The 72,089-nt window shown below is 36.0% G+C and overlaps 1 protein-coding gene across 1 annotated transcript; it reads right to left on the bottom strand.

Annotated features, from left to right (window-relative positions):
* Positions 1-11,539: 11,539 nt before the first annotated feature.
* On the bottom strand, positions 11,540-53,810 carry LOC145983650 (kinesin-like protein KIF3B). Its single transcript, XM_083116711.1, has 10 exons — positions 53,712-53,810; positions 51,506-51,603; positions 45,720-45,844; positions 41,240-41,378; positions 39,150-39,302; positions 31,195-31,339; positions 29,945-30,077; positions 27,791-27,966; positions 15,365-15,576; positions 11,540-12,710 (listed from the first exon to the last, which is right to left on the bottom strand). Exons 1-10 carry the CDS (start codon positions 53,736-53,738, stop codon positions 12,617-12,619), a joined length of 1,302 nt encoding a protein of 433 aa, XP_082972837.1. The 5' UTR covers positions 53,739-53,810; the 3' UTR covers positions 11,540-12,616.
* Between the last annotated feature and the right edge of the window lie 18,279 nt (positions 53,811-72,089).

Raw genomic sequence — 72,089 nt, 5'->3', positions numbered from 1 at the left:
ATTCATCTTGCCTCTTGCTTGATTCTCCTACATGCACTGATGTATTTTTAGATTTTCCATTTATTATTTTGTATAGTGTATGTCAAATGAAAATTTATTTTATTTATATAGTTTATTTATTTAATTTTTACAGATGATGCAGAACCAACCGATACATCGTCTGGTCCTGTCCTGCAGCCACTTTTTCATACAAAAGCTAATTTGTAATATTTTTTTTATGTGCACATAAGAAGTATTCTTATGCAAGATTCAAAAGATGTATTGATAATTTATGTAGTTAATTATTGAAATTTCCAGATTACGAACTCAAAATATCTCTATATTAACATATGTTACAATGTTGTACTTTTTTTTTTCACAAAACATTTTGAAAAAATATTCAAAAATGTCTGAAAATGAAAAGAAAATTTAACAAATTTTTGTTCGTTGAGAAGAGGAAGTTTTGTAGATTTAAGAAATATGTGGTAAATAAAAACAAATTAAAAATATTTTTTCTATGATTTTTTGAAAAATAACCAAAAACCGCAGTCCAGAGGTAAAAATGCTGTATTATGAGGCCAGACCCCAATGTGTTAACCACCCCTGTCCCTTCAAACACATACCATCGCTTGTCTTATCCACATGTGAGTGAGAGATTTTGCTGGCTACCTCTGCAATTCTAATTATCCAATTGGATATTTATTGTGAAAAACAACACAACAATCTGATGGCACATCAACAACTCTTCTCTCTCTTAAAAATTAATGAAATTAGTAATCCATCACAGAATGTGCAGAAAATACCAAAAAGCTAAGTGCATGCACATTATAATTACAATTTAAAATATTTATCAGAAAAAAATATAATATAATTGTATCACTGAGTGCAAAATTATTTCCAATACAATACATTACATTCTGTGTATCAAGGATGGATGATTTATTTCTAGAATGTATTAATCAATGTTTAAGTTTTTCAAACGCAGTAAATGTCTTTCTAAAAAGTTATTAACACAATCACATCTCCCTCTAGATGAAGATTTTAGTGTGAAAGACTGAAATATCAAGTACAAACAACAGCAAAGGTAATAGTAGACCTCACGGTGAAGTGGGTTAAAAACCCTGCGTGCCTCAGGGCAGCTTTGATAAGGCACCTGAATTGTCGAGCTGAACCAGGAAATGGAGGATCTTTAATCCCAAGGCCATTAAGCACAACGAATGCCAGAAGAGGTTTGTGTGTGGATTTGCTGGGTGATGATAAGTGTATATGTTCTTCTTTTCTGTTTTCATTATTTTACGTTGCTTTGCTACCTCTGGAATTTGAATGACAAATAGAGTAATTTGATGAACTGAGAAGCCAAACCGTGGCAAATTGGTTAGCGTAACGTGCTTCAAAGTCTAATAGCTGGGTTTAGAACTTGGTCTTCATCCCATCTCCACCTATTACATCTTTAATCTTTATTAAGATTGGTAGAACAATGGCGTGAAATAACAAAAATCTAACCTTCGGTGTCGACTTCTGAGCTTGAAGCATTGTTGTTTTGTCAATCAATAGCAACGATAGACCGTGAGAGTGAAATGTAATAATTCTTATTTTCTAATGAATAGTAACAAGAGAAGAGCAATAGGTATTCCTTGTATTTTTGCAAAAAAATAATTTCCAGTCTATGGTGATAATGAACTCTATTTGGTGTCCGAAATATGTTTAAAATGAATTTATGTTAATCGATACAGATGTAACCCATTACGGAGGGCCTTCATGGTGACGTAGTGATAATGCCAAGCCTTGCAATCAAGGGGCCCTGGGTTCCATACCCAGTGGAGATATATGAAGGCTTGGATCCCACTTTATACAGGGTGATTCTTTATGTAGTTTACAACTTCAATAAATTATAATTATTTATTGGAACCTCATACAGACTTGGTTTATATGCCACCATGCAGCAAAATACTTCAAGTTTTGACTCACGTAGTGTGTAGTTGCGGAGTTGATCATATGCGGCGCCACCGGTCTATCGTTGAAAATGGCGACTTTCACTGGTTTTGGTTTGGTTTGAGTTGCTGTTCTAAGTCCACTTTATGCACAGTAAGGCTAATCGGGACTGGACCTACAGTTTAAAGTGGGATCCGAACCACTTGTGCCTCCACCGGGTATCGAACCCGGGACCCCTCGATTACAAGGCAATGAAGCTACCACTGCGCCATGGGGGAGGCCCTGACTTTCACTGGTGCGGAAAGAGCTAAGTGCGTGTTCAGGTTCGAAGAAACCAAGTCAGGAACGAGTGTACAAAGTTTCGCACAGAATACGGCAAGGACCCGCCCAGCACACCAACAGTGTACAAATGGCACCAGACATTTATCGAAACAGGTTGTTCTGTGCGACACACAAAGGCTCCAGGGCGGTTCACCCGTGACTGACGATGTGGTGGAAGCTGTTAGGGAGAGTTTTGTCTGCAGTCTCCAGATTACACTCCACTCGACTTTTTTGTGGGGGTTTGTGAAAGATAGGGTGTACACCCCTCCCCTACCTCATAATTTTCATGAACTTCAAGATCGCATCACAACAGCCATCGCTAATGTTACCCCTGAAATGCTGGTTAATGTTTGACAGGGAATTGACTTTCGTTGGGATGTGTCCAGGATGACCAACAGTGTACACATTGAACCATAACAGATTTCTAATAAAAAAACTTGAAGTGTTTTGCTGCATGATGACATATAAACCAAGTCTGTATGTGGTTCCAATAAATAATTATAAATTATTGAAGTTGTAAACTACATAAAGAATCACCCTGTACTGTAGGTCCAGTTCCGATTAGCCTATCTGTGCATAAAATGGACTTGAAACAAAAACCCAAACTAATTAAGAACTTATTGTAAAATGCTGCCTATATCAAGAATGGTAACAACGAAAATGATTCCGAAAAGTAACAATATGCAAAGCACCTCAAATCCCCACTGGCTTACAACATGATACTATTCCTCACAAGAATTATTATTTTAGAGTTCAAACTTGACATTTTCAGAAATCTGCAGCCTTCAAATTCATTGTTTCTCTCAGTGATGAAGTGCTTTCTGTGCTTTGTACTGCTCTGGCTCACTCAGTCGCTATCTTTGTTTGAGCTTAGATTAAATGTGACAGAAGCTTACCTTCAATCCTTCACACAACTTTGCTATATGCTTGCTACAGGTTTGACATCTTAACAGAACTTCTATGGAACTTCGCTCATGAAATATATCTTACTATCAGCTCTTATTTCACCTTTTAATTTTCACATATATTTTTATTTTTGTTATTTAGCGTCGCTTTTCTGCCAGTTTTTGGCAATCGCGAGGATGAAGATGAGTGAACGTATGATAAATAACACATTCAAAAATAACACCAATGACCAGGCAGGTATTCGAACCTGGGACCCCTGACGTAAAAGCGTCTAGTGCTACCACTCAGTCAATTTTCACATAGAAACTTACACTTACGCACCTCTTCCTTATATATGCATTTCGTTTTACCTGCTGCACTTCTCTTATGCTGAATACTAACCCCTCATTTCAGGTTTATCTCATGTTTATAGCTATTGCTTTGTAATATGCTTGCTACAGGTTTGACATGTATTATGTATACATAATCCTATTGAGCCCTCGTGAATCTTATTCCGAAGAAAACCCTGTTAGAGAATTACGTGTGTAGTTTTATTCACAACATATAATAAAGTCTGCTTTGGTCAGCATTTTTAGTGTATTTAATGAAAATTGCATTTTCATTTCGTGTTGAGGCACATTTTCGTCACCCAGATTTTGCATTTAAAAAATGTAGGTCAAGTATATATTAGTCATTGTGAATTCGAGTCAATTCAAACATTTTGCGTTGTTGCAAGATTATCTATTACAATAAAATTTGGACATAATGAATGTAAGTAGAGAAAATGCAACTTGTATATCAAAATTGGATGTCCAAATGATCTCCGAAAGTAGTGTTTAGCACGTGCCGGCCGATTGGTTAGCACATCGTACTACGATGCCCGGGGTCCCAGGTTCGAATCCTGGCCTGGGCATGAATGTTTGCACGTGTTCATTCATCAATTTCATCATATCATCCCGCACCTTAGCAAATTAGCCAAAAGTGGCACAAGAAGCGAAGTAAAATAAAGCAATTCAATCAATCAATTCAAGTATAGTCCATGATTGTATCTGGTATATGAACGAGATGTGTCCCTCCTCTCAAACAATACGTGGCTTGTCCCCACTGAACGAAGTGTGGATTAATGTCTTATAAATTAATTGTCCAAAAACAGGTATTAGGCATGGACAGAACAAAAAATACTCCTGAGGAATAACAAATGTTATAAGCCAGTTCATGGCCGGGAGTTATTGACAGTCTTCCCCAACCTATCCACTCTAGATTCCAGGTTCAAGTCCTGGTCTGGCAATTTCTTTTTTAAGTGTCCCTTCATCAATTTAATCTGATCATCATCAATCTTCATAGTTGCGATTGATTACACTGATAAACAATGAAATACTCCTTTAAATAAAACTAAGTGATCTTTATGTATTCAGATGTGCTGATAACGAATATCACATCCGTTTTCCTGTATCACCTAAATTTTTTGCAGAACACCCACATTTTATAGTTTTATGGTTTCAGGTCTCCGCACCCTGCTCCCCATCCGGCTTAACGTTTGGTTCCTAGCAAATGGATAAGAACCTTTCAGCGACCTTGTATGTTTATGACTGGCACTTAATATTTCATGGAGGAAACATCTGGCAGTAGAGTAATTTCCTGTTTCTCTGTTAAAATTTGTTCTTTTGTGGGTTAGTCGAGTCTTAACTTCCTTTCCGATAACTTCGCGAGTAGCCGTATTTTATGTTTGTGTATGTTCATGAAATTGTGAATGTAATATTATGTATAGTGAAGTGAAGTGTAAGTTGTATTTTAACAAAATGATAAGAGCATTCATAATTGTTTTTTTAAAGAAATATATTATAACTCAATTAATGAGTTCACCATGTCACGCAAATGTGTGAATAACCCGAACTTGTTTTGTGGGGAATTTACTCCAAAGTCACAGAGAAATACTATCACCTTATAGTGAAAAAGCATATAAGTTGTATTTTGGAAGTAATGTAGACGAGGGAAAAAGCTGGGCACCAGGTAAAATTTGTTGTAATTGTTCGCAAACTTTACGTGGTTGGCTTAATGGCACTCACTAATCAATGTCCTTCGGAAACCCTGTAATATGGACAGAACAGAAAGATCATACTACGGATTGTTACTTCTGTTTAACAAAGATAGTGGGATATAGTTCTAAATCAAAACATTCTATATTTTATCCTGATGTTCCTTCAGCCAAGAAACCTATGAGTCATGATTTTATACCAATTCTTAAGCCTCCTAAAGAATGGACAGTGAATGAAACAGAACCAAGCAGTGCTTCTCCAGATGACGAACCTGGACCCTCATATTCAAACACCGATCCAAATTGCCTGATCCAAATATACCTCACTTTATTTCCCAATCTGAACTAAATGATCTAGTCAGAGACCTCAACCTTTCTAAAGTTCAAGCGGAATTATTAGGTTCTCGTCTCCGAGGGTGGAATTTATTACAAGATGGTGTTCAGGTGTCATATCGGAAACGTCAACAATCACTGACACTTTTTTTTCTGTTAGTAATGAGTTAACTTACTGCAATGATGTAGAAGGCCTTTTGCAAGAACTTGGAAGGAGTCACAACCCAAATGAGTGCAGACTATTTTTAGATTCATCTAAGAATAGTTTGAAAGTAGTATTGTTGCATAATGGGAATATATACACATCAGTACCCTTTGCCTATTCTTCCACCATGAAGGAAACATATGAAAATATGGATACAATATTAAAAGTGATAAATTATGAAAAATATGGTTGGCATATATGCGGAGACCTCAAAATGATTGGTATACTGTTAGGCATGAAGTCTGGGTTAACAAAATTTTGTTGCTTTCTTTGCGAATGGGACAGCCGGGTAAAAGATAAACATTACAACACTGTGGATTGGCCCATACAAAAAAACGTAATTCCTAGAGAGAAGAGTGTTAGGAATCACGCTCTACTTGAGAAAGACAAGATTTTGTTACCACCATATAATAAAAAAGGAAAGTTAAAAATTTGTACTTACGTATGTGAGTATAGTGCTCTTATTGTAGAACGACGTTTCAGAGATTGACTATCTCTTTCCTCAGGTTCGTATAAAAACTAAGTACTTGGCATAGTACTGCGTCAAAAATGTAATATGAGGATTGTGGTTAAGGGTTGGTTAGGGTACATTTAAAATATTAAGTTTTTGCTATTAGAAGTACGTAAAAAACAAGCCGTTCCCTAATAAAACTTGTACAGTAGACCTATTCACAGGTAAAAAAGTTAAAAAAGTTAAAAATCTAAAAAACCTGCATAAATCACAATGCAACCTGCAGGTTTGGCCTATCCTACCCAACTGTGCTTATCCATCCACATGAAGGTCAATTCACAACGAATATTTCCCCTCCCCTTAATTTTCTCGTTTCCCCTTATTACATCACAAATCCAACGTGAATTCACGTTCCTCTCTTGCAGCTTGCATAACTTCCGGAGTGACGTGGAAACCGATATTGGGTTCAATCTTCCAGGCTTTATCCCATTTTTTGAGGAAATTGATCCACCCTTCTTCCAAATTTCCTTCGTCCCTATTAAGATTATTCTTCCCCCCCTACAAATACTCGCTGTTTCATACACGTTTCTTCCTAATTTCCTCCCCTCTTTTCTGATTATCTCTTTTTTTGCAATTCTATGCCCACTTTCCAAACTGTGTTCTGAGAGACCCGTTTTGGGAACTTTTTCCCTTATGTCCTTTTCATGCTCGCTCCATCTTTTACCCATATTTCGGCCCGTCTGTCCTATGTACTCCTTCCCGCATTGGCATTCTATTCGATAAACCCCCTTCTGTTTTTCCGGTATTTCCCTAGTTGTCTTTCCTTTCTTATAATCGGTGAAGTATTTTTCTACATTCTTTGGTGCTTTCATCCCGCAAACGATTCCAAAATCTCTCGTTATTTTTCCGATTTTTTCCGATACGGATTGATGGTAAGGGATGCCAACGTACTTTACCCTCCTATTTTCGATTTTTTCCCCTTCTTTTTGATCCCCTTCTTTCCTAATAATTTTCCGTGCTCTCTCCGCTATCTTATCCATTTCTCTATTTGTGTATCCGTTTTTTAATCCTGTTTTTCTTATCCACCGAATTTCGTTGTCTTTTTCTTTTTCATTATTGCATAGTCTACCGGCCCTAATAAAAAAGTTAAGGAATACGTTTTTCTTTGTTATTTCGGGGTGCGCCGATTCCTTGTTAATATATAAGTTCCCCGATCGGGGTTTATGATGTACTCCTGTTCTAATACTATTCCCTTCTTTCAAGATACTAAGATCCAGGAAATTGATTTTTCCATCGCTTAAGTTTTCCCTAGTGAAGATTATTCTTTCATCTTGTTTTTCTAATTCTTCAAAAACCTTGTTCAGTGCTACCCCCTTTCCTATAATCAAGATATCATCAACGTATCTCCCATAATATTTAATACCCATTCCTGTTTTTTCCAAAGCTGCCTTCTCAATGAAGTGCATAAAAATGCTCGCTACTATACCCGAAATGGGGTTTCCCATCGCCAAAAAGAGATAATCAGAAAAGAGGGGAGGAAATTAGGAAACATAGAATTGCAAAAAAAGAGATAATCAGAAAAGAGGGGAGGAAATTAGGAAGAAACGAGTATGAAACAGCGAGTATTTGTAAGGGGGGGGGGAAGAATAATCTTAATAGGGACGAAGGAAATTTGGAAGAAGGGTGGATCAATTTCCTCAAAAAATGGGATAAAGCCTGGAAGATTGAACCCAATATCGGTTTCCACGTCACTCCGGAAGTTATGCAAGCTGCAAGAGAGGAACGTGAATTCACGTTGGATTTGTGATGTAATAAGGGGAAACGAGAAAATTAAGGGGAGGGGAAATATTCGTTGTGAATTGACCTTCATGTGGATGGATAAGCACAGTTGGGTAGGATAGGCCAAACCTGCAGGTTGCATTGTGATTTATGCAGGTTTTTTAGATTTTTAACTTTTTTAACTTTTTTACCTGTGAATAGGTCTACTGTACAAGTTTTATTAGGGAACGGCTTGTTTTTTACGTACTTCTAATAGCAAAAACTTAATATTTTAAATGTACCCTAACCAACCCTTAACCACAATCCTCATATTACATTTTTGACGCAGTACTATGCCAAGTACTTAGTTTTTATACGAACCTGAGGAAAGAGATAGTCAATCTCTGAAACGTCGTTCTACAATAAGAGCACTATACTCACATACGTAAGTACAAATTTTTAACTTTCCTTTTTTATATTCTGGATTTGTGAGTAACACGCGACAAACCTATAAAAAGCCTTTGTTACCACCGTTGCATACAAAGTTAGGGCTGATGAAAAAATTTGTTAAGGCTTTGGATAAACACGGTGAGGGTTTTGGGTACTTGAGAAAAACATTTCCTAAACTCAGTGATAGTAAGTTAAAAGAAGGCATATTTATTGGGCCGAAAATCCGTGAGATAATTCATGATGACAACATTGTGGAATTGCTAACAGAAAAAGAGAAATGCGCATGGTTAGCTTTCAGACAAGTATGCTGTAATTTTCTTGGAAATGTGAAAGCTGACAACTACATGGAACTTGTTAAGAACTTGTTGAAGTGTTATCAGTTCATGGGATGCAATATGTCCTTGAAAATTCACTTTTTACATTCGCATTTGGACTCTTTCCCTCTTAACTTGGGCGCGGTTAGTGATGAATGCGGCGAGAGATTTAACCAGGATATTTCTGTCATGGAGAAACGATATGCAGGAAAATCGGTACAGAACATGTTAGCAGACTACTGTTGGAACCTCAAGGAATAGGTTTCTGGTGGCAGTTACAAACGGCAGAGTTCAAGAAAGAAATTTTGAAAATGTGAGTAAAAATGTGTTTTTTTCCCTTTTTTTTGCATGAAATTTCTTCATTGAACAGTCAAAATCGGTCCTATTTATATTTCTTAATTTTTTTATATTTCATAGTTATTCACTTCAATATTTAAATCTTATTTCATGAGAAAAGAAACAAAAATAATTTCAAATTTCGATGTATTATTACAAAGGGAATTAAATTTTTATTAAAAACAAAAAATGAAAATCCAGGGAAAACGATAGGTGATACAGCATTTCAATTTTCAGATTTGGATTCAGCGGGGTCGAATTATAAACAATCACCTATTTTCGTTCAAAGGAGCAAAAAAAAGTTTGAATTTGTTTATCAGTGTTATAAGAGTAACATAAAAGCAAAGCAAAATAAGATCAAATCAAAATAATTGTAAAATGACTACAATATCAGAACTAAATTTGAAAAATAAAATGCTAGCAGAAGATTCATCTTCAAACAGGCATTTGGGGAGAACTGTGGAGACAGACAGCACACTCCCGAAAGTTGCCAATCCACATGTAGCATGACCTTCAATACTGGAGTTTTGCTTTTAAGGAAAGTTTGCTCGATGCTCCTCAAGCACCTTATCAAGAATGCCTCTGTGTTCACAGCATTGCCAAATTATTTTCCGTCATGAAAAGCTTTTGTCTCCTATTTAATTTGCCGTTGGCTGTACTATATTCACATACATATGAGAATGAAATATCTAGTTAACACTGCACAATAAATACATCAATTAACATTTACTCTGCTCTCCTGTGCTTTTCACCATGCTGTGAAGACGTACAGGGGGTGTGGAGTTGGGGCCCCACACTTTTTTGATCATGGCCAAAGGTGGGGGTGATGTGATCAGCACCACACCACTGGTTGCATCGGGTCCTTGAAACTAGGCTTACAACAAGTATATTTGTCATGTGTTGTGGCGGATACTTTTATAAAATAAATGGACAACAATGTTGACATGACACAATGAGCCAGAAATGTTCATACCAAACCTGGACCAACAAAGTAGTGTTTGCCAATGTTAACATTTGCAGTTTTGAACATTGTAGCTGCAAATAAGCGTTTGCCACTTTCAAACTAAATGTATAACAGCAATAAACAGTATTATATTTATAATAGCCGACCGTCGTGGCTGATTGAGTTGGTTTTAAGTCCATTTCATGCACAGTAAGGCTAATCGGGACTGGACCTACAATTTAAAGTGGAATCCAAACCACTATATGCCTCCACTGAGTATCAAACCCAGAACCTATTGATTACAAGGTGCCAGCGGGCAGGCATGTGGCCGAGAGGTATTACAGCATGCTATGGCATCAGTTGTCCCAGGTTCAAATCCCAGCCTGGACATGGATGTTCTTTCTGATGTCCCTTCATCAATTTCATTGTATCAACACTGATTTTCATCATAGAGATTAGCTAAACTGGCAGAAAAGCGAATTAAAATCAACCACATCAATCATTAACTACTATCGAAATTCTTTGTCATTTTCTTTGAACGCCAGTGCTGTAAAAGCTAAGTTGAACGTTGAAAATATATTATGCATCAATTAGCAGGCTCTTTATACTGAAAAATTGGTGTATACTCTGTCAAGAAACCAAACACCAGACTGACAATGATCGTACCTTGACTGGAGTGAAGCTTGACCGCTAGTGTGGATAGCCCCCTGACTTGAGAGCAGAGCGTGAGTGTACTGTGACCTCAGCATTGCATGAGCGTAGATGTGTATAAACCTTGTATTTACACTTCTGTTGGTAATGGATTGAGGTAAACTGGTAAAAAAAAAAAAACCTAGAAAACTTAAGTTATTAACTAGATTGCATGAAACACTTTTATTGTGCTGTGGATTGAAACCAACCCCAATGCATAAAATAGGGTACAAATGAAAAAAAAAAGCAATGCATTACACATGTTTGGATTACTTTATTCTGGAAATGATAACTGAATGTTTTCTATCACAACATTCACATTCACAGTTTTGTGCAAAGTATCTTACTTTATCTAAATTTGACCTGCGAAAGGAATTGAAATGAAAAAAAATGTTTCAATGCAGAGTGACACTATAAATAACTAGCTATAATTTGCACTGTTAAGGTGGTCCATAACATGGTAAACATTCATTGCTAAGAAAGTAATGAGGCATGTTGGTAATTTAGTTAATTTTAATCTAAAAAGCATTTGTGTAAAATTTTAGGGGTCACTCAAGGATATCAAAAAGTAATGACTTAAAATTTTTGTCCAAACTGAAACAAGGAGAAAAAAATAGGGACTTTTCTGCACCTAAAATAAAATTTTGGGTTCAAAAAACTGAGTTGTATTTTAATTTTCTTAATGAACTTACAAAAAAACAATAAACTCATGTTTATAAACTGGTAGATTTAGTGTGGGACACGTGTGTTGATTATGTATTATGAAAAGTAATAATGAAGGAAATGAAGTTAAGTGTGTTTGCATGTGTGTTGTCTATATTAAGCATGGGACTTATATTAAAACTTTGATAAGCATTTACCAATGTAAATTTTTGGGTGCAAAGTTCTTTGAAGGAGGAAAAAAATAAATAACAGGCATATGAAAGGTTTTCTTTTTTTGGACCACCCTACTGCACTGTAAAATCTAATTTGCTTGTGCATTTGAACTTATGCTATAAAAGTTGTGAAGATTGTGGAATACACACATGTGAAACTTTTGTTTGCAAAAATACTCAAAAGCACACACATACACAAATTTTCTGTTGATCCCTAAAATTTTAATGAATGGAATAATAGGAAATTATTTTACTTGACACATTTTATTTTACCATCACTGTTACACTTCAAAATTTTTATGCTAATAGTACCTTTACTTATAATAGTCAAGTGCAACATAAAAATGAAATGGTGAAAAAACAAAAACTTTACATCTGAATTAACTGATGACAAAATTGAAAATAAATGAATAACAACAAACTTCATACTCTCACAAATTTACTCTCAGATTGAACACAACTAAAAGGAAATTAATTATAAACACAGCCAAAACTTGTGACAGTTAGCATGGTCACAATGGGGGCCAATACATGTGTGGCATCAAACGTACATTCATGCTAGCGCAAATGTTCCATTACAACATGAGTTTGTTCCCATCAAGGCCTACACATGCAAAATAAATACAACGAACTCAATGCTACTACAAATTCACTCTCACGAGAGATCCAACACAACTAAAAATAAATTATTAACACAGCCAAAATTCTATCAGTCTTACAATAGTTTCAAATTTCTGAGAGTGCTCTAAAATGACTTGCGAGAACATAAAAAATTTACCCAAATACAGCATCCCATAAATACTTCAACACAAACACCCAAAACAGAAGATGAGGAAGCCAAGAAAGTGGCAAGTCTGAAAATTCAACAGCCATAGCACAATGAAGTAACAACTGAACAAGGAATTTGAACATCTCTTCATCATCCAGAACAAAAAAACCATCTAAAGGTACTCTATTGTTGTTATTTTCATCTGGAGGAGGTTCTTCTCCCCCATTATTACCATCAACAATTTGTCTTCCATGACCGTCATTAGTCTCTACAAGTGGATTTAAATTTGCAGGTTGCTGTTGTGCTTCATCATCATCTACAATAGATTTCTGGTTTGAGGCTACTTCGGAACCAGGCCTCTTGCCTGGGGATAAACGATTGATGCAGCGCTGTCTGGCTTTGCTCTTTGGGACAAATCTTTTGCCATCTTTGGTCTGAAACAACAAAAAAACATATTACAACAAGAACACTGCACACAGAACTGTGTGGTTTCTCACAACCACTGTTCATAATATTCAAGGCAATGTCCAACACCATGCATTGGCATCATTGTACTTTTGCCTTGTGAGAACTATTCCTACATTGTTTAGTTGCCTGCATGCATGAATGAAAAGAAAAAAAATGCTTTGGAATGTACCCATATTACAAGCAGTATGTTTCTACATATTAAAACAATATATTGTCAAGTCTTTATAACACAGAATGCTGATAAAACAAAAATTCCTCTTCAAATCAATAACTAGAATTTAATTTCAATGCTGATGTGCACGAGATAAACCTTCCATAAAATTTCACATCAGCCTATCCCATATAAATAAATAAATAATTTTGTGCATGATCTTACGTATGTGCAAAATTCACTACATGCCATGATGGAAACATGGCAACCATTTCTATACCCAATGTGCTAAAATTTTAATGTCATCAGTTTTTAACCACAGAAGAAATCATACCAAAAAAAAAAAAACATTAAAAATTTCCAAAATGGTTTATGGATTGACCATATTTTGTTTGCATAACACAGACATTGTGAAGTATACAACAGAGGAAAAAGGAAGAAGACAAGGTGATAACACAAAAATATGAAAAATATGTAATACAGGTTAACATTTTGCTCCCTAAAATGGACATTATCAATGCTAAAACAGGGGTGAAACAGAAGGGGTGACTGCAGATATCAATCAGCCAGCTTGACCACCCATTCTGCTCTCACTAAAGGATTAAAAAGAAAACAAAAAACATGCAAAACAAACATCTCCCATGAAGAATGCAATAAGGATTTCGCTACCTGTAGATAAGAATCAATTAAGCTTGCAATTACAACCATAACCAAGACATGCAACTTATATATACTTTTTTGCAACTAAATTTCTTACATCAGTGCAACATATCTGCCTCCAATATTGTGCAAGTTGATCAGGAAAAACACTTACCTGGGAACAAATTATGAACAAAAAGATACCATGTTAGCACAGGCAGCTGTCCCCCTTCTCTTCCATAATTTCAAGCATAAAGAATAAGCTTATTTCACAAGTGTCAACTTGGGTTTATGAAACTCAATGTAACATTAATTTTTAAAAAATATGAACACACAAAGCTCTCTATGGACTCTCCTGTTTGGATATAAAGAGCTAACTAATTATTTAACCATATCAATATTTCCCAGGTTCATGTAATTTAATTGTGAAACTGAATATGATATTATGTAAAATATGTAAAACAATGAATGACAGAAGAACAGTCATCTTACAGATGAAGAAAAATATCTGCTGCTATCTTGCAAGTTCATTTATATAAACACACACCACTGAATAACTATGAATTCTATATCCAATCTTAAGGTTTGTTATAAGTCCTGACCTTTGCATGGGTTTGCTGTGCATCCATGAGTTGCATCTAATCATCATTGTCGTGATTCAAAAATAGTGACAAAAGTGATGCAACAGTACTTAAAATTCAAAGCACACCAGCACACATGAGAAACACTTGACTATTTCCATGATTATAATGGTTGCTGAAGAAAGACAAAATTTAAATATATTTTCAGCTTTTGAAAGAGAACTTTTCCCAAAATTTGATGAAGAAACTTTTTAGTATTTGGTAGCAGCAAAAACACTACTCCAAAAATATGTAAAGGTAGTCTCTGGTTTTCATTACTTTGACAAAGGAGAAAATTTTGTATAATTCATATTTAATTTCCACTCAGTAGATAATCTGATAACCTACTTTGCATTACTTGCACTTATTTACAGATTAAATAAAAGCCTTTTTTACAAGTTTCATTTTCAATTACGATACAGTTGAATCCTGATTTTATATTTCTGTATTTTAAATTTTTCCCCTCTACACAATCCAAACAGTAAAATATTACACAATTAATCTCATTTTAAATTTTGAGATTTCCACCTTTGTTGCCAGATAAACCTAAACTAGAGGTTCCACTGTTAATTATACTAATAATAATGCATTGAATTTCTCCTATTATTCAACTTCACCAGCCAATGATTTAAAAAAAAAAGCAAAAGCACAAATTTAGTGTTTAGTAAATCCAGAGTGTCTGTGACGAAGTGTGTTGGTGGATATGATGAAATTGATGACGACATGCTCACAAAGAACACCCATACCCAGGCTGCAATTTGAACCTGGGACCCCTTGTGTTGGAGCACACTGTGATCACCACTCCACCACGGAGGTCGCCAATTCATTACAACCTGAGTACAGCCATTTATTCATCAAATCATATGTTCTTGCCGTGGTTCCTGGGCAATATTTTACAGAAGTAACAAGCAAGGGTAGAAAACTAGTACTTGACATTATATGGGAATTAGCCAACTAAGGGGGAGCACCTTGATCTTCCAGGATTGTTAATTATGTGTATTATAATTAATTGTATTAAATAGGTAATGGTTAACAAGAAGAGGTGCAAGAGCATGCATGGTGCAAGAGCATGCAAGGCAAAAGCCACCACCACAAATGCTTGGGAATAAAGAAAACGATCACCAACACAGAAGCTAGGTGTAATGCGATAAAGACTTCGAAAATGAACAGCCAGCAATGAATACAAGCTGGTGTTCTATTCTATACGCACCTATTTTTCACTTTGCATTTTTCACGTCGACTAGATTTTAATTTTCCACCTGAGTTTAACACTGCAGAACTTGCATCAATGTCAACATCTCGTTCAACAGTACATAGTGCAGCATCTAAAGCTGCTTGAACTTTTGGTGCAACCTTTGGTGTATCATACACAAGTGTTGTCTGAATAGGCATATCCAACTCCAGTGTCATTAAATTTTCAGCCTGTAAAAAGATTGAACTACAACATATAGCATATGGTAATATCAGAAATTTGGAAAATGCAACCTAATCCATAAAAGGGGTAAAATGTCACTATTAAATATGATAGAAAATACCATGTCACATATGATGTCATCAATTTCCTTGAAACACTCTTGAGCAGGGTTGGACACTCTATACATATTTTACATAAATTACCTGAATACCTACATTAAAAAAAAAAAAAAAAAACATTTTACTCAAAAAATTTGGATGAATCCAAATACATAATTCAATGACATTCTGATACTGTATAAACATACATTCTGTTGAACACAGTCTTTCATTTGGTTATTGTGCCTGCCACAAGCTTGCAGCTTGGATATACATATCGCCTCAAGAGATTTACTTTGATTGAAATATTTCATGATTACAAGAAGAGTCATGGAGAAGAGTGCCCTCTTTAAAAAAAAAAGTGAAAGTTAACACTCACGCTAGACTTCTATGTGCATATGTCATACCAGAAACTCACAAACAGGAACACCTGTAAGAATCAAAGTGGATGGTTTCAATCAGTCCAGTGTACACCTGACAGAAAATAGCCCCTCTTGAAACTCACTGCCCACAATGACAAGCTACGTATATATATATTACTGCCTAAACAACAGCCTTAAAGCCAAGGAATTCATAACTTTCTTTGCCAAAGCCGACAACTCAAGTTAGTCAACACGTACAGATCAGTACCAATCAACTTCGCATTTGACTATACTAGAACATAGTTCAACAGCAACAGGACACAACTGCAAGAAATCCAATAAATTTGTACTCTTCTACATGCCTGCCTCATCCACAACTATTTCCAATTTGAGAACAATTTCTTCCACCAAACAGAGGGTCTAGCGATGGGCAACCCACTATCAGCACCCCCTTCAAGCATCATGTCTCACACAGCAGAAAAATCCATACTCACCCAACCAAGTTCATCACTTCTATGTACAGGAAACCATACTCAGGCACCAAATACATCCATTCTAAATTCAAACACCCACCCAAAATAGAATACTGGGAGTGAGGATTAATTCCTATAGAAGAGTATTCACACATTTCCATGGTAGATGCCCTTCAAGACGAAAGAGCACATCAAAGAGATAGGATTGAACAATAGATACACTGAACACCAGCTATCAATGTGTTGTGCAAAAACTGAAGCCCAGTTCCAACACTCACAATGAAGAGATGACCCAAAACACAAATGGATTGCATCCAAAATATCCAAGGCACTAAAACCATGCAACATCAGACTTGCACACAAACCAATATCCCAGATTGGAAGAGCCCTACTGAACTTAAAAGGGATATTACCTACCAAAACTCACATCCACTGGTATCTACAAGACCACATGCCAATGCCAAAACCACTACATTGGCAGGGCAGTACAGTACAAGAATGAATCAGAGAGAACTTAAATGATGGAGAAAAAAAAAGTGTCATCAAGATCAGGCCTTCCATAACACCTCTAATGCCACAAACCATTCCATCTCCTCCATACTTCACCCAACTAGTTCCCTCATGGTTATCGTCATCAAAGAAATGGGTGCTTTCATCCAGCAGAAACCAATGATAAATTCAGACAAGCACACCTGACCTAGCACCCCATACTTAAAAAATTCCCAGACAGCATGTACCTATCACCTGTCCTACAAACACGAAAAATTCCACAACACAGCAGACAGCCCAATTTGCCAATTTCCACCCTCCGGTACTACCAGATGATAGAAAAAGCATTGATGCACTACCATCTCTATCCCAGATGCCTTAACAAATTAATTTGCAATGTGGAATGTCACCTGTGCAATACTAAAACTGCATTTACCATGCCGACCATGAACAATATTTTAGTTATTCCATAAATATTACACTTCTCTAGTTATTCTGACATTAGTTTCTTTAGTAGAATAGATGTTTTATACAAATTTTGACAATGTTAACTAGAAATAAACTATGCATAATGAATCTGTCTAGTAATTTTCCTCTTACACAATCTTTTAACTTATTCATGTAACAATAATAATTATTGAGTAATTTTGATTAATGAAATTTATTAGTAGTAATAATATACCTCTTCCTATTAAAACATTGTCACTATCAATATAACATGTCAGATGGTTGATTAGCATGCTAGGACTCCTCCCAAAACGTACACTCATGAATAAAAGTTAAGCATAATTAAAATATGAGAAAACATGTAATTACTGAAAGGTTAGAATGGCAAAACTTAAAACAAAAGAGCTCTGGTATACAACAGAACACAAAACATCAAAGTGACAACTGTTCTGCATAGGCAGAAATTGACAAAAATGAACAAAACTGGAAACTCACTTTAACAACAGGGTGGTTAATATGAGATATGGTGACTCCCAATGAACATGCAAACTTAGCAGCAATGAGGTGGTTAAAATGCTCTGCTGGCAGTTGACGGGTTGGAACTCTATCACTAATGCATCTCAGGCATGCTCAATAGGGTTCATGTTCTCTGACTTTGCTGGTCAGTCCAGGTGGTGTATATCTTCTCCATCAAGAAAAACATCAAATTCGTTGCCTCGATGCAGATGTGCATTATTGTCTATGAAGATGAAGTCTGGATCAACTGCACCTCTGAAAAGTTTCACATGCAGTCCTGCAGACTGTCTCTGTATCTCTGGGCACAAGAGAACCAGAATATACCCATTCCATCAGCATGACAACATGAGAAAACAAAATGAACTTGACAGGATGGCCACTCTAGGGCCATGATAAAATTCAAGTATAATTCCCAGTTTTCAAGGCAAACTTTCCAAAAATTCAAGGGTACAAGAAGATTTTTTCTCCGTTAAAACCTTATGTATTACCGCCTCTCACCACCCATACATAAACATACACAAATATATTAACAATATAAAGGGTCTGCATAATTCCAATTTATCCAAAAATTCTAATTTAATTCAATTAAACGGTATATATACCTGGGTATATAATTTAAGGTGCAGAGTATACATTTGCCTTTTTACATACTCAAGACTCGAAACACATCTACAAACACAAGTCACAAATGTTACGGGATATACTAATCTACGTAAAATTGTTAACTTATAAGAATTGCAAACAGGAAATTTACCTAATCAACTTCCAAGATATCTTGCAAGAATTCTGTTTTATTTTCCACACAGCTTTCTTTTATTTTCCTTCCTTGATAAAAATGAAAGCTAAACTGTCAAAGTCTTGCCTCAGGGCATTAATAAATATGTATAAATTCAATGTGATTGGGATTAATAAAAGTTACCATTTTTCACATCTACAGAGAAAAATTCAAGTGGAATTCACGCATAATTCCCAGTATTCAAGGAATTCTTGGTGAGTAGCCACCCTGCTTGATGATTGTTCCATGTAGAAGCTGAAATAACACAAAGAAGCCAATAATGGTGCCATCAGCGAAGATGGGCAGCTCCGTACAACCATTGAGCATGATGCCTGTCCACACAAGTATGCCACGATCACCAAACTGGTCCTCTTCCACAATGTTCCTGGGGTTTTACTGGCTGCCATGTTCTCTCCAGACCATTGTGCACTGGGAATTGGTTTGCAAACTGAATCACAATCATCTGTGATGAGCACAGTCTTATATTCATTGAAGGTTCAAATTTGATGATACTGGCTATACAGGAAAGAAGCACACTATGTGCTCTGGAGAGAGTGGGACACAAACTGCATGATGTCTGTATACAGCTCAGCAGCTCTCCTGAGCCTCCAGTACACAGTTTACAAAGAAACTAACTCCTGAGGCAACTGCAAGCTAATAGGACAGGTGTTATGTGGTTAAGAAAAGATATTGGTCTTTTTACGGAGTTGTTGCTCTTGGGCATGGTTGTACTGGCCTCTGACTTACATCTGTGTTGCTGAACCTTCACGACATTCCCGAACCTGGGAATGGCATTCAGGGCTGCTGTGGTTTCAGTCTGTCTCTGCCGGATCAACACTTCTAGGAGTCTGTTTAAAATGCCTGCATCCAGGCATCCAGAATCAAAGAGGCATCTTTGTGCCATGTTGAGACTATACAGCACACTCTTTATAAGACCACCTTCAGCTCACAATGCGAGAATACTACAGACTGAGCCACTCTGGGTCTGGTGCACTACTTGCATTAATCTTTCGACCACATGCCTATTTGATGCTGGCATCACCTGGTGTACCTCTTGCCTATGCAGTACAGTGCATTACAATCCTTGCTAACGATTTACCATGATCACCCATCTTTTCCATTCCATTTTTCTGTTTATGCTTAGCTTTTGGACACATATATTTTAAGATATGTGCCTGGAGAATTTGACAGATTTCTTATGCATTTTACATGTTTTTTTAGGTATTTTACAAATTTTTACATATTATGTTTATATCAACGTTAATTTTACCATTAAGTAGAAAACCTTTCCTTACTTGTAAATATCCAACCCTGCTCTTGAGTAGAGTATAAAAACATGTACCTGAGATTTTTGTTTCTCTTAATTTTTTAGCCTACCTTGCTCCTTCTGCATAAGCTGGGAAATATAGTTACATAAAATATTATACATATAAACATCAGTTGTCATAAAAATGTTTAAAATTTATGGTTCATCAAGAAGGATTATGCAAGATTGTTCAAACCAATGCTGCTGCTATTATGGTTTGAGGAATTTTGATTTTTATAAGTTTTCTCAAAATAGAAGGAATTTTCTGATTGCCTATCCATATCATGATGTGAAAACTCAAGATTTTCTTCTCCCAGCAGCCCATCAGAATGTCTTCTTGTCAATGCCTTTTTTAAGGCTGAGTCAAAAATATGCAAATAGTTTACAGGCAGTAATAATTACATCCCCTCATTTGTCTCTCCAAGGTTAAACAAAACTCATCAGGGTATCTGTCAATCTCAACCTTCAAGAGGCAAGTTCCAAAGATAAAGGGACTGTTAAACAGAAATATTTGCCTCCCAGTGTCTACTGAAATTGACAACTGACAGCCTGAGGTAGTTCTCTTTTAATTGAAACAATAATAGTAGGGCCACATATTTATCACGAATGAAAGATTTCGGTACAAAAACTGAGCACATTTCTGGATCAAAAGCAGTATATATAAAATGGCATTTCAGTGTTAAAATGGTGAATAAAATTCCAAATCTGATTTGAAAATGATACTTATTACACAAAACAAACATTTCCTTTCTAACAGCACATTTATGTAGTAATCAGGGTGTTAAGATTATTCTGTGTAAAGTAAAGAAGTTCATTTTGCTTCTCAAATTTTTACATAATCAAGGAATTTCCCACGATTTTGCTTAACTTACAGGATAATTCAGACTCCAGAAAGTAGTGTGTTGGTAAATAGACTCTTAATTTAGTGTTTAAGAGTTTATTTCACATTTTGCAGTTCATTTCATATCATCTTGTGACAAAACATGGCAGGACAATGTACCTCATACTTTTCAAAACCACGAAAAATTAATATCACTGCATGTTATTTCCTGTTTGTCAAAAATATGAATGGCTCTATGCATGTTTTATCTCACCATGTTATTGGCAACAAATCAAGCTGGCATTTTATTTGTGAACCACATTTATGTACACAGAGTACTGCTATATTTTTCTGAAATCCTTATAATCCTGTTTCAAATTTCAAAAGTTGAATGATTTGTACAAAGGAGATAAAATTAGTTTTAAAAGAAAGTGCAGCTCACACTACAGACTTCAAAATAGAAGGAATCAGGAATTCACTTCATATTAAATGGCCTATAAAATTTAAACCAGTTAAACCAGGGAAAATGTAAAATGGGATACATACTGTGTGTTCATTTCGATCTTCAGCCGAGAGATCGGGAGAAGCGTGGGGGGCAACACTGATCAGCCCCCACCCCCCTTGTAACGTGAACCTTTCGGCTGGCATTCCAATTGTCTCACTGACACAACACACATACACACTGCAATAACACAAACAAGTAACGGCAAATAACCAAGAATAACACTCTTGCGCACAGTACGAAATTAACACGCTCTTGGTTTACATCTGCTCGCCAATATATTCACAGCTCTGTCTTCATCTAGTCGCGAAGGAACAAAAAACTCGAGCTCGGAGATTTCGGATTGCAAGGAAGCTCACGAAAACCATTCACTTTTAACGGTTTCATCTGCAGCGTAATCTTGATACAGTGTTGCACATTCAAAACCTCCAAACGATCCCCATCGACACAAAACTCTTTCAAGGATATAAACTTAAGCAAAACTATGATTAAAATGTTTTCTTATCTGTGGTTCTTAACATCGCTTCTAAAGCGTATTTTTTTGTGTATATAAGGGCAGAACTTGGATGAATTACAGATGATGAATTATAACACAGGTTAGTGCTAGTTTTAAAATATTTATATAAATGTCTGGATATGTCCATAAAAATAAGCGGGCATTACAGGCATTACAGGATTGACTGATTTTGTGTTTTCAGTCCACTTTATGCACAGTAAGGCTAATCGGGACTGGACCTAGAGTTTAAAGTGGGATCCGAACCACTATGTGCCTCCACCGGGTATCGAACCCGGGAGTGTGTGTAGAATCTGCTCTCTGCTCATTGCAATATGCCACAAATAGGGTATCACGTAGTAATAATCACGATCATTTGTGGAGGTGATGTGATCAGCATCACCCTCCGGCCACTACGTGCCCCGCTCCTCAGTGTTTCACCCAGGTACCTATCTATTGGAATCTGAGTGAACCCCAAAGTCGCGCTATGTAAGAACATTAATGGAAATATTTCCACCCAATATCACTCACCCCGGGAATCGAACCTTTGGCGATGAACTTCACCACGCCGACTATAAGATAGTATTGATTGATTGATTTGTTTTATTTTACTTCGCTTCTTGTGCCACTTTTTGTCTAATTTGCGAAGATGAGGATGATTGATTATGTGATGAAATTAATGAATGGCCACTCACAAACACCCATGCCCAGGCCAGGATTCGAACCCGGGACCCCTGGCGTCGTAGCGCGGTGTGATAAACACTCCGCCACGGAGGCCGGCTCTAAAATAATATTATAATGGTATACAGTATATATGTATGTGTGTTAAAGGGGCGGGTGCATGGAGGTTAGTAATACAGGGTATATCAGAAGTCCCTTACCACCCCTTGTAAAATCTGCATTTTCATGGAATTTGATATGGGCGATACAAAATAGGCTCAGGGGGACACCTTTTGGAGTATGTCACGGGGACGACCGCCATCTTGGTTCCGCCATCTTGAATTCAACGTTTTTATTTAAAATGATAGGTGGGTCATGTGATATGTGACCATAGGCTAGAATTTCGTCAGGATGTCAAATCTGAAATCAGATTTCATGTAACTTCATTTGGTAAAAAGTTATTGGCAACTGAAAGTGATGTTTACCTGTTACAGAATGTGCTCCACATGTTGTCCGTGCTGGGCCGTCCCCGTGACATACTCCAGGCCTATTTTGTATCGCCCATATCAAATTCAAAATCATCACTGCAGATTTTACAAGGGGTGGTAAGGGACTTCTTATACATCCTGTATATATACCTACACTTTAATAGAAGTAACACTTTTGGATCAATTAACAGAACTGCTTTTGGCCATTTTGAACACATTGTGTTCTAATATTGAACAGTTCCAAATATGTTAAAGTGAACAATAATTCAAAATGCATCTTCCGGGACATTTTCCACTCTCTTGGAACATTTTTTAAAATTTAATCAGTACACATTTCAGGTCATATAACGTCCGATCCTTTGTGTAGACCTTTTCTATTAAATGACAGTGAAACTCAATAAAGGTAACACTGAAATATCTGGAATATAAAGGGGATCTTCTAAGCTCCTCACTTCCCTTTCAACAATAATCCCTTATTAGTTTGCTTTTTTGTACTCGGAACTAATTTACTATAAATCTATTACTCGGCTATTAGTTTTCGTTAACCATCTACTAAAAAAAATTGCAGTTGGTGCACGCATAATACTCTTCTTTCTTGTAAATGCGAATTTTTAAATGATGCAACTCAACTGATATTTTTAGATTCCCCAATATTATATTTCATATTTAAATTTTTGGTGACGTTAACGTTTTCCTCGTAAAGCTTGTAAAGAGTAAAAATTGAAATGTATCACGAATACACTGTATAAATAACACGTACAGTTCACCTGCTTATTCTCACCGCTTGCTGTGTGAATAACACTAGCACCGGTTTGTTCCCATAAGGGGCCCCGTGGAGTAGACAACGTGGATGAAGGATTGTTGCTTTTAGCATCTACTAACATTGAACACAGCAGTAAATAACAACATAGAACATTGACTATCTGGAGTAAACAGTTGGACAGTGAGTTGGAAAGCAAGAATATCTCGGTACTTTTCCTCTGACTCGAAAATTTGCGGAGCAAGGACACGCTTAACGGCAAAGAAGGGTAGAGCAAAGCATTTTGCGTGGCTGGAAAAGGCTGGTAGCGGAAGTCGCATTGCCCCCTCCATGCAGTCCCTTTCCCTCTCACACGTTCATTGGTCGAGCCATCTAGAGTCACTACTTGCGCAGAAGTCTTATTTTCGTTCGCTTGCTCTACAGACTTCTTTGACAGAGTTACAATTTCAAGTACAATGCGTGTTAGAGCTCTCACAGCTCCACTTGTAATCAGTATACCTACATAGAAAAAGGAAACCGATTTCAAATGGGTAATACAAAACATGGCAACAATCAACATTATTGCTGGGAGAATAAAATTTCCTTAACAATAGTTGAATTTTTTGCCATTTTTTCCAAGCATATGTCATGCCACCACGTAATTTTATTCTATACTTTGTGTCTTGAATTTTTGGAGCAAGGCCGTGCACAACGGAAGAAAAGGGAAGAAAACGAGTTGACAGAGCAAAGCAGTGAGCGCTGCTATAAACGGCTGATAGCTGCACTTATTTTCTCTTTCACTGGTTCATTGGTCGAACCCTCATGAGTCACCACTTTACCAGAGACTTGTTTTCGTGCTTGCTCCAGAGACAATATATTTTGAGAGCTTTGAACAGTTTCCGTACTTTTTACGTGCATGTATGTTGATTATAGAGAAATAGAAAAAAATCGCAAAATCTGGAAAAAACCTTGCGTAGAATATTTGATGAATTTTGTTTAGCCTAAATTCTGACGCATGTAATACCTTTTTGTTTTTGGTAGAGAACATAATTTTGCGGAAAGTCATTGTTTACTTCCTCTTGTTTGGAGACTCTACGCATAAAATAGTCGAACCACTGTTACATTTCCTTCTCTTCTTGGCATTGAAGAGAATGTAAAATAACCATTTTTGCTGAAATATGAACAAAAACAACGTCCATTTCTTTCGCAATGCTCTACATGTTTTTAAAGCCCAGAGGTTGGATCTCGTCCCCGAACTTCCATTGGCTATTTTCTTACTGGGACCAAGCGCGGAAGATTTCTTCTTGTTTTCCATTTTGTATGAGTAAAAATGAACAGCCAGCGTTTTCTCTGTTTTTCTTCCCCCTCTTTTTTTTTGCTCATTTTCGGTCGGCGCAGTTTCATGGTTCATCTCCGATGTTTGTAGAAAAGTTTCCCATTGACTGGGTATTCCGGCCTACGGAGGCTGTTCGCAGTGTTGCCACTGCATTATTCTGAAATGTAGTCAGAGGAATTTAATCAAAAAAACAAAATTAGGAACTTCGTTTCGTATTTGTCCTTTTTTTTAAAAAAAAAAGCTTACGTTAACATCCACAAAATATTAGGTTAGCTTTATTTGTGCGGTTAAATACTGTTTATTGAATTGTGGTTTTAAGTACACTTTATGCACAGCTACATTAATCGGGACTGGGCCTACAGTTTAAAGTGGGATCCGAAACACTGTGCAGTGTGCCTCCACCGGGTACCGGACCCGGGACCTCTTGAAAATACTGTTTAATTTTCATATGCTTATTTATTTAAATTTACCACCCTCAATGTGAATTATTGTATAACCATAACTGAAAAGTCAATTTTCCAATTTTAGTTTGATCCAAATATCTCTAATTTTACATATTTATGTAGTAATTTCATGGGTAGTAGTTTTCTAATCTCGTTCATTTAATAGTACTAATACAATATCCCGTTATAACCGTACCCAGCAAAAATTGGTATAGTACTGTTAGTGTTGGTTATCTATATGCGAGGACGTTCAGCTGCTAGAAGAGAACATGCTAACCTCGGTGACGGACTGGATAGCCGAAGGTTCCAGGTTCGAAACCTGATCAAAGCATCATGTGTATCATTGTGATTGTCCCGTGATCCAGTTCATCATTCATCCTCATAGCCGCAGGTTTGATTAATTCTAAAACTTTAAATTTGAAATTGATTGATTTGGTTTATTTTAGTTCACTTTTCTTCCACTTTTTTCTAATCGCGAAGATGGGAAAGAATGATGATATGATGAATTTGAGAAAGGACAATCACTAAGAACACTCATGTCCAGGCCAGGGTTGAACCCGAGAACCCTGGTGTGGTAGCGCGATATAAACAGTTCAGTGTTGTTAAGTATGATACAGTGTAGGTACAGTCACGGACATTTCTGGTTTATAACAATCCCATTGACTTCAACGGGATCATTATGACCCAGACATAATAATTAGAACTTTAGAAGTCTAGTGACTAAGACTTGCTTTTATTGAAATATTGATTTTAAGAAATCTTGGGGGGTTCTGTCATAACAACAATTTAAAGTTTTAGAATTAATCAAAGCTGTTTGTAAGTATACCACTGGTGTAATGGGACAGATTATTCAGTATTCTATCAGTATCTGTTGACATGGGCATATTAGTACAATTGTGAACAATTTTACCAATTTGATATTCTCCTAAACAGCTTGTGATTTAGTGCACATGTATGCTGATTCTATTGATCCTTTGGGAAGGTACAGAAGCCATTTGCAGATATTCAAATAGTTTATAATATTTAAGAAAATCAAGAAGCCTGCGGCATGTGAAATGCAGTTTCTACTTGCAGACTTCTTGCCTCAAGGCCCAAAATTAATGCAGGTATCTACTGAGACAGGCTTAAAAAAATCCATCCTGCAATCCAGAATAAGTGATGTGGTATGCTTAGGCAAGGATTTTTCATGATTATTGATTATGCCCACCCACACACACTGCTGCTACAATCTAAGATCTCATCACAAAATTTGGCTGGGAAAAATTCAATCATCACCCTTACAGCTAAGTGATTTCCATGCGTTTCTACATCAGAAATCCATCCATGATGGCTGGTGGTTCTACAATGAAAACCGTCAAATAAGCTTTACCACATGGTTTGCATTGCAGGCGGTATTTATTCTACCATGAAGGGATACAAAAACTGGTGCACCACTTTGACAAGTGCCTCAACAACAATGACATAACTATGTTGAAAACTAATGTTTCGTATGAACATCAAATGACAGTGTAAATGGTTTGTAAATAGAATGGCACATTGGAAAGAAATACTTTCTGGATAACCCTCACAAAATTCACGAGCTTTGGTTTTGTAAAGTACATGTCACTAAAACAGTTTCCTTTTCTAAAGTAAAATTCTTTGCAGTCACCTAGTTACATATTTATATTAAGAGAATAATAGCCTCATTCAGGCCCACCCCTACTACATTCTCTATCTTAACCCTTTTTTTCTTAGATGATGTGATCAGCATCATGCTCCAGCTACTTTTACCACCCTGGGTACCCATTTATTTGAGGCTGGGTGAATGCCAGAGCCACTATATGCAGAGACAAGGCTAGAGTAATTCCAACCTTAGATAATCCACCCTGGAAATCGAAGCCAGGTCTCCCAAGTGGCAGTCAGACACCCTACTGACCAGACTACTGTGGCTCCTACCTACATATGACCACATTACAAAATACACTACTGCCAAGACAGACAGAATGAGTATCTGAAGCATTGGTACATATAAAAGACAAAAGTCCAGTGGTTTCAAATCCAAACAATTCATCACACATTTTATGGCTTTAATCTGTACATACCAAACCATCTTGTGAAGTTACAAGTATACACATGGTGGCATTATACTTCCATTGAACTGCTATGTAGATTTATAACATTCACATCAAAGCACAACTGCTATGATCCAATACTCGAGGATTTTAATTGATTAAAGAGACTTGAAAATGATTGTTAACTTTTGAGACAAAATATAAATTCCAAAACTGCTACTTACACGTAGTCGTGCGATCTCTTGCTGAAATTCACGCAGAAGAGCATCTTTGGGATCTTCGTTGATGTGAGGATCATTCTTGATATTTTTGGCTCTATTGGCAAATCTCAATGTAGTAAGTGTATTGGCAGGACCAATATTTGCTACCATCACAGTTTTAGAGTTTCCACCCAAGGAATCTGTCAAGAGTAATCAGAACAACAAATTAATACAGAAAGAATAGCACCTCCTTTGTGTGAGTGTGAGGGAGGGGCAAGTGCAACTATAACTTAGCATATAATATTTTAAAGAAAAAATATTTTACTACTCTAAAAATTAAACACAATTTGGAAAAAACAAAATATGATCATTGGAGTTCATATTGAAATGTAAAATTTAATTTTACTGACCTCATATGCAAGTTTTGATCGAAATCATTTTTGGAGACAATAAAACAATTACATAAGCATAAAAACCAATACCTGACTATGTTGCATATAATCTTCTCTCATCCTAGTGGGACATTGAGAACCAGCATTGGGAAATTACACATATTCTTTTTTTACTACATGACAATGTGTCAAATCAGGGAGGTGTTGACCCTTGACCTTTTGGATTTGGATCATATTTGGTGAGTGGATGTGAATTCTAATTTTATGAAACAAATCTGTGCCATTTTTAGGAATTTCAAAACAATAATGGATTTACAAAATATGGTATTTTCAAATTTGTTTATCTCAGGAATGAATTACCACTATGGATCTCGGTATGAACAAAAGTGGCAAATAAAAGGTTTGTGCAAACAATGTGAAAATTGAGAATTTTCCAACCATAGTCTTAAAGTGTGTCCCACACCATGGTTGTGCAGTCTTAAGTGCAGGTTTAGTCTCCTGGGGAAAGCATAATAACATTTCTCCTGAGATTTCAGCCTGTGTATGGGATCTGTGGAAACCCACTATCATGAGAAAATTGGGGAGCTAGAAATGAGTAGAGTAATCTGGTCAGAAAAACCTACAATGACAGACAGGGGTTTGCCATGCTGACCACATGTCACCCTGTATCTGGTTGGATGATTGCCCACCTCTGCTGAGGCCTCTGGTAGTGAGGTCTGCAGTCTGTCAGTCAGCACTGGCCCTCATGGGCTCTTACGCTATGGGTTACTGTTATTAGTAGTATTAAAGTGTATCACATTATAAAACTATTGATTTGCAATGTCCATGAGGATCACACAGGAATTAGAAATTTTATCTTTAATATATTCATTACCTTCTGCTTTTAACTTCATGATTAAATATGCCAGAGACATCTTTATTTACAAAAAAAAAACCCTGTTATTTAAGCATGTTTACAACATCATTGAAATATTGTTTTAAGTCCACTTTATACACAGTACACAGAAAGGCTAATTGGGAATGGACCTACAGTTTAAAATGTGGTCTGAGCCAATGAGTACCTCCAACTGGTATAGAGCAAGGGACAGCTTGATTACAAGGCAATGATGTTACCACTATGCCATCAGGGAGACCCTGTTTACTTCATTAATAACCATTAGTGGACGGAGTCTTGCACACGTGTATAGCCTCTGGACGGGACTTTTCAGGCACTCACTTTTCAAACTTGGCACATAAATGTATAAATACTGATGCATATATTGAAGAATGACTTTCTTTTCTTCTGGCCTTAACCAGCTAAATGAAAAGATATACCATTGTAATACCTTTTGTAAAGGCATATACGATGAATAAGCATAATCATCAATCTCATAAAAAAAAATCTCCTAGCATTTTCCACATTTTACAGGCAAAGAATCAATATTTTTCAGACCAAATCACTGTGGCAATTAATGTATATGTGTAAGAAAGTCACTATACCTTAGCTGAACACTCACACTTAAAATCCCACATATAACCAAGTTTTAGAATATTCCCTTCACATGTAAAGGTAATAATGAGGAGGGAAAATGAGCAGTAACAAACTGTTACATAGGGGAATGAAAGCAACTAAGTAACAGTAGTAAGCTTTGATGCGATATATGCACATTAACTAAAAAACATAACACATGTTACAGTAAAATTTAATAATATATTAATTGATATAACCATACACAAAACAGTCCCCAAAACTGCAACCAAGCCATTTGGAATACTAATCTGACTACTACAAATCTTGAAGACTTACCTTGCAACAATCTTGTCAACTTGGAATCTCTGTAAGGGATATGCAAACTTCTTCCATCCATCAGAGCAGAAATCACATTTCCTAACGCAGACAGTGACAAGTTGATTTTAGAAGCTTCCTTTAGCCTTTGGCCCTGGAAAGTATATACTATATTATAGTATGTAGAAAACAAGCTGAATAATTAAAAATAATTTACACATAGGGGCATGCATGTTTAATTTTTGAAATGTGCAAGGTGCATTTTCCTACCATCTTCTGTCATGAAATGATGCGAAATGAACTGCAAAATGTGAAATTTAGAGTTTACTTACAGACGTGACACTTTCTGAAGAGTGAATTATCCTGAGTGTAATGCAAATTACAGAAAATTGATAAATTCTGCTGTAAACATTTTAGATGCAAAAATGAACTCCTTTGCATGGGTATAAACTTAATACTCTAAAAACTACATAAATGTGCTATTACACAGGAAATGATTAATTTGTTTAAAAACTACAGTTTTTAAAATCAAATGTAGGGTTTTATTCACCATTTTAACACTAAAATGAAATTTTATATACCACTTTTAATGCCTAGTTTTTAACTTAAAACTTGTATTCACCAAACATATGAGACACTATTTATATGTAGTTTCTTACTAAATGTGCTATCTATGTAGTTTTAATCCATTTTAAAATAACATGAGAGAAAACATCTATGACATGAATTACCAAGAAAAAATAGAGGGTTTGAATATGAAACTGCGGATAATGTATCATCAGATACATATTAATGGCCATCAAACCAGCTATTTACAGCAATTTTGAACTTAATTAATTTGAAAGACAATCAGAATACAGTGGAACTCTGATTTAACATTCCTGAATATTATGTTTTCCTACATTATGCATTCAATCTTGATGGTCCCAATAGAGCAAATGCTTTAAAATTTTCTCAGATATTACATTTTCCAAAATTTTAAGTTTTTTTCACCTTGGTCCCCTTAAGAACATAAAATCAAAGTTTGACTGTATTTCTAAAATAATACTGATTGCATACAAATACAGCTGATCACCTGTGTGTACACATTTGTCTATGTAACAGAAGTAGAAAAATCCCAGTGACAAACTGAGTATCACGAGACTCTCCTATGTTACCTGCAGGAACAAGGCCTCAAGTTTCAGAACAATATTACCCATTTTATGTAACACAAACAAATCTTGAAAGTTCAAAAAGCCAGGTAGAATAACAGACAGATCTATATTCCATACCTTTGCTTGTCTTTCACTTCCGGCTAGATCAACAAGATTCAATTTCCCAACTCTTATTTTATTCTGTTTATCTGCCTCACTACACTCAACAGTTATGATGAATATAGCATGTGATCGTGAACTGTGAGCATTCATGTTAGTGGCCCTGCAAACCAACAGAAATCACATTCAATTAACTGTTACATATCTTAAATACAACAAATACATTTATGCTGTTAAACAAGTTTCCCTGATAGTACAAAAAAAATCCTGTCAAATTTAAGTACGTAATTGCAATTCAAGGATATACTTGCACTCATATTTTATATAACACAAATATTTGTAATGAAATTATACACATCGAGGAAAAAGTAAATATACCACAAAAATGAAAGTTTTGTAGTAGAAAAATATGGTCAGGCTGCAAAATATAAAAAAAATCATTTTCTGTGGTATATACCGTTTTTCCTTCCATTTTTATCTAAAAGTTCTTCTGGAATAGTGAAATCATGCTAGTTAGGTAAAAACATGCAACAGACATAAGTTAAATGCAGTAGAACCCTGGTTTTACATTTTCCTGCATTTTGAGATCTTTCACCTTGGTACCTCCCACCACAAATGCAAAATCAAGGTTCTACTACAGTTGGGGGAGGACAGAATAATCAGTACTCTACCAGTATCAGCTGATATAGGCATATTAGTGAACAAGCTTCTCGATAAAATTGCCAATAATTTTACAGATTTGATATTTCTATGAATAGGCTGTAATGTTGAGCAAAATTATGCCCTTTTTTTATTAATTCTGGAAATATGAAGTTCTAATTTATTTGCCATTTTTCTGTAAATGTCAAAATACAGAGCTTATTTTTATATGGCAAAATTTATTGCATTAGCTTGGTTACATGCATAAATTAATGGGGTGAATGAACAACTCAGGTTCTACATGGAACAGCTGCAACATTATATCAAATGGTAGAATATTGGTTAACAGTATTTTTTTTTAGTTCTTTATTGGAACCTGTTAATATCCTGTATCTGTCCATCCCTAGCATAAAGTGTGTTGGCATTCCTGTGTGAATAGTAATGATTAAGTAGTAGTATTTACAGTGGAACGCTTATTATATATTCCCAGAATTTATATTTTACCAAATTATGCATTCAATCTTGTTATAAAATTTTCCTCAATTTTACATTTTCCCGCATTTTTTTCAGCTTGGTCCCATGAAAAATGTAAAATCGAGGTTCCACTGAACATGCAAGAAAATATCAAAGCTTTCAAGACAAACACAATAATGGTAGTTCCTCCTGATTAACCACATGGGACACAAATTCTCCATATCACCTCACAGTAGCTCCTTGACAGCTAGCTAGAAACCACAATTCGTGTACATACCATTACAATATGATAAATAAATATTTTACATCTGAGATTTTGTTCAATGTCCATCTGACTAGTAAGCACAATTGGAGAAAAAAAACAACAACAAAGAACATTTTTTTTCAAATTTTGGGAAAAGAGACATGCTGCAGTAAATAAATACACAGAAAGCTTTAATGTAAAGCTGTTTTGGTTGCTCTATTCATTTTGGTGGCAACTACCACAACCGAAAAAAGCTTTGTGGAAAAGTGAGTACTAAGTTCCTTGGTATTTTTAACACTTTTTCGTTTAAACTTTTTTTTTAACCATTTTCTTGTTTAAATGGAACATTCAGTTATAGTAATAGTAACAAAGAGATAACAGTGTTAGATATACTTTTCATGCACTAATGGTCACATTAATAATGTTTTGTTGTTTGAAACAAATTACATTACTGTATCTGAATACTGATACAGATAAAATACACATTGCTTGAATCTTACTAGCACATGAATATAAAATATCTCCCTTTCTTTTCGCATGGCATTCCCCTCTCTGATGTGCTGTTCTAAGCACACTAATTCAATCACATAAACATACTAAAGATATCATAGCTACAATGAATTATTAGGGTGGTACTAGCAGCTCACATTATTGGGGGAAACAATTTGTAGTATATTATCACTTTGTATCCCAAAGGAGAAGGGGGCAGATAGCAGTACATCGGTATAGCTCTGAACTGTTTGGTGTACTTGTAGTATGTACACAGTACATCCTCTAGATACAGAAAGAATTACATAACCTCACAATATTTACAAATTTAGGCACAAACATTACAATCTTTTCTCAGCTCCAGCTTCAAGGGAAAGGATGGAAATGGTGGCCTAAACAGCAGTATAATTCTTTAAAGCATATATCAGGCACTATACCATAAAGACACAAGGGAGGTGTGGAAGTAGTAGACACATTTTCAAGCTCAGCCACCTATAGCTTCATAACATGCACTCCGTGTGTTTTGGAGTAGAAGCCTTTCTATGTAAAAAGTGTGCTTGATACTACTGAATTGTTCAAGTCATCGAAAATGAAGAAGATGGCACTGTGAGGGAATAAAAACTGCTTCTGAGCAAGAACTATTATAGAGTACTAATCAGTGGTGTCCAAAAACTTCCCTTACATGACATTGGTGTCCTTGACTACCCAATATCACTCAAAGCCATTTTGTAGAGTGACATACCAATAAGATAACAATTTGAAGTAGCTATAGAAACTACAAGCATGATTTCATGGACAATATAAATTATCAAGTCAGTTTGCTAGAAACATATACATATAAAACCAAGGAACTATGGATTATGATTATAACAGGTTATGATTAGTACCCATGGATCAGGTGGGAAGTTTCAAACAATGCTCATGCATAAAGCAGCTCTGGAGCTCACCCAGTCTCAAGCAATTGGTAACTTGGGGGGCAACTCTGAGGGGTAAAGGTGGCCAAATCACCAATCCAATAATTTATACCTGGATCTCCAGTGTAGCAATCATATGCCCTGCTGGAGAGAACATTTCAGTAATTGTGTACAGTGAAATCTCAATTATACATTATATGGAGGACAGAAGGGAAAAAATGCATAACTGAGATAAAAGTATTATTGAAAGATAATTAAAATGTAAAAAAAATCAGGTAAAGACAGAAAGTAAAAAGTACTACATATGTATATACTACATTTATGTGTGTATAACATGCACCCTCATTTTGATTCAGAAATATTGCAAAATATTGAATATAATGCACAGTACAGGTTCAGGTTCAGGTACAGGTTCAAGAAAAGCTTTTCTTACTTGTAGGTCATAAAGTTGTTGCTATGTCCATCAAGAATGAAATGCTTGCATATGCATGAGTCACCTATTGTTATGTGGACCAAGATGGAATTTCTTTCCCTGTATACAATGAGCCACCCTTCTGTATGTTCAGCATTCCAGAACTTTTACCTTTGTAGCCAACTTGTTTATTCTGTGATAGGACAACACAAGATCAAAATGGGAAAGAGGGTGAGTTATACTGCTGCTTTCAAATTGCAAGTTCTGCGATCTACTCAGGACAACTGCAACAAGACTTCAGCTCAAAATTTCAAGATTGGTGAGACAAGTGTAAGAGACTCATGATTTGCAGCATTTGGGAAGTTTGTTTACAATTATTTCTCATGTGACAAATACCAATGATTTGACTCTCATACACACTCGATCACTGCCACATTGGCACCAGTTTTCTTAGTGATGCAAAACATTCGGTGGAAGGGGGGTGGAAGGGGGCAATAATGAGAAAAAGGAGTTTCACTTTTACACTTTTTTTAAAGAAAAATATTAATGCTAAAGAAATCCAACTTGGCTGCCTAACCTTTCCGCAAAAATTGAAAAACTGTGGTCATAATTTGTATTTGTGCCTGTTGGTAGGTAATACATGTTGTACGCAATGACCAGAATTCGCTAGAATCTGTTCGTGATTGCTATATTCAGTTTCTAACACAAAATATTTTTGAGGAAGCTACTTTCCATTATTTCTCATGCAAAAATACCAATGATTTGGTTCCCACATGATGGGAAGTGCACACTCAATTGACTCCAGAATGGTATTCCATGTGACCTTGAACTTCCAGAAGTTAGGTTTTCATGCTAGAGGAGGGAGGGTTCCCGGGAGGGGGAGGATTGATTGTTTGATTGAGTTTATTTTACTTCGCGTGTTGTGCCTCTTGGCCAATTTGCGAAGATGGGGATGAGTGATGATATTGATGAATGGACATTCACAAACAACCAAGCCTGAGAGGGATTCGAACCCGGGACCCTTGGCATCTTAGTGCGATTTCTGACCACTCGGCTACAGGGTCCGGTGGGAGGGGGGAGGAGGTGCACAAGTTGCATTTGTCACACCTCCCTTGATGGACAGGAAGGAAAAACAGCACTTTTTGCATTCCCCGTGAAGTTGAAATGGTTCGGTCCTTCTGCTGCAGGTTCAGACAACAGGTGCACTGTTGCCAAACTGATGCTCTCTAAATGCTGCCTTCCATGGAGTTTGGGCACAATGTGTGTGACTGAGCTGTGTTTGTTCGCCCTTCCCCTCCACAAAAACGCGAGTGGAAAATTTACAACGGGACTCGGATCACCATTCGCTTCATTGCCACGCATTTACGGAATCCTTCATAGTTGACATGAATGAAAAAAAGATGGAGGGGGGACTTGTTTGTAAAAACTTTTCCATTCATCTTGTTTGCAATGTTGAAAATTGAAAAAAATAAGGATTTGCCATACCGGATAACAACAGCACTTTTTCTTCAATGGAAATTCGTTTAGATTTCTAAGGAAATATGATTGGATATAGTTAGATTATTTTGAATCTGAAGTTTTTTCATGGATGCTATATAATTTGGTTATCAGAATGAAATTGAAAACGCACAAGCTAAAGTGATCATTTTTTCCTATGGGCAGTTAGGGAAATATTTTACTCACTGATGTAAAAATATTCATGTCAAATCAATTGTGTGGGGGAAAGGGGGGGGGAAATTGAGATAAATAATTCATCTACGTGAGGCAGAGAATGTTTTCTCTATGCATATTGCATGACTCATATGTTGTAAAGTGATGGGACCAGGAAAAATTTGTGAATAAACGACGGGTGCAGCAATATTTTCTGAGAGCAGCCAAATTTAGTGCATATCTAAATTCCATTAAAATGCATATTTCGGCCAAAATAGCAAGGGGGCTCCCCAAGAGTGGTGCTGATCACATCACCTTCAAATCAGCAAAAATTGAAGAATATGTGGGGTAAAGGTGGCCGGAGAATGGTGCAAAGTGTATGGGAAACTACCTTCACCTTTTTCTCATTTGCAGGATGGGGGGGGGGGGGTGGCATTTGCTATCCCATGGCCCCTATGGTATCATCACTAGTCTTGTAATTACTGAAAAGTGCCAAGTATTTCTGCCCCGATTTTCTTGCCCGTGTGGAAGTGAGAGCCCCTTACACAAGACATCTTAAAATTGGTTGTGTGGTCCTTTCTTACTGACACTTGAGTTTCACCCCTCCCTTATGCTTTTTACGTTTCCTGCAATTTAAGTTTTCTATTTACAAGCCCCTAAAAAATGTAAAATCAGGGTTTTAATGTAACATATATATAATAGTACTCAACTTAAGGGGAATTGGCAGGGACTGCCAGAAAAAAATGTACTATCGCAAAAGGTATGACTGAGATTTCACTGCAATTATAAATATTTAGTTACTACATTCTTTCATGTATTATATGAAATCCACTTTGCTATACAATACTGGTACAAAACGGAAACTGCATTTTGCATTATTTCCATATATCAGGAGGATATATGGGAAATCCACCAGACTCTGGAAAATCCTTGGGACATTCCTTGCAGACATTCCTTGGGTTCTATTTTAGTGTTCCATGCCTGTATTTTTCCAATATGCATGTCTGCTTCAAGTGGAGAAAACAGTAAGCCTCTTCCTACATCAAAGCCACCAACAACTTACAGTATCTCACTTCACCAGTTCCCATCTGCACCATGCCAAAAATGCCATTCCATTTTCCTTCACCCCTTTAGATAATGCCTACATTTCAACACATTCCTGTTAAAACTACAACCTATGCCTCCACCAAATTATGGTCCACCCTACTATCCAGCAAATCCATGAAACTTGACTTCCATACACTGGCCAACAAACCTGATACCAACCCTTCAGTATTGAATATCAGACATATCTTGCATCTTAATGCAAGGAATTTTCCCCTAAGAAGCCTACAGCAGCTATTTAGTGGCTGCATATGATCCCCCTCATCACTTTAAAACTGGCATTACTACCATCCTGTACAATGGTACCCAAATTCTGGGTGTAGGTTCTGAAAAGGCAGAAAAATATTCTTTCAAAGATAATAAACATGCCATCACTACAGTTCACTTATAGACTTAATTCAAAACAGAGTGCCCTGTTGCAAAACTTTTATGAAGCTGGCTGTAAGACAAGAGGTACTGGCTTCATATCTTAGGAAAGACATTGGCAATTATGCTTGTCCCTTCATTAACTTCATCATCACTATCCATCCTTATCGTAGTTAACCCATCCGCATACCTAGTCGTCGTCGATTCGACGGCCTACCTGGACGTTCACTTGCCTTACCTAGTCGTCGTCGAATCGACATGTTCCCAATTTTCATAATGTAGTTTCTTTTTCTGCCAATAGATGGCAGAGGTTGTATGATCTTTATAATCTATGACGTGTATGTTTGTGCTGCTAAGTTTTTCATACCATTTCAAGTCTGTTTTGTTCAGTAATTTCTCATGTAAACAAACCTTAATTTGTTACGTCTTGCAAACATGTTGCGTAAGAATGTTGTAGAAGATTCTGGGATTGAAAAGTTGCTTTCCGATAGCGATGAAGAGGAAAATGTGGATTTTGGAAGTGGAGATGAACACGGCGATTCATTTTGTGTTAGCGAAAGTGAAGAATGTAGTGATAGTGAAAGTGAGGAATAGGTGGCTGTGGCAGGAAATAAACGAAAGGCTGAGGAATGGAAATGGACAGATGTGTGTGATTAAAACTATTAGGTGAGATTCTATTTATTTTTCAAGTAAACTGCATATGTTCATACTTATTACTGTACTTTCAATTCAATAAAATTTTCACATAAATTGCTTGGATAGTTTTTACAATATTTGACATGTTGTTTTGCTGTGCAACCATTACGGGAGATGACCAAATTAAATGGTATTTCATAGCAAAAAATTTGGCATTTAAATGTTATGTGGATGGGTTAATCTAGTGATATAAATTGTACCTACTGAGACAAAGATGCATCTCTTACTTTTAGATTTTTCAGGAGAGCACATCTATTCTGTTTGTCTTGAGCCTTTATTACTTACTCAACCAGGGTGTCTACAATTTTGTAAAATCATTCGCTGACTAATTCAGGCTTTTAACACCAAAAATGAAAATTTCCAGACCAGATCAACGTACATGAACATATGTGAAAAATGCCAGTTATTTTAGCTAAACACAGAATACCGCATATAATCAAGCTTAGAACAGTAAAATATAGTATTTCATATAAATGCAAATATCAGTATTATTTTTCTGATTTTGCATTCCTTTTCTCTCACTTTTGGCTAATCGTGCAACAATGAAGATAAATTATGATTACATGAAATTCATGAAGGTACACTCACAATGGAGCAAACAGCCCAGGCCAGGACTCAAACCCAGAATCTTCAGTGGCAAGATTGAGAGTTTACCACTCCATGTGCTCATCCACCAAGGATGCTTCCATGACAGTGGCACAATGAAAAGAAAAAGCGAGCTCAGTAATTTTAATTAGAAACAATACTCAAATCAGAGGACCAAAGCAAGATGTAAAGGAACATTCAGCACCTATTAGAAAACAAGGAGGACAGGGGACAGTGACTGAAGGTGATTCCATTTCCTAGAGCATCATTACCCTGTTACACAAAACTTGAAACCTGAGTATTTTGTTAAAGCTTCAATCAAGCTCAATACTGACTTTTCATTTAATTTGTTCTTTCATCTTAAATGTGGTAACTAAGAAAAAAAAATATGTTCACTTACCTTATTGTTCGGTTTTGACTGCCAACAACCATGACATGGTCAATTTCTTGAATACTTTTGCACACAAACGCAGTGAGATCCTTTACATACACTCCACAATCAGCTCTTTCCTTCAGTAAGAGTCTCTTCTGATGATCCTTATGAAGCAAATCCCTATGAAACATAGAGAAACAGGTTTTAACATTGTGCACAATGCTATACTCACTCTATATTAGTAGATTTATGCATGTTTAGTTTTTGATGAAAACACGGAAATGTGAAATAACACATTGTATGAATAATTAATTCATGTTTCTGAAAGGTGTGAGGTGCAATTTCCTACCCTGTCTTGTCACGAAAAATGCGAAATGAAGTGCAAAAAGCGAAATAGACTATTAAACATAAAATTTAGAGTACACACATACAAGTAAATAGGATGTGAAAGTAATAATGGTAACAGTTCTATTAAAAAAATTAAAACGCAACACTTTCTGAAGTCTGAATTATTCTGCGAGTTATGCAATTCATAGAAAATTTATTAATTCTGCTGTAAATGTTTGAGATTGAAAAATGGACCCCTTTATACAGGAATAAACTTAATATTGTGGTAACTAAAAAATGTGTTTTTAGAAGGATGTTTATTTTGTGTAGTAAGTGCAGTTCTTAAATAAAATTTGGGATTATATTCACAGTTTTAAAACCAAAATGTCATTTTATATACAGTTTTTCACCGCTATAACAGCAAAAATTTATTTTATTTACCGCTTTTGAACCTGAAATTGACCATGTTTTTGTACCAAAATTTTGCTTTTTTATTTACCAAAAATAAGTGCCTGTATGCATTAGCAATGGACTGATATGAAATTCTGGCCTGTACCAATACAAAATTTACTTATATCAATATAAAACAGCAAATGCTACTTGAACAAAATGAATGGTTCATTGACCTCTAATTAATCAATGTAACCATAACCAAGTGACTGCAATGGATTTTCCTCTGGACAAGTTCCAGGTTTAGATATTTACATTACAAAACTAGGGTATATGAATTACATGTTTATGTTAATAAAAATTACAACCAAATAGAAGAATTTTGCATAAAATTATGAGCTGTTTATACAAATATCAGACCACTAAAGGTATTGGTAACTTTACTGATAAACCAATATGCTTATATTGGTCAATTTAATACCACTAGGGTACCAATTAATGTACAATCCCAACATCATATAAATAATCTGGTACATAATATTTGCAGTTTTGTTGAGGCTTTCTTTTCTTTTGGCACTCCAATGCCACATATTGTAACAAGGAAGAAGTATGGAACATGGAGAATGGAAAGAGGGCAAGGATATAAAAATTACAGTACAAAACAAGTTTAAAAGGAAAATGATGCTTAAATCTGGGATGACTTGGTTAGGAAATTATGAGGTGAGGTACTACAAGATGTTCAATGAAAAGTGTCAAAATACCTCAATGTATAAAAGTGTCAAAATACCTCAACGCATCATCATCAATTATCACTGCCATAATGTGTGTGTGTGTGTAAATTTTATTTACAACCAGAATGTACTGCTAATAATATAGGGAGAATTCACACTGAAGTGGCATGTGTCGCTTGAGGATTTCAGTCAAATGCAGGCCTATCATGCCTCGACGGTTCAAAATGTTGCTGTTGATTGGCTCACTCCCAAGCAACATGTGTTGCATGTCACTTCAGTATGAAAGTTCTCATAAAGGAAATACTATTGTAGTGGTAGAAGAGTAAGCTGGACAAGAGGTGTGTTAATGAAGTACCTTTGCGAAACCGAACGGACAGTAGAAACAGCATCCAGGTGATGTCAAAGCTTGAGGAATGGCATGGAAATATAGTGAACACCCCCAATGGACAAGCAAGCATAATAAAAGTAGTAGCAGACATTATCATTTAGGAAGCATGCAAGAGTACACACATACAAGTAAATAGGATGTGAAAGTAATAATGGTAACAGTTCTATTAAAAAAATTAAAACCCTCTCTCAAATTAAATGCTCAAATAATTATTGAAAGAAAGAAGACAAATTCATCAATATATGTGCTAAAGTATACTTGAAGTTTCTAACTACAATTACCTGATGTCTTCCTGGTAGATTTCCAAGAAAGAAGCACAGACAAGGTACTGTTTGTTTTCTTCTGACCGAGGAATGTGGTTAAAAATGTGGTCAAATGAAGTGGGTATAACACCTCTCTTTTCGGGAGATGATTGTTCACCTGCAACAAAGAAAAATTGACAGAAATAAATACTACAATTAGGTATGTAACAAACCAATCTGATATATAAATATATATACACACAACTGTTTCCAAGTTGCCATTATCCATCTTTTACCCCCCCCCCCCCCAACGCACACACAGACACGTCTTCCTGCAGGCGATGGGAAAGGGCCTATATATCAGGCATACATACCACTATACCCCCCCGGACTCAACCTAGCCAACCAATAACCCCTTCCCCTCCTTCCCGAAACCACCCACCCACCACTGAGCATGCAGTAAACACTGGTGAAAGTACATAACATTTGTTACCTATCAACTGTTTCTGGCAACACTGTACTGATGCTACCATCAGTATTCTGTGCCCCTGTACTATGTGACACTGTGCTACTGCTATATTCTCCAATGAAAATGCAGTAAATCCCACGAAATACAAACTGAAGGAACGTGGAAACAAATAGGCTCCGTTGATACATACCATTTTTGTGGAATATCGCCACCCGACAAAGTATCTCACTACAACATGCGACAGAAATATCAACTTCATTCTTTTTGTATGGTAAGTGTTTACAGTCTCCTTTATCATTTGTGTATATAAATATCTTATAATTTAGTGCAAAATCTTGCAAGTTTGTTTTAATTTTTACATGCTCTAGTTTAAGTAAATGTCTAAACATGCAGCTTCCTTTGCATTGTAGTTATCTGGTAACATGCATTTATTAACAAGGTCATTGAATCATTCAAGAATCACATGGAATTTTATATCTGATTCGTAGCACATCAGTTTTCAGTAGTGGACAAAATTTCACATCGGTCCATCCTTACTACAATTATTGTATTTTGGGCTAAATACATTAACATAAATCATGACAGAAAACACCATGAAGTTCAAATTTGATCACGTGATCACGTGATCTACTTTTTGCTTTGGAATGGACAGACATGAAATTTTGACCAATACACATGTGCATTTTACTAGCACAAAATTGTAAATAGTTTCAATGGGGAGCCTGAATGGTTCATTCGGACTCTTCATGGACCTCGTGAGGGACTGAAATCCTGGAAAAATATCAGCCATAAATTTCAAATGATATTTTCCAATATATGCTCAGCCCTTAATAAGCAGATATAGAATTGAATGTAATTTGATCTACAATAACAAATGTTCAATAAAAAACATGGATGGCTTATTCACCCTCTACATTAATGTATGTAACCAGGTGATGGAACAGATTTTGCCTTAGGAAAAGGAAATTCATATTTATGCTAATTATGAGGTGTAAATTAATTTTATGTGCCTTTCATGTTAGTTGGATGCAAAATGAGAATCTAATCCAGTATATTATAAGAGAAGGAGTCACTGGGGCTTGCAAGCTGCAGTGCCATAATGTCACCTTACATTATGTCATCTGACTTACAAGTACATTCAGAATTATGAATGCACCAAAATTCAACTAATATATTAAAATATCTTATCTAGGGCTGAGACGATACCGATATCAGTATTGGTCGATACTAGCGGTATCAGCATCAGTGAGAATCGGTTGATTATCTTTTACCGATACCATCCAATACCAAAGATTTTCAGTGGCTAGAAAAAGTGGGCAAAGGCAATAGCTAGTCTCAACATTTATCCTTTTTAAAAGTTCGTTCACCCTTCCTTCTGACAGATTGGGAGACCAGCACAGGAAGTTCCATAGATTTTTCTAAAAACTCTGCATAAAACCCCACCCTCCTGGGAAGCAGATGGCAAGATCAAAGGCATGGGTAAGTGAAAACTGAATCCAAACGGACTATGAAGGTATGTAACTGCTTAGTTAACGCTATGGGAAATAAATCATACATTGCCAATTCTTGCTTGAAGATCGTGCTCGTAAGATAGGTGGATGTTTTTAATCCCCCGCCGCACTAATGCCAGGTCAGGTAGTTGTGGAGTTCTTGGAAAAGAGGGATGAAAGTAACTGCAAAATTAGCTTTGTTTTATCTATGTTCAAGCGGAAGGGGAATCAGCAATTTATATTTATCCTCTTCACTTGTATTTTGTGTGACTGCCGGTATAGGCCAATGAGGGTTATGTATTTATGCCAAAAGCTGGCCCCAATGGCAGGCTGAGTGGTTAGCACATCGCGCTATGATGCCAGGGTTCGAATCCCGACCTGAGCATGGATGTTTGTGAGTGTCCATTCATCAATTTTATCACATAATCACTCATTTCCATCTTCGCAAATTAGTAAAAAGTGGCACAAAAAGCGGAGTAAAATAAAGCAAATCAATCAATCAATTTTTTCTGCCGAGATTACAGGGTGGCTCAAAAAGTCACTTAACACTCTCGATACAAGGCCACTGCAGAGCGCAACGTGGAAATGGTTATGACCAATCGTTGCCAGGCCAAGGGGGAACCACATTGATGCCACCCGCACGGTCGGCGGCCATCTTGATGTCCGCCATCTTGAATTCAACTTCAGAATTTTAAATGGGAAGGCGGTGATATGATATATCAAATCAGGCTAGAATTTCACGAGAAATGCAATGGTGAAGGTTTTTTCGACGTATATTTAACCAGTAAGAAGTTATGACTGAATTCTTGTACCAATTTGCTCCTTTTCGAGGTGTTAGAAAAATGCCTTAAAGTTTGTTTAGCGCATCGAGATCAAACTGATGTCTAGGGAGAGAAGTTCGCATGCCATTGCACAAGATTTTAATCGGATACATCCATGAAGAGCTGCGCATTATGAATGGTTGTCGCGAACAATCACAATGTGATGCTTCCATTAAATGAAAAGTCCTTCATTTGTTAAATAAACAGTTTTTTTCATTCTTGCTTATGGAAGAAGGTACTTTTTACAGAGTTTTTTTTCAATATAGAGGAACACCAGAACACTATGGGAACGTTGTGAAGCAGTTTCTGTCCAAATTTAGTTATCAGATGACAAGGGTCGCATATTCTCTTTATGAACTTCCTTATGAACATAATCATTAGCCTTGTCACTGTAAAGGACTTTTAATTCAATGTAAGCATCACACTGTAAATTGTTCGCGACAACCATTTATAATGCGCTGCTCTTCGTGGATGTATCAGATTAAAATTGTGTGCAATTGCATGCAAACTTCTCTCCCTAGACATCACTTTGATCTCGATGCGCTAAACAAATTTTAAGTCATTTTTCTAACACCTCGAAAAGCAGCAAATTGGTACAAGAATTCGGTCATAACTTTTTACTGGTTAAAGATACGTCGAAAAAACCTTCAACATTGCATTTCTTGTGAAATTCTAGCCTGATTTCATATATCATATCACCCCCTTCCCATTTAAAATTCTGAAGTTGAATTCAAGATGGCGGACATCAAGATGGCCGCCGACCACGCGGGTGGCGTCAATGTGGTTCCCCTTGGCCTGATAACGATTGGTCATCACCATTTCCACGTTGGGCGCTGCAGTGGCCTTGTACCAAGGGTGTAAAGTGACTTTTTGAGCCACCCTGTAGATTGGGAACATATGGCTTTGAATGACAGTACTAAGATAAGCTAATCAGGACTGGACCTAAATTTTAAAGTGGGACCTGAACCACTAGGTGCCTCCACTGAGTATCAAACCCGCGATCTATTGATTACAAGGCAACGGCGTTACCACTACACCATCGAGGAGACCCCTCTAAATATTTATGTACATTAAAATAATGTATATAAAATATTTAACAGGAACTTTACCTTTCATCAAATGGATGTACCATCAATCTTTTTGTTATTCAATAAATATTCAATTTCTTACTTCTTTGACATTAATTTCCTTGCCAGGACAGTTGTTTTTACACAAATTTTAGTGGTCTTAACTACACGTAAGCTAGATGATTAATATTTGCAGTTTTATCTCTGATTATATAGTGTCCTTTTACGATTTATGTAATAATATTTTTTAGTCAAGATAGAAATAAAAAATAGGTATTAACGTCTTTCCTCCGTTTCTTAGTCTGTGGTTACATACAATACTCCATACGCATTGGAGAAATTAAGTACTAATTAATTAACTTACATATTATTACGAATCGACCAACAATTATATTAACATATGAAATAGAAACACTTTTATTATTATATTTGTGAGACACTTGGCTCGGACTGGCTCCCCAAATTATATATTTCTAAATACATGTCTAGTGATGTGACGAGTTAGTATGACACATTAACTAGCATTTGTTATTTTATACTAGAATTATACAAGCATTGGTATCGGCAAATGGTGGTATCGGCTTAGCTCTAATCTTATCACATCATTCATGTGCCTTACCAGCTAAGACAGATAGCTTTCTACACAAAAGTATAAAGTAAAAACATACATACCTTCCATTGTGTATGTTTTACCGGTACCAGTTTGTCCATATGCAAATATTGTGCCATTAAAGCCATCCAAGACAGAGTCAACCAAGGGGCGGAAACTTTCATCATAAAGATCTTGTTGCTTTGCACTGAAAAATAAAAATTTAGCTCTACTTAATGACAATAATTTGCAAACAAACAGATACAACTAAATACAACAAACTTTTCTCAAAATTAATTTCTATGGTAACAATTACTGTATAATGTGCACTTTTTCTAAAAATTTTGCCCCCAAAATCTGTGGTGCATATTATGCATGGAATAATTCGGACAGCCAACATGAAACCATAGAGGGTCATTCCATGATTTTGTGATACTTGCATTGATTTTTCATGTTTATGGAACCTTATCATGTTACATATTGTTGGAAAGCTTAAATCCTGCAGTTTCTGAATATGGAAAGACTAAAAGATTTGGGATGCTAAACACAGTGGTGGGAGAGGATGGGAGGTGGTGTGTGTTGGTTACTTATTGTTTACACAAGAGAATATTCTCCTCTTGGTCCACATAGCAACAGGTTGACTCATTGAATAGGTATGATGTCATCCACTGTTGATTGGAATAGCAACAGCTTTACAACCTACAACTAAGAAAGCTATTTCTTGAAACTGGATTGTACTGCACATTACATACAAGATATAATTGTTTGTCACTTTTCCCCCATCAAAAAACCAAGGTGCGCATTATAAACGCATAAATACGGTATGTGTTAATAATATAATCAATTAAGCATCAATGGACATAATCCCTGAATTTGCAGCAATGTGATTTTCTCCATACTATCAGCATAACTGTTTTATGACTGCATTATAGTTTGCAGAAATCAGCTATGTTCTCTCAAATGTTTTCTATCTTAAATAAAACACTGTGCCAGAAATGCACTATGAAATTATACATTATTTATTCAATTACAAACTGTGTAATTATTTTTCGTAAAAAAATAATACCTTGACACTTTCAGAATGATAATTTGCATAGCTTAAAAATTTATAAATTTAATTTAACAAAGTGCACTGAGAATATTGATGGGATAATATAAATTAACATAATTTAAAAAAATACTAAAATTAAATAACTAAAATAATACATTAAAAAGTATGTAAAAAGAATATTTTATTATTATTTAACAAAAAAAATAGAACTATCTGAATTTCTAGTATACTTGAGCTACTGAAAGTTAAGCTCCTCCCATTTCTTAGTTATATACAGGGTGTTTCTGTGATCTTGAGTCAAACTGGCAGGATGGATGGAGACTGGCCAAAATACCAATATGAGATAAGGAACCCTGGTCCGGAAACGTGTCATTAAAAAGTTATAAGCCAAAAGTAAACACCATGAAAACTGTCCCCTTGCCTACTCTACTCCCCTGGCCCTCCAGGATTGCCACACTTCTAAGCTGCTCAGTCGACACTTCATGCTCTGTACGTATGCAGCCGGCTGATTGCGTCTTCGATGGAGTATTGTGTACGGAATATTTGATTTTGCATTCATTATGTTTGGCATTGAGGAGTAATGTCCTACGTGCGGTACAATAGCAGGTGGAAGTTATGGTAATGTGCGTACCTGCCGAACAGGCATTTAAAAACAAAGTAAGGTAATCATTCAAAACGTTTACAATTTTCTTCAGAAATCTTGCATATAACGAAGAAGCAAAGAACATCAACTTTGCACAAGTACAATAACTGACGGCGGAAGATTGTCGGGTTTCTGAAAAGTATGTAGAACGTATCAGCAGTACTTTAACTTCGGCAGAGGCTCAAGCTGTGAACGTTGTCTTCTAGTCAACAATGAAGAGTTACAAACGGGAACGCAAAAACACTGAAATGGACGATTTTAATATTTGCTTTCATAAAGTAGCGGCGGTCTCTACAAACATCAGCGGCTACTGTCTCTCTTTCGCCTGCATTGTTGTTAAGAATTGTTTCCCCTTTTGTATATTCAGTCTGCCCATTTGTCATTTTCGGTTTACATTTTATAACCGCTTTCTTGAAGTGAAACGTAATGTAGTATGCCATCGGCCTTCCTTGAACAAGCCTTGTTCATTTCAAATTACAAAACATGTGTTTGTTGGCTATTTTAAAATCTTACAAGAATGAAACACTGCCTTGGTGGCATGGTTCAATAAGCGGCCGAATTTTGCTCTCACCATTGAAGTTCACTGGTTAGAGTCCCGGTCTTGTGTTCTTTGTAAGTGTCCATTCATCAATGTTATCCAATCCTTAATCCTCATTGTCGCGATTGGTTAAAGACGACAGAAAATCGGTGCTAAATTACACAAAAATTAAGCCAATAGCTATGATAGAATTCACTTTCAATGGCATATTTTTATGGAGACCTTCTAAAAGTTGATTGGTGTTAACATCCGTACATGTTTGTTTCATGTTGTCTTTATTTTTAAGATCACAACCCTTTAATTTGATTCCGCATTCCCCCCAGCACCTATAGATGATTAATCCTGATGCCGCCACTGTTATAGAGAAAGATAGTGATGATTCTTACTGTGGTTGAAGTACAAATATGTGGATTTGCGGGAAATATTTTGTTTCTCCAGTAAGTAAAAGATCGATGCGCGGCAAAATCAGTTCAAATAAAACATAAATTACAGTTGACATGTCACTCTAAAGATGCTGTATTTCTTCTTAAAATTAATTTCAATGTCTTATTACAAACTTTCTAGCTGAAAGTTTTCACTTGATCAAATAGAACGCGAGTTAGTCAGTGATGATATTTTACACTACATAAAGCGAAAAATTTTGCGAATCTTTTAACATTTTACTTTTTTACTTCACATTCTTATACATTTTGTGTATGAAATATATACTATAGGCATCTATGAACCTTAAGAATGCTTCGCTATTTTTTCCAACCTCTTGTGTCACTGCTTCCATTATTTTTTGCAGCTTGAAGTAAAAAATCATCATTTCCTCGTGAATTTCATGGAAACATGTTTTTTATTTTTTTCTAAATGCCCAAGAAAATATTTCAGTGTAAAAATACCTCATAATGTTCTTTACGTTAAGTACTATTTTCTAACTTTTTTTTGGAATTATTATTTACAGTTGAAATTGTTGCTTATTTGCAACACCATACGTGAATGGCGTGACCTTGACTGGACAGTTTTCGTGGCGTTTACTATAGTTGGGGCTGCTTATGATAGTGGAATAAGTATTTCCAAATCCACTTTGCAGTCTTACTCTCACATACAAATCACAAGTGTCATAAGGATTCAAATCACTGTATAAGACCTTCCACTCTCTCACGGAATCATAGATGAGGCACCTGATTGTAAGTTAAAGAAGAATTTCAATGTGTGATATACCATAGCTGTTCATTTGCTATCCTGTCATAGATCAGGCCTTCAGTATACCACTTAAAATGAATGATGACTGTGTGGTTAATTTTAACTTTGCACTTCATTTTGTGTATCTAATTGTACAAAAGCAACACAAAACTACTTACTGTAGGTGCTAAAGAAAACATTCAGAACACATTCTGGTATTATGAAAATATAAAAATGGATTGTGGTAATTTCCCTTTAGAGCCTCAGCAGAATGTAAGGCAAGATTCAATAACAGAACATGTATCTCATCAAAGTGTGAGATAAAAGCTGGTAATATTCACCATTGTGTGCAGCAAGCTCTTTTTGTCTGGTGTGGGATGCCACCCATTGCTGGTCACTTGCAGAGCAAAATCAAATTAGTTTTCACTTAATTGGTATCAGATATGAATATTCCTTTTTAGCTATATTTCTATCAGTGTAATTAGCAGTATATAATATATATATATTACTTAACATTTCTACTACATTTGTAGGAAAGAATGGAGTGCCTTGCAATATGAAATAAGTGGACTTCAAAAGCTGGCTTCTATGGTGGAAAAAATGGCCTTTTTTGCCAATTGGGGCTAACCAATTTCCCAATTCTGGCTAACCTATTTCACTTGCAGTTTCCTCTTACAAATTTGTAATGCAAGATTTCGCAACAAGCTAACATGGTGCAGCAGCCAAGAGCCAGATATTAACCATACATGTGTATGTGTGAGTGTGCATGCCATGCATTTCTCGTTGAAAGTCACATTTAACATTTAGAAATTAGAGTTTTTTACAGAAGAGTTTGTATTTCCATTGCTTTGAAATATTTACAAGAAAAAAGGTTAAAAACCCATGCAAAAAATCTCCATAAAAATTTTTTTTTTTCAAGAAAAACAGTTTTTCCCCAGCTGTTTCCAACTACTCCCTTCCTTCGCAGTTTTGTTCACACACTGACAAACAATTGTGAAATTGGTCACATGGTTTTGACAGTTATAAAGAACCCTGGTTCTGACTGCATTAACAAAAAAATTTGGGTCTTTCCATGGAAAATCAAGAACCCACCAGCCTCTCTGATTTGGATGGAATTGTACAACATTGGCATTCCATCTTGATACAGATGCAATTAGAAGAAAAAGAGATGGTCACTTTTCAGGAAGTCCCTGCGAATCCCACATTATTCCAAAGTGAATAGGAAACTTTCAAAATGTAGAACTGTTATGTACCTACAATCATGCTCAGTTGACAATTTTACCATATTTTATCATTAAAAAAAATATTTAATATGTATTACACAACAGCAAAAAAGGAGTGTTGGCATCTATTAATAAATAGGCTGCTGGTTCAAGCTGTGCCTATGTATGCTGGTTATTTTAAATTGCGTAACACAAAACACCATCACTATTACTTTTTTGACTTCTTTTCAAATATCTACAAAAATATTATGAACAAAATTTCCTGGAAAAAAAATATTATTTAGAACTTTTGTCCACTCCTGTAGACATGGTACCAAAAAGGGTTTGCAACAGTGAGATACACATCTATGCTTGGTAACTACAATGAAACAATATTTACCTAGATTACTGCTAGAGAAAGGTATGGATCAATGCCTATTCTTTTAGTAGGCTACTGCATAATCCAGTTAGTTTTTTAATGGTGTACTGTTGATGAAACTTTGTAAGTTTGTAGGACCGTAAGAGTAAAACATCTTTTTAATATCCGTTGACTGCGGTGTCATAAAATAGTTATTTTTTCGTAAATTTTAAAATTTCTTCTCCTCCTCCTTTCAATTGCATTTCTTTTGGAATGGGATACCATTATGCCCCTTCCCACAAGAGTGTGATACTTTGACCATAAAAAAAACTGTCTCTGGTAAAATAGTTTTTAACCTACGAATATTTGTGCAGCAATGCACATTCGAACACCTCACATTCCAAGAAGCTTATAGACAGAAGAGGTCCTCACCCACTCTGGTTCAATGTAATTGTACTTGCAATGGATCATAGGATTCTTGAACTAAGTGCATCATCTACATTTGTGTTCTTAAGAAGAAAAAAAAGACATATGATTCAAATTAATACAATGATTAATTTGGAGAATATGACAGTCAGTTTCAAACTGAAAATTAGTAAATGAAGAAATGTGTTATTACTAGAATTGTAGAAGAGCAATAAATTTAAGAAAACTGATAATTCAACTCTTTCTTGCTGTTTAGGGGTAATGAATTTACCCAAACAAGCATAAGTCAAATCAACTTGACACGGGATATTGCACACACATTTTTTCTCTCTAGGGATGTACAGACATGAAATATTTAGATTCCATGAAGGATTGGTAGTCATGCCTGTTATATATATAAAATGTAAACTTGAGAAGAGTTCTCGATACATAAATGTATTGAATTGTAATTATCACATTTAATTATATAAACAATAAAACTTACTGTGAATAGCCCTCCGAGATTTCCTTTTCAGACATCGGTCTGCAGCGAACAATTACCTTTACACATTCTGTGCTAGGTTTCTTTGGTCCTAGGAGAGCCTAATAAATAAATATATATATATATATATATATTAATAAATTCTTGGAGGATAAACCCAAACATCTATGGGTGCAGAGGAAAATGGGTTAAAGTGAATGCAAACAAACTATCAGAAATTCAAACTGACATGCAAGGTGCCCACTAAAAACAGCTTGTAGCTCTGGTAACAGGTTAATTAATTTCAAAACATTTTATGGATTAAAAAAATTATCATCAACAATCACCATATAATATACATTCAAACGAATAAGATTAAAAGACATAACATGCACACATCTAGTAAAGATGCTAGGTGAGTGACATATGCATCAGACTGCTCACACACATAAGAATAAAAAAAACTCAAAGTTACACTTTGCAGCATATGAAGAGTATATATTTTTCCATCTTGCACCAAAATATTTGCATTTTACAAACTGTCCATTGCTACTTTTCTCCCATGAAAATGAGATTATTTCATAGATATTTCAAAATGTCATTTGCTACCTTCACTCAGCTTACGTAGTAGTTTTGCCAATCATTTAAAAGAATATCAATCTTCTTCTTTCACAGTCATACCTTGAGACTTTCTTCTCATGTGTTCCATAGGAATCATTATTTGATGAACTAAGACAAAGACCATAACAAGCAGCTTACGTAGAGTGTTTCATTCCGCACAGTGGTCTGCTAATGTTTCTGACACATGAACATCTGGCCATTTCTCAGACGTTCGTAGCAACAGCAATCAGGTGTTTGAAACCATTTCAGGATGAGTGATGGGTGACAGGCATAGCCCATTGTTCTCTATACAATTGTATTGTAAATGAATGACTGACTATAATTGCACTGCATCTCTTGTACATGTGTGTTGTAACCACCTTTTTCAAATTCCAACCGCTAAATGTCATGTTCTTTATGTTGCTTAATTCCACTTATACTCTTGTCGAATTAAGTTGAACTTTTACTTATAGTCTTGAAAGTAGCATTGAACAATTTATGTGCAAACTGTGGAAATTCATTTTGAGGATTCCACTTCAGATTTAGTAGTTGTAATCTTTTCAATCCCAAGAAAAAGTTTTTAGGTCATTTTTCATTATTACTTATATATTATGTACTGAAAATATTTTTCAATACCTTTTATTACAAGGTATCATTTCATTTCTTCCAAAAAATGGTTTCAGAAAAATATTCATAAAATTGAGAAAATATATGTAAAATGTAGAAAATTATATGTGTGGAATGAGGAATGACTTCAGAAAATATAGTAAAAAAAATCTACGATTGTTTATAAAAACAGCAAAAAACAATACATCTCCTGGGAAAAACACTGCATTTTCAGGCCCATCCGGAAAGGTTTAATGCAGATATTCACCTGATTTCGGATCGTGTCTACAGGCCAATCACACCCATTGCATTACTACTTCAACAGATGGCCGGTCAAAACTTAAAGTAAATTGAACTCATTGTATGAAAGAGTACAAATAATTTTTTTTAACAAAGCAAAGAAAAAAGAACAAGCCCACAAGCAGCAGGTTGATGGAAGAGTTTCAAATTGCTTGCACAAAATGTTCATTCAAATCATTCAAGATGCAAATAAATATTATAAGTTTATATATTTAGTGAAATGCAACACAGATGGATAAGTGTAAAAGCATTATACCAAAACCTTTGTCATCATGTTAAAACAATAACACCACCATCACCAGCACCACCAACAAAGAAAATGGTTCATGTTGGACCTCATCCTGGGTTATGAAGGTTTGGTAAATGTGGCAATCATTTTAGAAAAAATCAGATCACAGAAATGAAGGTAAAATGAGTTATGCTGGGAAGCACAAAGACACAATGAAAATAAATCCCACACGTCAAGCCTTTGGGATACATGCAGAAGAAGAGATATACAGTGAAATGTCAAGAAAGATTTTTTAATTCAATGAAACTATTAAAATTTTTAACATTATATTGTTGCACATTTTAATGACTATAGAAACATGAATTTTAAAAAAGTTGGTAGCAAGGGAACAAGGAAGTTGGTTAAAAGATCATCACTGGAAGTCTGCCACTTGAGGAGTACCATGCAGGTGTCATCAAGAGAGGCAGTAAGGTCACAACATTAAACCACTGTCACCTGTGATTGAGATGTTTCTACATCCATGTTTTAAGTTTGTGTCCTTATGCTGGCTGACAGAGAATTCTGATAACAGCAACTTGAGTCGAGAGTTGCTGTTAAAATGCATTGACGTAAAAAAGTCACCTGATCGTCTGTAAAAAAGCAAAATCACAACAAATTTCAATAATGTGAAGTTACCTCACCCACTCCTCCACCTACAAAGCTGATAGAAAAAAACAGTTTATATCACACATAAAGAGAGACAGGAAAAGAAAAATTTACACACACAATTTTTGTTATTGGTTGTCTTTTATCAAGATACCGAATAAAAATTCTTAATAAATGTGCTGTCTTGTATCAGTGGATTAATCTAAACTGTCAGGATATTTTATGTAGAGTAGAACCTAGATTATACGTTACAGTGAACCAAGGTGAATAACTTTTAAATTGGCATAATGCTCAAATGTCAGTAACAATATCAGCATTGGTAAGTATTGTTCCCCTTGTTTGAGCATTTCTTGAATTGCGAATTTGTGTACTGTTGAAATGAGTCAAAAGACCAATTTTTTAAAATTATAACGTTTGTAATTAGATGGATATATATGAAGAATATAAGACTATGTCTTCATACTATTCAATACTAAACATGCATGTAAAATTGTTAACATAAACACACTGAAGAGCACAAAACAGGTTTATATCTTTCTTTATTAGATGAACTATTGTACCCACAAGGAACAAAAGTTGACTTCTACATTCAACTGCTTCAACATGTGTCTCAAGAATATTATATTGCAGTGTGAGACACCAATATGGCAAGTTTCTTCCCCTGAACAAACTGGCAAAACAGTATTAAGTAAATTAATGTGAGATTTTATACACATTTAAATTTGTTCACTCATGTTCAGATAAGTGGCACTAACGATAGGTAAAAAAAAAGGTAAAAGGTACCCCTGTGCATGTGCACATATGCCATGAAGGCATATGGGGATATGGGGTGATGTAAATGTATGAGCTCCACACATTCTTGATCTCGGCCATGGTTGAGATGATACAATCAGCACCGCGCCAGGCTGCCTTTACCCACCAGGTACCAATTTATGAGGCTGGGTGGGCCTCAGATCCCCGCAGAAACAGGCAAATGACTGGAAAAATTCCTGGTCCGGATCACCTGCTTTATCTGATCAGGAGTGTACCTAACTAAGTAACAATGATTTGGTCCATCAACTCTCACACTTACCACTCTGGCTTTCTCCCATTTCGCTGAAAGTATTTCCGTGTTTGAAGAAGCTACATTCCTAATTTTGACTTTGGAACTAATCTGTAAAGACAATATAATGGTGCAAATTAACAAAATTTCTCATTGAAACATGCTACGAGAACAACACCTTAAATAAAGCAGTGTAAGTACCATCTACTGCCAACGTGCCCTCTACATTGTAAAAAAAAAAAAAAAAGCATGCTTTTAAGACTCAGCTGGACCTCTGACCGACGCGAAGGAAATCCTAAAAATTACATCTGGTTAGAGGTTTTAGAGCTTTCATGTGAATCTTCATTCCCTATTTTCTAGATTATCAAGAGTTTAGTAGACTTATGTAAGCATGAAACTGACAATATCTGCACAACAGCAAAAGCAAACATGAAGATGTACGTTAATGCTTTAGAAGGTATTCTAAGCAGATGTAATTTCTTGGATTTTGGAATACCATAGTGTTTTTTTTTAAAGGAAATTAGAAAAACGTGGTCTTCGCATCAGCCAAGCCTTAAACAGAGCAGTGAACTGAGGGATAAGGAGTCTACCAGTCACTCGATGCTATGGCTTTTATAAGTTTTATTTTGCAATACTTTTTGTTTTATTAATGTCGCAGTTCACAAGCATCACTTTTTACATCCCTCAGTGTGGCTATGCTGACTAGAAAGACCTCCTCCACCACTCAATTAGTTGGGCAGTCAGGGACTGGCACCAAAAGGAAGGCAGGAATATTTTTCACTTTCTAGTTTCCCACCCTTTGCCTTCAGCCCACTGGTCACTGCAATTGTTCAAGAAGTTCAGTGTATCATATACAAGGCCTGGCAGAGGAACTATTTCCTCTGATGTCTTAGTTTCATCTGAGGAAATCGAGGGAGAAATTTATGCAGTCATAATAATATCTACACCACAAATTTTGCAAACAACAACATAATAACATCACATGAAGTTTTATTCTTTAGAAATTAGTAAACATATGAGGGCTGGGACATAAGTCATGGCAAATATATTTTTCCTCAAATCTAAACAGTGGCACCACAATATGATTGATCATATGTATGTGGACACGTCTAGATGGCAGTGGTAATTCAATGTTGAGTCAACCATTGTCCCACGGCATGAACAGCATTCATGTATCAAAACAGCCATTCTTCAGAAAATAAATACCAGAGAATGCTATAGGAAGCTGGTGGAAACTGTGGAGAATAGTGTCCTACTGTAGTATGTGCCTCTTCTGCTCCTGTAATGCTAGCGTATGCTTTCTGACTTGTAAACAGATGTTCAGACATTCCAATATATAATACAATGTCCCCCTCCATTTGTATATTTTGGATTCTTCTGCTAGTCCCGCATTCTTGCAAATGAAAATAATTGTCATGACTATGTCCAAACCCTCGTATTGTTTACAGACAAAAAATTTGAAGATGTGAGATTTTTCTACATTTTCTCAGTTCGGAAGGTGTAATGTTCATACAATTAGTAATTTCATTTTAGTAGTACTTTCTTTAGATATGTATGTATATATACAGAGCATTCCGGCACCACATGGCAGCAATTAACACACCATTTCTTGAAAACTACACATGATATTTAATTTCTGTCTGTTACCTACATTAGTGTACACAAGAAGGTGTGACATACTAAAATTAGATATCAATACATCCATTGTTACTATTATTAGCAACCGAAGTTTGAAAAAGTCCTTCGTTTCCCTCAGAGTATTATGGGATAAATTTTATAAATATAAATATATAATTCCTCAATCACACTGAAAAGTGTGCACATGCATTGTAATTATATTACACTGCAAAAACTAAAAAAAATATTATTGTAGAAATTACACAAAAACCTCATTATCACTTCACCATAAAAGAATGACATCCGCCAATGTAACTCAGAGATCCAGAACGAGCCAATCACAGGACAGAACCTAAGCTCCGTCCCTTCACTCTCACATATATAACTGTATACTGGTCTCCAATTCAACATACCCTGATGATGAGAGCAATGTATGCCCTCGAAATGTTGGAAGCTAACCTCGAATTAACCTGGCTGATAAGCAGACTTGTTTGATTATTGTTATCAATTTCTCACTTTACTATATTTCATGCTTGCCTTGACACATAACATTTCTATCATTTTTAATTTAAGAGCAAAAAAATAATAATGGTTAATGAACTCATGCAAGTGATGACATGGAAGATGACACAGAAACATAAACATAAGACATTAGTTGACTGCTATCCAGGATAGAAGCTAGTTTTGCCACTCACACAGGTAAATGTGCTTACATTTTAAGTTCTCATTAAACATTTTTCTTTACCAAAACATAATTTTATTACTTTTTTGTAGATCCTTAAAACAACAAATTCACAGTCTCTAAATTCCAAATGTTAAATTGACACTTATTTTACAAGTTTCATATGCTTTCCTTAACGTGCCATGCACTGCGTAAAAATCATCCTACATTCAGAAGTAAGACAAAACTTGCACATGGTGAATAACAACATAAAATTTGGTAGCCAAGCTACATTTAAATATAAGCACACACATATATGCAATATGCACACATTTAATGAGTGCCTGTTCTATTTGCAACCAAGAGTTTGCTCCAAAGGCATATAAAAATCAAGTATGGATGTACGAACTATTAGTTTTATCATGGTTATAGACTTCTGAAGAAAAAAAATCAATGTACTGCTCCTCACACATGTGATGCTGAGCTAGTTTTTGAATGATTATGCTCCTGAAATTAAAACTCAAAACATGCTTCAACTTCACAATAGGTATTCTATTTTTTTTAAAAAAAAAGTACACAAGATTAAATTTACAATTTGTAAGACTAAATTGGTGCAAGTGATGCCATATTATATACCAATAATCCATATTACTTTATGGCATGATTATAATACTTAAAACATCTGTGTGCATGTAAAGTGTGACCCCAATTTCTTTTCCACATATACATGCACACACAAAACATTTTACTAACCACAGTGACAAGTTAATCACCTTTAAGGAAAGTCTATCTGGTTCAAAATATGTTGGTAAATCAAGTAAACTGAATCTGGCTTCAAAAGTTGAATTTTGGTACACAGTAAAACACATGTTACTTTGGATAATTGTTGCTTTCCATATTTCCAGGGGTACCTCAAGAACATTATAGTAAGAGACATGAATGGCAGAAACATAAAACTCCAAACACACACTATGTTCAATACATCTTCACTGAGGATACATCCCAAAATTCGCCAATGGAATGCCAATGATTCAAAATGAATGACTTGTAGCACATGTGCATAAGTACATTGCAGATAATGAAATGGAGCAAAATGGAGATATTAAGACACTATGGACATTACACGATTGAACACTGTTCTTTGGAAAACTTGTCTTACATGTCCACTTTTAATATATTTGTCTGCATGCAATACAATTACTAAAAAGTAACATCTTATTGATAGGGACATTTTTAAGGTATTTTTAACTGTCAACACAGCATTGATGCAGAAGTTACCATTTTGATTTGGCAATTTCATGAGCTCTTTAGGCTGGTAAAACAGTGATATCACAATTTAAGATTATGCAAGTCATGTTAGCATGGTTGCGGCTCAACTTATATACGTTAACTTACGAGTTTTCCCACCATATACGAATCCATTCTAAGCCAATAACCAGACATGTATGTGATGCTTACTGAATACTGTGTATAGAATATTTTTTGCTGCAACATACTAAGACCCACTTTAGATGAAAGCACTTTTCTTAATATTTCTGCAACAATCAAATTCTACCATGTAAAATGGAGAAACTTTACAGCATTTTGATGCCATAGCATATTTCACAGAATTGGTCCTACTTTTCTTAGCCTCACATAGCATAACAAACAGAAGGAAGTTCCACATCACATGGGCAGATGTAATGGCAGCCTTGTATGAAGTAAACAATGTATCACCACTTCACATTTTACAAAAAGCCGATAACTATTCAATGAAAAAGGAAAAACGTTCCCACTGACGTGGATTTTGGAACAAATCAAAGTCTGCTTAAATACATATGTTATAGTGTACACAGTACACATACAGAATATACTAGTGGTTTTAATTGTAATCACCAGGCACTGATTCATGGACAGAATTATCTAAGTATATAGGCCAGATTGATTGTTACTCAACATTACAAAAAATGCATAGAGCTTACATTTGTTTGCAAGATATCCTTTCAATTAAATAACCATTTCCAGTTATAAAATACATCTCCTTGTCTTTAAATTTATTACTTATTAAATGAAAATTGGGTAATGGTTCAGATTGTTTTATGATTTTTCTCATTCTCCTAGCAGAAGACTAATTATCGTAGAACTTTGGCAATCATTGTCACACACATTTGAACCTCCCTTAAAGTAATGAGCACTGTTTGGAGTTCGAAAGAAGATATTTATGTTGAAGAAAAAAATTAAAAATTATTTTAAGCAAGCATGCATGCTTCCTATGGACAAGGCATTCTCCATTGATGGAAGCAGCAGCAAGTATTGTAGAATAGTGAGAATGTAGAAGAAACTTGGCAGCTCCCTGAAACTAATCAGCACAGATTTCATTTTAAAAAAAGTCCAATTTATGGGTAAAATAAGATGTTAGAGGTACCTTGCGCAAAACTTGCCATTTTGCACACTTCACACATTACACGGTGTACAACTTAACTATGAAACCATTTAAAGATATTATTTTAATGCTAAGAGAACTAAACCTGACCCACCTAACCACAAAAGCATTTAGGGTTATATTACAATTCTAAGGGAAATAAACCTGACCCTTCTAACCTAACTACGAAAGCATGTATTGAACAAAATCTTTGAACATTTTGGCAGCAAGAATTATACAGAAGTATAAGGAAGTGAAAAACCAGTATGGAAACCCGCAGTAAGTAATCACTAAAACTCTGCAGTATGTGTTAACAGACGTAAATCAAAATCAAACCATGTAAAAAATGCATACGTGATGAAATTGCAATCAAACAAAAGTAACTTGGGCTGAAACTGTATAGGGCTAGCCTTTCATGCTGTACATGTTTCATCATGCCTCCTGCAAGTTTTGCATCACAATGCTAACAAGAATGTTACACGAAAAACTACACATTTTGGTAGCATTTATGCTAGCAAAAATGTGAAAGGAAATGCTTTCATCTAAATCAAGTCTTAGGTTAGTTGCAATTGGTTGCTTTCTATTGCCAAATCTTTCTTTTCATAGCACCAAATTCTGATATCATGTTACACACCTGTGTACTACATAGACTAAATTCAATAAATGATATAGTAGTTTTGGCAGAAAGATTTTTTTCAACCTCGCTCCCATATCTTTCTATGTGAGTAGGCTTTGCATTGTAGTTACACCCATACAGCTTACAGTGTTACTATTTATGTTTTTAGTAGGATAAAATTGCTGTTTAAATGATTAAAATTTCCACACTTCCCTTCCACTTCCACTGCATGTGTATGCAATGTTTTCCATGTAAAAACTTTAGACAGCATGTTCAACGAGGCCTGTGAGCAACCATACATCTTAGAAAATCATTTTTTTTTACATGCAAATTTCGATATTGTAAGGTAATGGAAAGTAATTTTAACATGGGGAAACCACAAATATGCGAGATATTCATCCTCGAAATGCAACAATGGCACATCTAATTCCTTGTAACTTACAGGGAAGAAATTTTCCATCACACAAACAAGAAATCATCAAAACATGTACAACGATAACATATAATTACTATCATCATGACCTAATTCCTCAAAATAAATTATATAGGCCTACATACCTTGAAAGCACGCAGTTACCACTCCATGGTTGCAGGAGCAATATGTGTCAAGTGGCAGACGAATCATATACTACTCACCAGGTACAGAGTGAATGACCTGAAAGGGGGGGAGGGGCACTCATCGCGTTATGATGTCAGCTAGGTTTAGTTCTATTACCATGAAAAATAAATTCGTAATGTAGTTATGCTAATAGAACCAAACCTAACTAGCTTAACCTAACAACATAGGCAATCCTCGTCTGACATTTGAACGAGAAGTTACCGTAATGTTGGGTGATAAGGGAGACTCCCATCGGAACACAAAGGTGTCTCTCTCTCATCTGTGTCTGTGATTAGTAACACCTGGTCTCTGATGTCAATCACCCTGTGCGTGACATCATAAATCATACATATAAAATTGCAGTAACAGTTCGTTATATCAGACACACATTACAATCGGATATTTTGTGTTTCTCATGGTTCGTACTTACGAATTGTGTATTGTGGAACATAGTTGAAGGTGCCATTATGCTTTTTACATGAAAATAACATCGATTTTTCACATTACGGGTAATTCTTTCTTCCGTTGCGGAACATACAATATGGCGTGCACAGTTGTGGATCATCATGCTTCGTGCTTGTGTTTTGTCGATTTGGAGTGGGTATGCAGTGTTTCAACCTTCTTAACTGAAAAATACCTACTTTCGTGTTCATTATGTCATCATAAAGCACTGACGGATAGCCCCACCAACCATTGCCGGATAGCCCCACAAACCATTCACGATAGCCCAACGAACCATTGACGAATAGCCCCAAAAACCATTCACGATAGCCCCACAGACCATTTCCGGCAAGGTTAGGTTAGGTAAGCATAGTTACAAAAAAAAAAATCTCGTGAAAAAAAGGCACGTTTGGAAACACTGGCAAGACTGCTTAACTTTCAACACTCGCTCCATCTGCAGGTACATAATGGAAACAACGGCATAATGTTGTCGCTTTACAGAAAATGCAAGTTCATTACATAAAAAGTGATTATTTCTTGTTCTGCAGCATTCTATGGTGAAGTTTTCAGTTTCCACGAAAGAAAATACCTCGAAGAACTTCGACAATGCTACAGAAATTGATTTCAGTAAGTAGTTTCTCCTGTAAATTTGAAGAAAAGTGTCCCTGACATAACGAACTGTTACCAAAATTGCTAATTACTCACTTGTAACGCATCTCCACAAGCTAAAAACAACAACAAATGTTCCTCACCCACTAAAATTTTTCCAGTTTCTTGGAGGGCCACCATCACCAAACATGAATCTCTATTTCATGTAGTGTGTTATTCTTTATGCCATTTCCTATGTTTCATTGCCTTACTACTTATACAAGCAAAAAATAAATGGCGAACTTAAGAGCATGACAATTTGCACAACGTACTTTTCGTGAAATAATTTCTCACAAAGGACTACTCGGGGACTAAAAAAAAAATTTTCTCCAAACTTAAGAAAACACACTCATTTTCTTATCCTTCTGAATTACTAACTTCAGAACGAATTTGGCCCAAGTTCTGTTTGTTTTATTGCGATTTCATCATGCTATGAATGCAATTTTAACATGGTTCGATTTCAATTTACTTCTGTTAACATATACTATGGAATTTTGGCAATTACTTAAGATTTTGTTCAATATATGTTTTCGTAGATAGAGGCAGGCCAGGTTTGCTTCTCTTAGCATTAAAATAAAGTCCCTAAATTCATTCGGTAACAGTTCCTTATATCGGAGACACATTAAAATTGGATATTTTGTGTTTCCCATGGTTTGTACTTACCAGTAGCGTACGCAGGATTTTATCAAGGGGGGGGTTATTTCTAAAACTTCCTCCAAATTCACATTACCATTGTTTTATTATACTTTAATTAAATAATAATAATCACAATTAATTAATAATACTTATAATTAATTAATTAGCTGAATTACTACTAATAATACTACTAATACCACTACTACTATTAAGTACTAGAGATCTACATAAATATAGTATTTACGAAAGCAATAGAACAATATCACTTTCTAGTCATTCGATTTTTATCAAATTCTGGGAGCATTTTTTTGTTTCTTTGTTACGAAATAATTGTCTGGTCAACGAGGTGAGACATTTTAAGTGTGAAGAAAATCCTTAAAAACAAGAAAATATATTAAAATAAATTAAAATAATCAAAGTATGGAACTCATCCAAGGAGCTGCGGTGATCTGGTCGGTAGAGCGCCTGACAACCACGCGGGAGATCCGGGTTCGATTCCCGGAATTTGTTGGAATTTTTCCGGCTTCTTCCCCGCATAAATGTCCCCGATAATTCACATCTGGATTGTCTCTCTGTTCTTGCGAACAAAACATTTTGCAATAGTTAAGCTTATTGTCATTTGAATAATTGTCTAGTCAACAAGGTGAGACATTTTAAAAGAGAGACATTCAAACATGCTGCGGTAAACAATGGGAAGGCGGACTGGTGACTGTTTTTGTCCGCCTAGCCTTTGTCTATACATTAGCCGCTTACAACGTACGTAGAGGGGTGGCTGAAGGGGTTACAGCCCCTACCAAAATTTTGAGAAAATCAGAATTTTCAAATAAAAATCCATTAAGAACTTTAAAGAATCAAAATGTGTAAATGCGAAACCTCTTTTAAAGTGAGTCCCGATTACCATTTTTGTCTTTGAATATAATTTTAATAGACTGAAAAGCTCCAAAAAATACGAAATATTTTATTATGCATCCTGCCTTCCAAAACGAAGCCACGTGCTATCCACATTTACTATTCCAGCTCATCCCGAAAAAAAAATCCTGCATACGCCAGTGTATTGAACATTGTTGCAACTGAGATACAAAACAAGCTTTCTCTCTTTTAAATCATAGTTGCCCTCATATTTCATTTTCAAGAATACATGTTAATTTTCAAGGCTTTCTCTCTGAAAGACGCATGTGTTTGGAATGCTGTGCTTTTTTCTTCGTGTTGCATGGAAATAATAATTCAAATTATTATTATTTTTATTATTATTATTATTAATAGTAGTAGTAATAGTATTGTCCTAGATCTTTGACTATGGTTAGTTGGCCATTTAATTATTTTTTTCCACAGCATTTTTCATACCATTTTACAAGCTCAAGGGGGGGGTTTAAACCCCGTAACCCCCCCCCCTTGCGTACGCCACTGGTACTTACCATTTGTGTATTGCGGAACATAGTTCAAGGTGCCATTATGCTTTTTACACGAAAAACACAATTTTTCAATAGAGAGTACTTTTTGCTATACCTTTTTTCACTTCTGTAACACACAATATGGCGGGCACAGGTTGACTACCATTGTAGGTATGTAGTGTTTCCAACCTTCTTCACTGAGGAATACCTACTATCGTGTTAGTCACGTGTGCAAATTGTACATTATGCATGGATAGCTGAGCCCCACGAACCATTTCCGATAAGGTTAGGTTAGGCAAGCATAGTTAAAAAAAGGGGGGTTGGAAACACTGACAGGGGGTTCCGTCATCAAACATACGCATCATCCGGTTCACGTAGCGAAAGGAATGGCACCTGTGCGTCGGTGAGATATTTCTCTTGAAAAATACATGATTTCCCGGTCAAATAGTTTTCACGATGAAAGAAAATACCTCGACAAACATTGGAAACCTTAAGAGAAACTCATTTCCGTAAGTAGTTTCTTCTGTAAAAATTAAGAAATGTGTCTCCGATATACCGAACTGTTACCATTCATTCTACTAATGATTTGATTTACTTCTACATTAATTCGCTAGTCTACGATACTTTCAGTCGCTTGTTGACTGAAAATACATTGTCCATGGGAAGTGTGCATGCTTGCGTAAGGTAATTTTTAAGTTATTTTTTCAACGTAAATAACTTCTCTTCGAAATCCAAACAGTGCACATTACTTTAAGAAAGGTTCAAATTTCATGTGACAATTATTGCCAAAATTTTATGATAGTCTTCTTGCTAAGAGAATTTTAAAAAAATCATAAAACAATCGGAACCGTTACCACAAATTTTGGTTTGGTTTGAGTTGCTGTTTTAAGTCCACTTTATGCACAGTAAGGCTAATCGGGACTGGACCTACAGTTTAAAGTGGGATCCGAACCACTTGTGCCTCCACCGAGTATCGAACCCGGGACCCCTTGATTACAAGGCAATGACGCTACCACTGCGCCATGGGGGAGGCCCTCAAATTTTGCTACATACCAATAATGTATATAGACATGGTGGTTAAAAGCAGTACCTAATCAGGGTTTACCCATGGAATGTGCGTGTGTACAGGAAAATCACTGTATGTTAGGGAATAAGAGCACAAAAGTGAACTATTTTTGTTGAGAACCCTTTCCCGTACATAAAATATAAGAGCTGGTTTGCAATTATAATTTCTCAATCCATGAGAGAATTCACTTTTGCGAAAGTTCAAGATTCCATATATATATATATATCATGATCAAATGATTTCTATACAGTCCTGTGATAATATATGCAAGTTAGTAATAATATATGCATAAGGTCTAAAGCAGAATCGAAGCATTCAATCAATAAATAATACTCGTCAATTGTCAAAGCGTAACATGTTGGACGTAAATGCTTTCAAACGCATAATTAGCAAAGCTAAACAAATACATAGCAATTAATAATTTTCTTTGCAGTCTTATCATAACATATGTAAATTTCATTTAATAACCATAAGTGTGCATTCTAAGGTACAATAAAATCCATCTATAAATACTAAAATCAAAAACTGTCAAACTGAATGACATGTTGCACCTATCGCACGTTTCAAAGTTAAATAAAACAAAAAAGTTTGCACAAGTTTAACTTACACCAGTTGGAGGTTTGGCAAGTGATGGTTTAATTTTCGGTATGGCTCCCAAATTACGCTTTAGAATAGCTCCAAGATTACGTGTTCCCATCTTTTTACACTACACAGAAATCCATTCTCGTACCACCTTCTTCTTCTTCTTGATTATGTCCCTTATCACCTGAACTAAGGCGATCTTGGACAACGGTGCTGAAGGGTTAGGACAGACAATGTCTGACAACCCGCACGAAATAATCGTTTCAAAGACCTTCACCTGAGTATTCCAAGATCCGTATCCATCCTCTCCCGGAGGACACGCACCGGACGTCTGCGCTATTTTCGATACTCACTTGACCTTGAGGGTAGACAATGTTGATCAACAGTAGCGTGTTTACAACCAGGTATTGTGTTTACGGAGAAATCCGTATAGAAACCACAGGACAGCAGGGCCGGGATTATGTAGTAAGGTCGAAATGGACAAAGGAAATGGTGTTCCTATTCTAGCAAGGCACTGATAAAGTGTGTTTCTAGCTTGCTCCCGTAACGGGCACTGGAAGAAAATATGATTGATCATTTGGGTATCTGCACCGCAACCGCACGAAGGATTAGATGCTAGGTGCAATCGTGCCAGGTGTTGACGAGTTTGTACATGGCCTGTGCGTAGGCGAAGTGCAAGGGTTATAACTTCACGAGGCAAATGCAGAGAACGAAACCAGGGTTTCCTGGTGCCGAGTTGCGCAACCCATTTATAGGTTGTGGTACGGGCAAGTTTGTGAACAGACCAAGCATTCCAATTAGATTGGATTTTTTTCCGTACACGTGGGAGTAGATCGGTGTATGGCAATCGCAGTGGTATAACATGTTCTGCCACTCGAGCCCTTTTTGCGAAGGCGTCAACTCGATCGTGAAGGACATTAAGATCGCTATGTCCTTTGATAAACGTAAAAGTCACCCTACGACCCTGTAGACAGTTTTTGGAGACTTGCTGTAATATTAAGAAAATAAAGACAGTCATACGAAAAGACGCTGCTCCCGTATGTGCCAGAGTTTGGAGGACACTTAGAGCGTCCGTCAGAATAAGAGTATGAGGGAAACCCTGGTTGTGTTAGCAGGTGAAGTGAAGTCCAGTGTTTTTCATTTCGTATCAAAGCAAGCGGCAAAGGCGACCAAAAAAAAAAAAAAAAAAGTAGGAAGAAGAGGGATGGGAGGAATTATTTTCTCGTAGGTATTCTCATTTTACATATACGCTATATATCACACGAAACAGGCAAGTAGCTGGGGAGGGGGCTAAGGGGGCGAGATCCCCCGAAATCCTACAAATATCAAATGTCAATAGTGTATAGTGGTAATTAATTTTACTTCCTTAGCAGGATTAAACAGACAAAGAAATTAATTTTCAGGCTTCTACCCACCCTATTTCGCTTCTAGATAGCGGATGCTCATGATTTCCCCCAAAATAAAATTCTGGCTACGGGCCTGACACAAAATGCATAGAAGGTAAAGGTACCCCTGTGCATGTGCACCCATGCCATGAAGGCATATGGGGTGATGAAGAGGTAGAGCACCACATATTCTTGATCTTGGCCATAGTTCGGATGACATGATCAGCATCATGCAGGATCGCCTTTATCCCCTCTCCCAGGGTTGCCCCCAGGTACCCATTGATATGAGGCTGGGTGGAGCTCAGATCCAACCAGAAACAGGGAAATGACTAGAAACAATCCTGCTCCAAATCACTTGTCCCAAGATTTGAACCAATGTCTTCCGCATGATTGCCAGATGCTCTACCAACTGAGTAACCACGGCCCTTACACAAAATGCATATCTGGGCTAAAAATTGTCCATTTATACAAGGGAGAATCAAATGAAACCTTAATATGTTTTTGTTTATCTAGTAGATTTCTGTATGTAGGGCTGCAAAGTTTGCTGCATTTTAGAGCAGACCTATTGCTGATCTACTGTATTTTCAACTGACAATGAGTTAGTGCCTCTATTGTATATCTTAAAAATAATAAGTCTTTGGGGTCCACGTGCAGTCACTGCAAAGGCCTTTCCAACCCTCTGTCTGTGAACTGAAGCCATTGTCGAACTTCCTCCTCCTTTAGTAAACTTGCTTGTGTGGTTAGCATGCACAAAGATATTGCATTTTCATTTGCCGAGAAATTTCTGTATAATTTATTCTGACAAGAGGGCAAGAAACCACTCCTCTTCACTGGTGCAAGTGTGTATAGGAGGTGCCATCTTTAAAATAACAAAAATGGCGATTTGAAGCTCACTTGATTAGTGTTGCAGCCTTGAGGTCATTTTGTAAATAACAGCTGATACCTCATGTAAATATGCGCTGTATGTAGTCTGCCCTACAATTTTTATTGGACTTTCAAGGTTCTTCTTTTAACGCATGTAATAAGAATTTATCTTGTTTGCTGTGGGGCATACCAGGAGATAGAGGTGACAGGGGAGTCTGCTCTTCTGCTACCCCATGGCACAGTTACTGATAATGAGCGTGTGTGGATGTTTATTTGTTTGATTTATTTTATTTCGGTTTTCTGCCATTTTTGGCTAATCTGAAGATGATGATGATTGATGAAATTGATGAAGGGACCCTCACAAAGAACCCCATGCCCAGGCTAGGTTTCGAACTCGGGACCGCAGATGCCGCAACATGGAGGTTGGATTCCATTTGCAACCGCTTGTTCGTATACACATGAAGTAGCATGTTAAATAATATAAAACACCTTACAGACTTTTAACAGGCAGTGTGGAACAAAGAATAAGGAATGGTTTAGTAATAATATAAAACAATACATATTACAGGTATGACAAGGAGAGAAATTACAATAAATAAATAACAAAATACAATACCATGCACATAACAAGTAGTGTGAACATGATTAAATAAAAATAGAAAAAAATAATACAAATATAACAAAAATAATATAAAACAGATGTCAGGAACAATAAGTGAATGTATATTTGTAGATGATAAAAATGGATTAATAAACATATTACAGGTATGACAAGGTGAAAAAATAATGAATATTAAAAACATATCAATATAAAACATGGCAATGGGTGTGAAAACTGATTAAAATGAGGTAACAATGGAAAACATCATACAAGTATGGAGTAAAGCATATTATGAGTATGGAGAAGACAGAATATCATGCATTAAAAATGCAAGAAGTTTATATCATTCTTTGAGTGATTGATTGATATATTTACTTTATTTTACTTCACTTTTTGTGCCTCTTTTGGCTAATTTGCAATGAGGATGAGTAATGATGAAATTAAAATGAAATTGACACTCACAAACATCCATGCCTAGGCTGGGATTTGAACCCAGGATCCCTAGTATCATAGCATAATGTGTTACCCAGTCCACCATGGGGGCAGCATTCTTCGAGTGAAGTATGTATTGTTCTATAATGTAGAAAACCTACTCTCTTAACCAGGCTTGCTGCACTCTTCTAAATTTTTCAATAGATCCAACACTAAACTGGTTGAACAGTTTAATTCCTAAGTGTTCTAAAATATTTTACACTTTGCTTAGCCTGGTTGGTGGTGTGTCTAAAATATAGTTGAATCTTGTGTTTTGTCTATGTACTGAGTGTCTTAAGATTGTATTTATGAAGATTTGTTTGCTTTGGTAAACATGGGCTGCTAAATATGTACAGGCATAGAACCAGTGGCATGCCCAGGATTTTCGATAGGGAGTGGGAGGGGGTATGTATACTTTTTTTCAGTAGTTATTCCTCCTTTTGCCATCTTTTCCTACCTACGACATTCTCATTTTTTTTAGGAATACTGGTACAACGGGTGAAGGTTGTGAACCCCACCAAACCACACCCCTCCTACCTGGGCATTCCACTGCATGGAACCGTCATTATTTTATATTGTCTAAAAATACCTTTGTATGAAACATTTTTATTGAATATTTCACCAATCTTTCTCACAGCTTTTTTCTGTTGAATACATTTTCAGCTGTAAAAGAGTTGCTCCATAATAAAATCGTGTAAGTTAAATGAATATGAAAAAGAGGCATAACAAGATCTCTTGATTGACAAGACATTTAAAAGCCTGGTCAAAAAGAAACTGTAAATAGTATTGTGTAGGGATGGGCCAATATAAAATTTTGGCCGATACCGATAAAATACCTACATAAAATTTGCTGATACTGATACCGGATATTTTCCAAATCCGAGCAGTGGAAAAGAAATTATGTATGTATTAGAAATTTACTTTACACTCACGAACACCCATGCCCAGGCCAGGATTCAAACCTGGGACCCCTGGTGTTGTAGTGAGTTAATTTGGACCAGGACTATAGTTTCATGTGGCTTGATACACATTTTTCTCTACTCCATCCTGGAAATTTTTTATTAAAGTGATAGTTCAAAAGTGGAGAGGCTGCAGTAAGCATATTACCCTTCCCTCCACACAAAGTACAAGTCTAAAAATCTAAAACAACCATGCAACATGTTATTAATCCAGTTTTCGCTAACATTGCAGATATGCAACACACACACAATTTTTTTGTGTCACTCATATTAGGATAACTCTTTCTGATTTTTCTGTAATTAACAAGAAAGCAGTCCCATTCTTGATTATTTTGTTGAAACAATACAATAAGTGTTCATGTACTGTTATTTTACACTACAAAAAGTAGTAATTTTTTTCGTTGATGTCATGTTATCGATTTTTTTTACCTATCAACACTGTCATGTGTGTTTCATGTGATTGTGTTCATCGTATATCTGATAGAAACTACACTGCAAGGCATTCATCACTGGTTTGATTTGTTGGAGTTATTGTGGCATATTTAGAAGTGTATCATATATGGAACATCAGCGAAAAGCTATTGAAAAATAACCTGCGACTTTCTTTCTACGAATTTGTCCTACCACATTCATGCTGCATCTCTGATAGGAGTGAATACAATACACAAAGCCTATGTATAGTGGAAAGTATATAACACTTGATGAAGTATTAGCTGACCTCCGTGACATATTGGCTATCACAGCACACTATGATACAGCTCAAATCTCGACTTGGGTAGGGATGTTCTTAAGTGTATCTTCATCATTTTCATCATATCATCACTCATCCTCGCAATTAGCCAAAAGTTGCAGAATATCAAAGTAAAATAAGATAAATCAATTAATCAATAAAGCATTCTAATGCTTGCAGAATCATCAGATGAGGAAGCAGACATTCTTATTCTCCCTCCAGAGCAGTAGCAGTTACAGATGGAGAAGATGGTAATAGCAACGACATGATTACAGTTGACAGCTCCCTTTTTGATACAGTATGGGAAAGAGAAGCAAAAACTCTTTTTGTTTTTCTTTTTAATTTATTAGCAAACAGATGTAAGACAATATCGAAGTGGATTGGATGTTAAGTGGAAGAAAAGGCATTATAACCTTACATTCGCCATGTACATAAAGCCAAAATAAAACTCAATCTGATGATCATCAGTAAACTCACAACAATCAACAGTCAATTGTTAAAGATACATACAGTTAACTTCCAGAAATAAAAATGCCAATATGAATGTCGTAAGTCATTGCACTTTTGGTTAATTGCAAAGATGATGTGATAAAATTGATGAAAGGACACTCACAAAGAACACCTATGTCAGGATTCTAATCTGGAACCCCTGGCAACATAGCATGATGCAATAACCAAAATGCCATGGAGGTCGACTCTGAATTAATGACAAATCTAATGAGACAGGAGTTCCAACTTTATTCTGAATGGTCCCTGGTTTAAAGTTGTAAGTTCTCAGGTGGTAATGTGTTTTTCTTTCTCATGAGGATCTTGTACCTCAGTTATCAGTTTTAATATTGGCAATGCAGTCAATTTAACATGTTCAATGTGTCAAAACCTGTGTTTCACAGTATCAAGGATCTAGCAAATTGATAACGTTAAACTCGGATCTCAGTTCTTAGCTATGGACATTCAATCTACAATTTAAAGTGGGATCCAAACAACTATGTACTTCCACCAGGTATTGAACCCAAAACCCCTTGCTTACAAGGTGATGACGGTACCACTCCATCATCAGGGAATCAGTGCCGTCCTTCATAAGAAAAGACGTGTAGTATCTGTATTATGATGTAAGTTGTTTATGCGTATCATGTTGATGAGTTTGTGAATTACACACTTTTGCTTGTAACTTCAAATCTAGTTGTATTCTTTCCTCCACACTCCGGCATACTGAAGAACCTGCACTCAACAATGGTGACGAGGATGTTGAGAACATAATTTTCTGCTTATTTCTCATAATTTCTACATATTTCCTGTGATTTCTATCCAAGCTGTCTTAAAAATTTCTGTACGTCATGCAAAAGTGGTCACACTTTTCTTAATTCTGCAGAGAGCAGGAAAGCATTAACGAATAATTCGAGAGGTTCAAACATTTCTGCAATGCTTCAGACATTCCTGATGATAAGGCTAAACATGTTTTATTAGCATCAATCGGGCACAGAACATATGCTGATTTCCATAATCTAGTACAACCAAAATC

This window comes from Lepisma saccharinum, chromosome 2 (genome assembly GCF_977018435.1).
Source record: "Lepisma saccharinum chromosome 2, izLepSacc3.1, whole genome shotgun sequence".
Taxonomy (NCBI): domain Eukaryota; kingdom Metazoa; phylum Arthropoda; class Insecta; order Zygentoma; family Lepismatidae; genus Lepisma; species Lepisma saccharinum.
Note: the sequence above shows the minus strand (reverse complement) of the source record. Positions and strands in the feature narration are given on the sequence as shown.

Coding starts and splice junctions, on each gene's coding strand:
- LOC145983650 (XM_083116711.1), bottom strand. CDS start 53,738: ATGGATGTAGAAACATCTCAATCACAG. Junction 41,379..45,719: donor TAAAACATACACAATGGAAG/GTATGTATGTTT, acceptor TCTTTGTTGCAG/GTGAACAATCATCTCCCGAA. Junction 39,303..41,239: donor ATCTACCAGGAAGACATCAG/GTAATTGTAGTT, acceptor TATGTTTCATAG/GGATTTGCTTCATAAGGATC.